Below are 72,089 nucleotides of genomic sequence, written 5' to 3' on the forward strand. Positions count from 1 at the left end.
TGTGTGTGTGCGTGTGTACGTGCCGGACGGCCCAAAACTTGGCTGTGCCGGAGAGCCGTGTGTGGCGTGGTGTGGTGTGGAGTACAGTATGTGAGCCTCCGGGGCTTTGGGCAACCATCATGGCAGGAAATGAGCGCTGCCAACAAAACAAATCTGAGAATAATATCACCGTATCCTGATTATCTATTCAATCATTTGGAACCGATTTCCTGTGGAAGTGGGGGAAAAAAAACTACAAATGTCACCACTCAAACTTAAATCATCAATTTGTCTAATCAACGCCAGAACTACGATGCCCCTTCACTCTGGTTTCTTTCTCAAGTTTTCTTGAGGTTCCCACTCACTCTCCCTCTCCCTCCCTCCCTCCCTCCCTCTCTCTGTCTCTCCTCTCTCCCTCGTTTCTCTGTGGAGTGACTGGAGACGGTTGGATCTACTTTGAAATGCCAGATGTTGTCATGGCCTGAGAGCTCAGATTTACAGCTGGGTCCTAACAGACATAATTAAAGTGAAATGTCTAACAGTTCTGCAAGAAGCAGCCTCTTTACATTCTCTTTTTCTAACTGCCTCCCCCTCACCCTATCAATCCTATGTCTACTCTCTCACACAGCTCTAAATCACAGGGAAAAGGTCTTTTACCCTGTGAGACTGGAATAAAGTTCATTTTTACCCCCCCCCTCCCACACCAAAAAGATCCTGGCCTTCCTTTGCATGCTCTTCTCTCTGGGCCATCTTCATTTTTTTCATCCTCATCCCTCACTTCCTCCTCATCTCTCCCGTCCTCCCTTCTCTCTACATTCGCTTTCAAAAAACCTCTCACTGCCTCCCCCCCCTCCCCCTTCTGCCATCTCTGTTTGTTTGCTTGTGTGCCATAGCAACACCCCTCCCTTGCCCCATCCACCCCACCCCACCCCACCTCTACCTTCCCCCCAGCGCCCCCCCCCTTCTCTGATGGCGTGACGCGTGAGGGGCTGTAGTCCGGAGATGCTTGTCTTCAGGTGAGGCGCTAACACCTGTCTGCCAGCGCGCTCCTGCCAGTCCGCCCTCGCCCTCGCCGGCAGCCCTGTCTGCTTTGACTAATGATGTGATTGATGGACAAAATAAGAGAGGGAGCAGCGCTACACACATGGCCATCTTTGCACAACCACATGCACACAGCTCTCACGCACCTCATGGTTACGCTTCACACACATGCACACAAACACACACACACACACTCACACGAGCACACATACACACACACACATACACACACACAAAGACAAAGCCCCTCTGCTAGGTGTGGGGTATAGTTTCTGTGAGCCCTCATGAAGTGGCGGCTGAAGGTGTATTCCTCTCCATGGCTCATTACCCAGTAATGGCAAAGCCACCCCTCTCCCCCTCTTAAAAAGAGAGTGAAAGAGATGAAAAGATGAAGAAGAAGAGGAGGAGGAGGAGGAAGGAGAAGAAAAAGAAGAAGAAGAAGAAGAAGAAGAAGAGAGGGCTAATTCCGTTCATGACACCAGACAGGCGGCAGGTTTATGGACTCACGGTCCATCACAACAAACCCATCAGAGGCCACGCAAGAGCGGGTGCCTGTCTGCACGTCTGAGGCTGCACACCCACCCACTCCAACACCACCCGCCCTGCCTGCCCCGCCCGCCCCGCCCGCCCGCCCCGCACCGCACCGCACCGCACTGAACAAGGGAAGATGACACCGCGATTCCAGTGGTGAGAGGAGATTAGGATTAGGAGAAACCTTGTCTCACTGATTAGGTAGATTATCATTATTGCTTTATTGGTTGTGGTGCAATGGAGGAAATAGAGAGAGAGAGAGAGAGAGAGAGAGAGAGAGAGAGAGAGAGAGAGCGCGAGAGAGAGAGAGAGAGAGATAGATAGAGAGAGATAGATAGAGAGAGAGAGAGAGCGCGAGAGAGAGAGAGAGAGAGAGAGAGAGAGAACTGTTTGAAATTGTGGGTCGAACAAATGTGATTTGGTATCAGAAGATTTGAAACTGCGTGAATTCCTCTGATGATCAATCAATCTGTACTGTTACACTTGTCTAGGCTCGACTGACTCCGATACACTAGTGAGCGTGTGTTGTCATTAGACTCCATCCTCACCACAGCATAAGAATCATCACATTAGAGAATGGATATCAATAGTTTTGTATTGAAGGTAAAGAGAGCTCTACAAGATAATAGTGGTACTGTAAGATATGGTAATGCAAAATCAGGTCAGTCATATTTTATCGTCATTTAGGAAGCCTTAATTGTAGTATAGGATAGGATAATACGAGATCTATGTATTATCTGACAGATATTCATTGTTACAAGAATAGCTTAAAATACAAACATACAAATTCAACGTACATCATATAATTTAGATTTTAAACAGCAGCACAGGCGCCACCATCTACAAACAGCTACTGTGGCATGGCAGGACTCAACAGGCAAGCACCCCAACATAGTGGCTATGTGTGTGTGTGTGTGTGTGTGTGTGTGTGTGTGTGTGTGTGTGTGTGTGTGTGTATGTACGTGTGTGTGTGTGTGTGTGTGTGTGTGTGTGTGTGTTTATGAGTGTGTGTGTGTGTGTGTGTGTGTGTGTGTGTGTGTGTGTGTATGTACGTCCGTGTGTGTGTGTGTGTGTGTGTGTGTGTGTGTACGCGCATGTGTGTGTGTGTGTGTGTGTGTGTGTGTGTGTACACGTGTCCACCTTGAGTCCTTGTCACATAGTTAATGATGGCTAAGAGTAGGGAGCACTGGGAGCACTGTCACACTGGTCCTGTCTCCCACCGCCTCCTAATCACCATATTAACAGCTCTGCAGTGGGCTTGATGGGAGGCAGCCTGACTGATCTGCATGTCTGATGATTGACAGCTCTGAGGCCAGAGAGGATGAGTGCTGAGGGCTCCAGGAAAGAACCCTGCTGGAGCTCCGACGTGCTCCAAAACAAAGGGGGTTCCGGGCCCACTCCCGACGACAGGATTTTAAAAGAACCTTTTATTTTCACATTAGTCAGATTAATAAGCTGTAATTGAACACTAGAAATATCAGCTAATTGCACTAAAGTTGTAAGTCATGGTGGCGTGCTTGCCAAAATGAAAGTGAAAGAAAAAGCGAGCTCATTTTCAAATGGATTCTTGGCACGGTGTATGCAGCGATTGCTAATCTGGAATCACTTCACTGGATGTGCAGGGTCTGTTGGGCTGAGCATGTGTGACCACACACGCAACGATTAAGATATTGGTGCACGTATATGTCTTTGTTTGTGACTCTCAAATAAAGGGTTGTGTCCAAACAATCCAACTAAACTGTAGTGAAAATCTTTATGATTTCATTTTTGTGGGGTACGAATCGTGTTTTATAAGTGTTCTGCATTTTGTGCCAGTCTCTGGACTATTTTCCTCTATTGTACTTCAGGATATACCTAATGAAACCGGCACCACACCCATATTGCCATGTGTAACATTAAACACTAACTCCATATGTAACATTAAACACTAACTCCATGTGTAACATTAAACACTAACTCCATGTGTAACATTAAACACTAACTCCATATGTAACATTAAACACTAACTCCATGTGTAACATTAAACACTAACTCCATGTGTAACATTAAACACTAACTCCATGTGTAACATTAAACACTAACTCCATGTGTAACATTAAACACTAACTCTATGTGTAACATTAAACACTAACTCCATATGTAACATTAAACCCTAACTCCATGTGTAACATTAAACACTAACTCCATATGTAACATTAAACACTAACTCCATGTGTAACATTAAACACTAACTCCATATGTAACATTAAACACTAACTCCATGTGTAACATTAAACACTAACTCCATGTGTAACATTAAACACTAACTCCATATGTAACATTAAACACTAACTCCATGTGTAACATTAAACACTAACTCCATATGTAACATTAAACACTAACTCCATGTGTAACATTAAACACTAACTCCATGTGTAACATTAAACACTAACTCCATATGTAACATTAAACACTAACTCCATTGGAACATTTCCTGTTTCCTGTTTTGGAATGCTCAATGACCCTATATTTTTAGGAAACAAAAGGTCCAAATGTCTGTGACATTGTAGAACCAAATTTGACTTGAGATCCTTGCTTTCTGTTGCTAAATAATGACTCACAGTTTTGCATTGTTTTTGTAAAAGCCTTTTTCTTTTTGGTAATAGCCTTTTGTTTGTTTGTTTGCTTGTTTTTCATTTAACTTTGTATTATTATACTTTGTCTAATTCCACTCACCTTAATATTTGAAATGACTAAACTGTGATTTGTGCGTACTTGTTTATTAAGCAATTAAACACAGAAAAAAGAGAAGCAGTAAGAGAAAGGTGAAGAGAGTATGTATGTATGTATCCGGGTATGTATCAGGACCTCTGCTAGTGTAACTGAAGGTCTCATGTCCTTGGGCTGACCTTGAGAAGATTTTCCCCCACTTTTTTATAACACAATCCTTGTGGTTTTTGTAGGCTTCCACAGTTACCTCTTAGTTTTTCATAAGGCAAATAAAAAAGGTCCATTCAAATAGCAGTTTGACAAACAAAAATACCCATAACACCTTCAGCCCATTTGTTCCCTGTGCTTGGCCTCTCTCTTCCCACTGAGAGAGGTGAGGCTTAGTTCAGGCCCATTGCATGGGATCACATTGCTCCAAACAGTCTGAAGTGTTTGCTTGTGATCTCATGTCTATGAGGCATGAGGTGAAGCATGATAGATTGATGCAGCTGTCTGGATTGTTCAGCGGCGTAAAAACGAATTGAGCGCATGCAGGCCGTGTGACGGCTGGAGGAGGCCGGTGGTGGAGGAGGTGGAGGAGGAGGTGGTGGGGGAGGTGGAGGTAGTGTGGGAGAGGATGGAGACTCTCCAGCAGCACCAGGGATGGAGACCAGCAGCGCTCCCCATTGAGACCTCTTGTTTGGAACAGTGGGAGGAGGAGGGGGTTTGACATGATAGAGAAATATTTTGATTAAGAAGATATCTCTTGTGAGTCCTTGGCACAGAGCGGAACACGCAATGTTTTTCATCGGAGCCTTGAAGATTTATGCCTTGAAAAATGAGGAAAGTGGAAGTTGAATAATGGAATATTGGCATGCTTTGGTTTCTTAATGGCTGTAATTGTGGATTTTCTGTTTCTTCCTCCAAGGCCCTTATGGCACTTTCTTTCACACGGAATGAAGAATATGATTCTGGCGTATTAATACTGATTGAAAAGAAAATCCCACTTCGGAAACCTTTCTCTAGCTCTTACATTGAAAACTTCACTTACTGGAGTGAAAATCCATTTCCTTACAAAAGTGCCTGTTTTTTGGTTTTATGTTTGATCTTTACTAGATGATATGGACCTATGGAAATTTAGTTATCATATAATTATTAGATCTGTGGATCTATGCTTACACAATGTCTGAGCCATATCAGTTTTTGTGTGTGATGGTAGTGTGTGTGTGGTGTGTGTGTGTGTGTGTGTGTGTGTGTGTGTGTGTGTGTGTAGTGTGTGTAGTGTGTGTAGTGTGTGTAGTGTGTGTAGTGTGTAGTGTGTAGTGTGTGTGTGGTGTGTGTGTGTGTGTGTGTGTGTGTAGTGTGTGTGTGTGTAGTGTGTAGTGTGTGTGTGTGTGTGTGTGTGTGTGTAGTGTGTAGTGTGTAGTGTGTGTGTGTGTGTGTGTGTGTGTGTAGTGTGTGTAGTGTGTGTAGTGTGTAGTGTGTGTGGTGTGTGTGTGTGTGTGTGTGTGTGTGTGTGTGTAGTGTGTGTGTGTGTAGTGTGTAGTGTGTGTGTGTGTGTGTGTGTGTGTGTAGTGTGTAGTGTGTAGTGTGTGTGGTGTGTGTGTGTGTGTGTAGTGTGTAGTGTGCCATGTATTTGAATGTGCAGCTGATTGCACTGCGTGTGTGTCAGGGGTAGTGGCAAGTTCAGTAGCCCCAGCCTTCTCTGCTCCAACGGGTGCTGGTCCGGGCCTCCCAGTAGACAGTGTGCATGTGAACCCTCTCCGCGGCGAGCGCCCGGCCCACTGATCCGGCTCTGACAGCCAGCCTCCCCCCGGCAGGCCCATCCCCCTGGTGCCTGGCCGGAGCCATAGCCCAGGACCAGCAGCGTTGGTCAGCCAGTCTAAAGACTGTCAGCCCTGCCACCCTCCGGCTCTGCCATCCTGTCAGCGCTCGCATCCCTCTGCACCCCTCTGCCCCCCTCGGGCGAGAGACAACAGAGCCTGGCATGATGCATCTGTCTTGCGACCATCAGTTTGTATTCAGATTTTCTCTCTTTTTTTCCGGTCTGGCTGTAGACAGCAGTGTTCAGTTAAAGACGGTTATTGTTAATGTCAGCACTAGAGGAGGGTACATCCAGTGGTGAGCGGGTGGATCTGGAACGGACGTGGACCAGATTCTTGGGATCGGTGTGAAATCCGGGCCCGACCCGTCTCAGACTCTGCTAGCGTCTGGGTCTCTGTCGAGCGCTGTTCCACTTCAGCTGGGCTTAAGAGATTGGTCTCTCCATCTCGATTTGCCCAGGATGACAGTTGAGTTGCCATAGCGGTGCTATTCTAATCACAAGACAGGCAGCGTCTCAAACGTGTCAGTTTTAACTTAAAAAAAGAAAAAGGAAGAAAAAAAAACAGGAAAGGAAAAGAGCAAAAAATATCACATTACTACCTCTCTAATGCTATTTGGAAGTGATAGCTCTGATAGGTGAGGGACCGGGAGACACATGAGGGGAGGCGAGGAAGAGAGAAAGCGAGACAGATGGACTGGTGCTCTGCGCTTCAACGTCGTCATCCTCCTCATCATCACGCCACATCAAAAAACCACCACTAGGGATTCGGCGCTCATCAGGACGCTAATACCGCTCCGCTGAGAGACGGACGACAGGGACTCCCATTCGCGCTTCACTGTCCGTCCCACTTCAATCTGCTACCGATAAACATCTCCATTTACACAACGTCAAGATGAACACGCTCACAAAAGAAATCATAAAAAAAAAAGTTATCCAGGACATCAAAAAAACGGTCCCCATGGTAGTCTATTTTTGGATGCCTGTTTCAGGGGCAGGAGCTAAATTGTTTCGGAGAAATATATCTATTTGTTTTCCGCGCAGCCTTGATGAGGATGGATTGTGAGTCGTGCTCTTCAATATGCAAACCTCCTGTCAACAAAGTGCCGATTGAGAGGCTACCAATTACCACGACAGCCCGAGAGAGATGCTTATCAGGTCCGAGACTTAGTTCATCTCAGACACTATGGAAGTGGTGTATTGATTGACCGTCGGGCAGCTAATAACATGGGTTATCTACATGTAGCAAGAGACAGGACTTGCTCGCAGTGCCGAGGCAGTATCACAATCTAATATGTCCACCAAATTAAGGCTCTGCATGGCCAGGATAGGAAGGTTATATGCCTGAGAGAGGTAAATGAAGGTCAGAGGATCATTAACAATGCTTTGGTGACATTATGAAGATCTATAAATCCATGCATTTTTTATGCTGTTATGCAGATAGGTCTGTTTTATCTACAAAATTGAAACATTTCCCTAGCACAGCAAGGGGGAAGGATTTGTGAAAAAGAGGAGAGTGAATATGACTTATCTTATCTTATCTAATCTTCTATGTGTTCTTCACACATAAGAAAGTATTATCCAAACCACTGCAATTCTGTAAAATTCTATACAATTTATTTTCATATTGTATAAACTATGTTGGAAACTTAGATGGGAAATGTTTTCTTAAAATGTGATATAGTCTGGAATGGATTATTCAGAGAAACAATTACGCACAGGTAAAACAGGTAAAAAGAAAATCATTTTAAAAATAGGAGATTTCGCAGGAATGCATGTGTCATATCAGACGCATCAAGCTGTAAGAATGAATAATGTTATCTTGCTGTCAAATATATAGTCCATATGTTAGCACGTTTACTTCCAATGTCATTCAAGGGGTCACATGCAGGCCTGCGCTGAGCTGGGTCTCGGGCATGTTAGGTGCACACGTGTCACTGTGAGAACGTGTGAAACCTGTCTGCTGTGTGCAGTGTGTCCACACATTAATCACTGTGACAGAACAACCCACGTCCCCCTCAAAGCCACAGTCTCCTGAGAAATCACCATGACCCCACACACACACACACACACACACACACACACACACACACACACACACACACACACACACACAAACAGCTATTTTCTTCTCGTTTTTGTCCCCCCTCGACGAGGAAAGGGCTGTAACACGGGGGCCGATTACTGATGAATGCTTGGGCCATGTGTATTAACTCAAATCCTTAGTTGGTCATTGTTTTTCAGGCAAAACAGAATGAGGTTAAAAAAAAGAGAGATTACTGAATCGAAGGCCAAGGTTTCAGGAATACTCTTGGGAGGAACCCTCCGCTCGGGCCCGAGATTACATTTCAGTCCGAGCTACGCATCAAGCCGCGCCAGACGGAACAGGAAATTGTGCCTCTGTCACAAGGCTGCATGAGAAAAATGTAAATGCTCTCCCTGCCATAAGACACTTCATATGCGCCCTGGGGTCTCCATCATGTCCCCCCACCCCCCAGCCCCCAACTCCACTTGCTGTGTCCATCTAGTGTCAGAGCTGACTTTTTAATACCAAACTCCATCTTATTTTTTACCCCCCAATCCACCCCCCCCCCATCCTCGATCCATCATGTTGGGTTAAGTGAGAGAACACGATGGTGCCTGGCACAGTTTAGGGAAGTCTGGTCGAAAATGACAGAGCCTGGAATGAAAGCTCGAGAAGTGTGAAGGCATGTGTTTAAAAGCAGAAAGAGAAAATACACAAAGCAATTACCATGGTAAAACAATGAAAACAGGAGCTGCCTTCAAGTGGGCCTTGCAGCGGAAATGTCACATTCCGAACTCGCGTTTCTTTGTCAGTTGCGTTTAAACGAATGGGTGAAGCTAAAATAAACACAACTGCTGGGGAGAGGAACAAAGAGGGAAAAAAAGCTCACAAGGTTTTCCGCCCAGACTCCCCCCTTAACAAACCTGAACACCCGGCATAAAATGTCTCTCTATCCTTGAGAGGACTGAGCGAAAGAGCTAAATAAATATCTGCAAATACTGTAATGTACCGTGTCGACAATTTAACTGCCAGTTAACTGTCACATCACGTCACCGCTGTAACGTTGCCAGTTGGTTGCAGAAATTAAGCTGTTCAAAGCTGGTCGCTCTTGGTGCTCGACACAAGATTCGTACTCTTTATGGGTGCCTATTCAAGTTCAGCCCTGTAGGATGCTGGATCGATTTCAAGGAATTGCTCTTCAGCCTGGGCCCCTCCATTCTATCATGCCTTGTAAAACAGCGCTGGCTCGCTGGGATACTGTGCAGATGCACTGTAATTCATAGGTGCCAGGGACGTCCCGGTCAACACACCCTCAGGTGCGTCCAGACGCTCTGGCCACGCTTTTGGCTGAGGTGCTTCCAGGCCAGGGCAGGAGGGGGGGGGGGGCGATTTATCAATGCAAACTTAATAACATCCATTTGAATCTAACTAAAAATCAATATTTCATTACCAAATTGTTAGCGGGAATGAAGAAGGATTGCGGAAGTCAGGGCAACGCGTTGGGAAGGAGGCGTCAGGAGGCTCGATGGGCAGACGGGATGATTCATGGGACCATCAGGCCAAAAGAGAGGGAGGGGGGGGGGGGGGGGGAAGAGGAGGCGAGAGAGGGCGAAGGAGGACGAAGGCTGGGGGAAACTTGGAGAGGGCTCGCTCCCCTGTGACCTTGGCGAGGAGGGAAAAATATATATAAGAAAATGAAAGCAACTGTCAACTCCCCACAGGCCAGGATCCGACCATAAATCACACACAGACCAAAAGGAGTGTGTGTGTGTGTGGGGGGGGTTAACCCTTACACCTACGCAGTTTCCTTTACATGCTCGGCCATGAAGGCCTGTGGGAATTAGCCACGGTATGCTCTTAGAGTTTTTAATCCTAAACTTTGTTAATCTGTGGCACGAAAGAGCCCTTTATTTTTCAGGTTATATTGCATGTTTCTTGGACATGTACGCATGTGTGCTGTTGTATTTCAAATTCCCATTTCTTTTGTGTGTGTGTGTGTGTGTGTGTGTGTGTGTGTTTTGTGTCTGTGTGCTTGTAGATCATTAGCACTCGATTCTCCACCGTGTGAGAAACATGGCAGAGGACCATCGAGGACCACTTGGTGTGAGATCTGATGCAATCTACTAGTCCCTAATCAATGGGTCACCGGGAGCATTGATTCCTGGGATCAAATGGACTGGGAGGCAAATATGAAGTGCCCTGAAAATGCCAGCGGCCCACCTCTATTTCACAATTCTCCAAAATGGCAGACTTTACACTGTGTTACACTACTTAAACTCCCTACCAATTCCAATTGCATGCAACCCGCCATACAAAATGAGAGTTGTCACTATGTCCATAACTTTCCATGATATGATCCTATTTGCTCTATTTGTGAAAAAGAGAACTGTCTCACTTGAGGGGGCCAGCTTCTCTTGTCATATGCACTGAGCCACAGAATTGTGTGGTGGAGGGTCTGTGGCCAGTCTCGAAGATTTACATGTGACTCTGATCGCTCACATGTGGAACCCATAACAGGGGTCAGCTAAATCATTTTATATTGAGTCACTTGACAGATTTAGACAGTCATAGTCATCCACCTCTTGCCAACAAGGAGCAAAATGGATTTACATGTGTTCCTCTTTACAGTTTATGTTGCAGTGTTATATATTTCTGAGGTTGGCAATGTTCTTCCAAAAAACACTCTTGTTTTCAGTGATCAGATACACAACCATCTCTCTCTCTCTCTCTCTCTCTCTCTCTCTCTCTCTCTCTGTCTCTTTATACTGTATATAATGATTCACGGCTCTTGCTGAAATGGGGAAGAGCTAAATGAATGCTGGCAATCAGACATGAATGTTTAAGGCCTGTCACATGAAAAACGAAATGTTGATTCTCACATCCAAGTAATGCTTATGTGTAGTCACCATCTGCGGCGAGGTGATTCTCATAAAACACCATATGTTGGAGGACCCTGTGGCGGAACATGCAGGTAGAGCGCTGAAGATGATTTGAAAGAACACGTTTGTGTTCGTGGAAGTGTATGATGTCATCGGTGTGGCTAACGGATGCAGCACTGTCCCATCGGATCCGTGTATGTTTACACAACGCTACTGCTAGTTTACCTCACATGCACAGCTGAGCTAAGTAAGATTTTTTTTGTTGTTGCTATTATTTTGACAGAGCTCCAGATTGTAAGCGCATCAGGTGACAATTAAGACGTAACTAAATCAATTGTTTGCTGTCACATTCGTTTACCCCAGCCATCCCACCATGGTCCCACCGTCCCACAACAAAGGCGTGGAGTCTCGGGGCCTCCTCCAAACCAACCCAAAGGCACAAGCTGTGTTAAACATTCTCCACACCATCACAGCACACACACACACACACACACACACACACACACACACACACACACACACACACACACACCTCCCACAGACTGGGTTATTCATAGGTGGGCGCCTTCTGCGGAACTCGCTGGAGTTGTTTTCCACATTTTCAAAAGAGACCGTGACTTTTCCAAGCCCCACTTATCATTTCTTATTTCAAACAATCCAAAAATGCCATGCCTGCGCTAAATAATTCATCAGCTGCTAACATTAAACAACTGTTAACACGCTCAAACAATTAGTTATGCTTGCTTGACATGTTTGCATCTTAAATAATTAATGCATTTGTCTTAATTACCAACAACAGTATTTTGGCCTTGTTATTCCTTTTCGGCCAGAAAAACGGAAAAAAGCAATTATGCCATAAATATTAATTAGTTACCCTTATTAAAAACTCAGACAAAGGGGCAGGGGGAAGAGTTAACTGCATATTTTCATTGGGATTGAGCAGAGTTATAAATCTTCCTCTTTATCCCTACTAGGGCAGGTATCTACATGGGGAGACATCTTTATTGGTGGGTTTTGAATAAAATATAGTCACTCCTTAATATCTTTGTGAGCGTTATCACATTTGGAGAAACATTTATGCTGTCATTGGGCTCTGATGATTAATGTAATAATTATGATAATGTTATTAAGCAGAATTATAAATGCAATCGCATTAATCATGGATCTTCCTCGTTATGCCATTAACTATGCATTCCTTCTTAACTCAAAGACTTGAAGGAAACAAAGACCCCCCCAAACAAAAGAGGCTGTTGAAAGAGCATGCGGGGAGTTTATATACATTGGTGCTTGGAGCTTGAGCTGCAAAGCAAGTCTAGTTTCGACCGAGGCCCTTTTAAGCGTACACTGTCAAAGAGTGGCGTTAGCCCCAATAACTGACAGAACTCCAGAGAACTTGGAAACAGCGCTCGCAGAAAAAAAAAAAGAACGAAAGAAACAGCTCACGTCGAAGTGTCTGCATGGTGAGAAGTGAGCGTTTGAAATATTTAAGATGTGTGTCGGTAGCTTTTGAGGCCTTTTTTCGCACGGCCGGATCGCAGTGGCTCGGGCTGGGAGTTGTGTCACGTTAAAATTTTCATGGGTCGCATCCTTCTGTGGCTAACCAAAGAAGACGTGAGAAGGTTCATCCACACAGAGACACCCAAAATGCAGTTGTCAATGGGGGGGTGGGACGGGGGGAAGTAGATGACTTTGGGAGGACTTTCAGCCCTCCGTGTGACGGGGGAGAGAGTTATATCTTTCTTTCTTCCCCCCTTTTTTTTGGCAGAAGATTAAAAGGCAAATGAATGACACTGCTCGACAGCCCAAATCAGCTCCAGACATTAATATTTCACACTGAGGGCAGCTGTTTATCACAACAAGGCAGAATTAAAGATGGGAGGGTGGGGGAGAGGAGGGAGCTAAAAGATGAAGGCAGAAGGGCGAGAGCATTCACATGATTTAGCCATATTTACTAAATGTGTGCCTTGCTAATAGCACCGCTTTATATCACTGGAGGAAGAAAAGTGGGTTTCTGGCAAAGGAGTGGTGATTGCATTATACACCTCAATTAGACGCTGGTGGTTTTGATCTCCTTCTCAGACTGAGGAGCCTTGAAATTATGATGCAGCGTCTCAACACACCTAAGTATCCTGTGTTTCAGATTAAAATGTCTCGCGAACACGATATTCACTTTAGCACTGAGTAGGTGGCTTTTTGGGTGTAAATTATGCATGAGCATAAATGATAAGCAGAAACAGCAATGGCATTACTATATAGATCAGAATTAAATAAAAAAAATGATTTGGAGTTTGAAATAACTGAATCTTAAGGTCAGGAATTAACTTCATTGCTCTTATCTGGGTATTGTGCAGGATAATAGCCATGAAACATGTGGGCTATCAGTGACACCCTCAATTGGAAATGTCCATATTAGGCAATATGCAAATGCTGTTGATGGGGTATAAATTCCGGGCAGTGACAGTGAACCAACAGAGGCCGATGATTAAAACAGGAACGTAAAGAGGAGAGGGGGAGCGGCCAGGCGCAGGTTGTAATGAGTGAATAAAGTCCGAGATAACCATCGACTGAACCGTACCCAGTCGATGAAAAAACAAACACATCCTTCTACAGAGAGGCGTTCAGAGAGCACCATAGCGCCTCAGCCTAGCACTGACAACCGTCGATAGCTGTCAGTCTCGAATGGCCTCTCGCGTTAGCATGTGCTCACCACAGCAGATTCGAGCAGCGGCGCGCATTGACCTTCCCATCTTCGCTCGCCGCTGTTCACCTTTTACTACATGATGCATCATTATCAAAAGCCCCGACAAAACAGGCGCGTGGGAAGCCCGAAACCCGCCGGGGCGAAAATCTCCTCCTGCTGGGCCGGTGGTGGACGCATAAATAAATAAACAAAAATACAAAAAATAAATAAAAAATGAGTGACATTCGGCGCGAGGGCGCGCGCGCGCGCTTTAGCCAGCGCAGTTTGAAAATGTCACAAAAGCAGATTTATGGCGCGCCTTTCTGAGGACATTATTTGAGCTTGACAGTCTTAATCATTCACGCTTTCCCCTCCGTCTCCTTTCTCTCCCCGCTGCCCGTCATGGATTATTGAAATAGAAAAATAACAAGTGGGAAAAGGGCCCAGGAGCGGTATCAAAATGTCAGGTTTGTACTTACAGCCGTGTGCAGCGAGACAGGGTCAAGGGCTTCAATTATTTGTATATGGTGCGCCAGGGCTGTACATGAAAGGTTATGTCACCCCTCAGCTATTTACCCCCCCCCCACCACCCCCCAATTTGAATGGGACTGATATTCAGCCCAAGCTGCAGTGCCACTGATACGGAACAGATCTAGCATTTGGAGCCAGATGGAGAGCGCAGTGGTGGGAGAGAAGGAGATTGACAGAGTAAGGGGCAGGGGAGGAGGGGGGGGGGGGGGGGGGGGGGCGACTAGGGGCTTTGTGTCAGCGGCCTCCTGCAAGAACAAAATGATTGCACAGTAATGTGTAGCTGATCCGTACTGCGGCGGCCCCGGGTTTCTAAGATCCTCAGGGATCCTGCACTGTGTGACAATGTGGCCAGAGAGCACCCATCATTTGAAGGACAGAGCATTACTATTATCTGGCCGCTAAGACCCAATACTGTGGAAATCGGCGTGATAATAATGTGTACTGAGCTTACAGCCGGGCCTGAAGAGATAAAACACAACCTTGTATGACATTTAGGTACAACATGTTTTTATTCACTTTTTTTTAAAAACTAAAGCCAGGGGTGGTCCTGGAGCTTGCTGGAGCAAAACAATTGAAATGGGAGATCTGTGATGAGTAATTTATCACCCGTAGACAATCATGATGATCAATTGGATTTTATGCTGACCTGGGTTCAAAATGATTGCGGAGCGGCGGGTGACATTAACGGTTCGCCTTGGCTCCCCATCTAGCCCCGGCGAAGGTTGTGCTGCCCCATGCGACCAGTCGGGTCCTCCCAACGGTTCCTGTAAAAATCTCAGGGTTATTGAGAGTGATATGAAATTTTCTAAATGTCATTAATTGACACCTTTTCCCTCCGAGCTGTCAGGGGGGAGACAGAAAGGTCACCGCTCCAGGGTGAAATATTTATATATATATTTCCCTGCGATGTGAATTATGGTTGTCGTTAACGAGTGGGAATGGATGGTGGAGCAGACTGAGAGCCTCTATCGATCCGCTCGCGCACGCCCGAACACTGGGGGGACAAAAATGGGGATGCGCTCCTCGGACAGGGGGGGGGGGGGGGGGCTGTCGTGGACACGGACATGATGGGCCATTGTTGTTCCTCTCTTAAGACATGCTGCCAAACGACCAAAGGAAAACTTAAAGGGAGCATATCAGCCGCATCTAACAAGTCATGTTAAAACGGGCCGACGGAGGTCTGCAGTTACAAGGTCGACCAACCATAAGCACTGAAGCAGTGCAATCACCCGTTCTGTGACATGATGAAACTGAATATCATGCATGTGTGGCTGAACCCACAAAAATATGACAACTGACATTTGTTCTATGTTGGCCTTCATTGGATTTACACACCTATAAATGTTACTCTGGACCTCATATATCAAATGTCTCCTCAGACACAAAACTAAAGATCTGACATACACACACACACACACACACACACACATGCGATGACATATGAGTTTGAAATGAGCATAATGTATACATTTTTAAACACAGTGGAAAGAACTAGTTCATAAAGCAAATAAATAGAAGCAAATATGTGCTCTGGAGCCACGTGGGCTTTCTGATGGAGCCTGGCCCTTTGCTGTTTGTCAGGGCGGGCGGAGAGGCGCTTCATTTTTGACTGAATATTATGCTACATAACCACTTGGCATTTAAGTTGAAAAATGGCTTTCTGCTTGAGCCGTCAGCGCTGGTGTTTTCATCATCAGCCCGGGCTAGGGAGGAGTGCGAAGGAAATGGGCTTTTTTTTCAGCTTCCTGGTGCTATTAGACATGGGCTGACCCATGCTTAAGCGGCGGCGCGGCGGCGTGGTGATGGCGGCGAGCGGGTCTGGTTGGTATGCATGCTGCGTGCGCAGAGGTGTGTTACTAGCGCAGCATCATGTCAAAGGGGGGTGTGGGAGCACAGAGATCTTTATCTGGAGGTGAGGGGAATGGATACATAAGCAGTGGACTCAGACTGGGTCATGTCAGCTCACGTCTCAGGATAAAAAAAACGAAACAAAACAACAGCGTGGTGACGAGTTGTATATTATTGCACAGGTAGAGCACAGGGCAGTTACTGTTAGTCTGCATATGGTATCATTACTGATGATCAGTTAATTCATTAATGTAAAAAGAATAAAGTTACAACAAAACTGATAAAAATGTGTCTGCCAGTGTGCACTATGTTCATATATCAAAAAGTAATAAACTAAAAATTACATTATTATTGTCATCGTCAATGTTGTTATTGTTACTCTTAATTTATAGATGTTGATGAGATTATGCAATACTCAATTTGAATCCATTGAAATAGAAAAGAGAATGTGAAAAAACTATGTTTTGAAAGCTTCTAAAGAAATGATAATCTTTCGCAATAAGTGAATAAATAGATAAATGAACACAATGTTGAAATCAGTGTCACAACACCATTAAAGTGCAGATGACATCAGGCATCATGAAACAGTTAGATGTGTGCGCTGATCATATCCTATGGGCAGATAGCTAATGAGTTCATGATGTGGAGCTAAGACTAATTATAGCCTGAGATTAGACATAGAGAGGGAAGTTGCCCAGTGGAATCGGTCATTTCTTCATCCTCCTCCCTTTTTTCTTTCTCTTCAAAGTCGAGCCAAATGGAGGGAAACCAATCTAAACAACAGTTTATGTTAAACCCTAAATCTCATTAGGCCTACACAGAAGAGGGAGGAAAATGTTTGACAAGGGAAAATGTTGAATCACTTCCTGTACAGTAACAGTGTGACTTTCATGTGGTCCACGGTCTAATTAAGGGGAACATTTTTGCAGGGCTGGAGGCAACGTTAAAAGTCGGAGACGTACGATAAGTCATACGGCGAGATCTGAAGTATTACCCATAAAGTGGTCCCCACAGCACTCCTACCTCTGGGTCAACAGCCGAACTTATTCTACATCACTCCATGTCCTACATGGCAGAGTTACGGCTGGAGAACATATGGTCCATAGGGGAGATTTATGGCTCTTGTTTGTTGTGGTGGGTCTTGGTGCTACCTCCCTCCACAACGCCCGGCTGCATTTCTTCCAGTCACGGGGGCTGGAAACGCATAATTGTCATGTTACGAAAAGACAAAAAAAAAAAAGGACTCTGAGAGCTTTGTTGCGTTGCTAGGGTTAGGCTTTTGCTAGTTTCCCTTAAGACGATGACTACTCCATCCGGTCTTTGGTGATTTTGTCATTGTTAGGACTGTATGAAAGCCCATACTCTAGAGCACAGACTGTCTTGTTTCTGTTCACTATTCAGACCCAGTGTAGCACTCCTTTTAAATAAATAAATATCTGAAAAAGTTGAAATGTCAAGTATCACTTTGGCGCTCACCAAAATGTCATTTACATCAGTGTCAGTTTCAGTGTCAGTGTCTGCGTAACCCCAGTGTTCTCTTATTTATTTCCCCACTCTCTGACTAAGTTCTTTTGTGATTGTTTGTGAGAGCCACTCCTGTGTAATGAAGGATTGATGCTTTGCTCTGTGGTCAAGGGGCTCAGGCATCCTGAGCTACCTGTCGCGGTTGATTGGGCTTCAGCAAATAACTCACAGCAAAATTAGTGAAGTGATTCCTGGTCTAGGGCTGTGTGTGTGTGTGTGTGTGTGTTTTTGTGTGTGTTTGTGTGTGTGTGTGTGTGTGTGTGTGTGTGTGTGTGTGAATGTGCTAATCAATTGAAGTGCCCTCGTTACCAGGAAAGATTTTGGCAAGTTGACCACTGATGTGGAAGAGGGGCTGGGGGTGCTGGGGGTGCTGGGGGGTGGCATTGGGAGAGAGAAGGGGGTTCGCTTTTCTGCACTTGACAGTTTGAACTCTTTTCAAACGTAACGTGTGATTAATGAGGGGTTTTTATGGCGCGCAGGAGCGGGGCCCGGTGAGTCACGGGCCTGGGAGTATTGACATCTCCATTATTTACTGACTGATCGGAGCAACCCAGGGGCCCCTGATTAGAAAACAATAAATGCTGTTATTGGTGATTCGAGCCTAAGCAGGACACTGCAAATGCATGTCCAAGCTTTTCTAATTACTGTGACCACTGCACACTGGACAGTGATAAACCAAAAGCAATAGAGAAATCCCACAGGAGGCGAGGAGGAGGGGCCGTAGGCAGTGAGTGAGTGTGTGTGTGTGTGTGTGTGTGTGTGTGTATATGTATATGTGTATGTGTACGTGTGTGTGTGTGTGTGTGCGTGTCTCAGTGTGCATACATGTGTTTATGCATATGCGTGTGTGAGGCTGTGTGCAATGTTGTTAAATGTGCCTCAGAATGAGGAAGACTACTTTGTGGTGTACCACAAGTAAGATCAGTTAAATGACTGGTATGATTGCCCTATCAACATTTCAATACACCATGAAGACAACAATGTGGCAGATACTAAGAAAAACAGAACGGAGGTAATATTTATGCAGTTCTGTGGTGACGTAGTATTCCTCTGCAATCTGCTTTAATACGGTCAAAAATATCAAATGTTGGACTCATTATAGCTGTGACTATGGTGGTCACTGTGACAACACCATCTGAACTCCTAAAACAGTAAGGATGCGGACTATGTCAGCTACCACAGGGTAAAACCTTATGAGACATCTTCGAAATGTATAGGACTATAATAAAAAGTAAAAACCAAATCTTTTGCAGTTACAAGATTGTTTAAGATGTGACTTAGGATACTTTCACAATCAGCATTACTTATGCTAGGTAATTTGTATTTACAGTTTTCAAATGCACACATGATTCATCTCAAAGGTCTACTTTATCTATGCACAGACAGAATAGCCAAAGGACCAACACTGGCTACAAAAAAAACCTATAGCCTTAATAGAATTGTCAATACCTATAGCCTTAATACAACTGTCAATACCTATAGCCTTAATACAACTGCACATTTTGCAATGAGCAGTTTGAAATAACCAATAGAAATGTGGCTGGGGCAATGAAAATGAAAGTGTTGCACTATTTAATTACCTTTTTCCATTGGTAAAAAAAAACCTAGAAGAACTACTGTCATTGACATCTCTTCATTATCCATTTGCATGCTCTGTTGGTCTCTCAAAAGAAAAGAAAATGTTCTTACACAGTTTTAAGAGTAAACTTGTGCATGTTATATTCGCCCTCTCTGGTCATAGCATTTTTTTCATGATTATTGGACATAGAAATTTAGCAAAAGCACTCAAATACAGCAAGGTACAAAATAAACCAAAGTAGGTTCACATATCTCGCCTGTGACATTTGGAGATGGTATAAACTCAGCCTGTTTAATGAGAATAAACCTTCAGACTGTGATGAAATATTAAAGTCTAATTTTAACTATTATGACTGCTGCCTCTCCCTTTGATTACAATGAAACGTTTTGGCGCACACACCAGGCAATTTTTTCCACATTACAGCTAAACGGGTTACATTATTTACAAACTTTTTCATGGAACTTTTTATAAGACTGTCACATTTAATTCAGTGATTTCAGCACAATGAAATCTTTCATTGCATTTTTTTCATTAGTCTATGGGCTAGTCATTGCTGTGTAGCATGTAGATTGTAATATGCAGGAGGAGCACTGTGTATTCATCTAATTGTTTTGTAAGCCTAGTTTCATTTCATTTGAAGGGTTTGATTATGATTCACACATTTGCACTGTGCTTTTTATTTCAACTTATATCTTTTTTTTTTCACATCATTTAATATCTCCATTATAGATGCATTCTCTGGCACTGATGGATTCAAATATATTTAAAATATATCTCATATATTTCCCATGCATATATTTCAACCAAGTGCAGTTCATACATTTTAAACATGTTGAAAAGTTCCACTTGGATGCATAGTAAGTTAAGCTGAAGTAGAAAAGCAGATGTCACAGTCGCTACCACGCCGACCACAGTCTTCTTGTCACTGAAGACCGCGTAGTAAAATGGAGAAGTACAAAATAAAACCAGCATGAAATAACATTCCAAAGCCTTGAGGGAGACCAAAACAGAGATATATATTCAGTTCATATAAACCAAATATTGATAGTGCTATATATCAGCATAACTTTGTGCGTACATGTTTACAACTCGTGCAGTTAAAAATACTGCGGACAGAAAAAAATCTAAACACGACAGCAATTTGACTACTGTGACCACTAAATAAGAGCACATGTGAACAATGGGCACTGTATTTAATGCGTAAAAAGTACTTTGTTTGAATTGCATATTGTTGTGTAAGGAACTGCACAAAAAGAGGTGCAAACAAAAGTGACTTAAAGCCTAGAGAGGCACTTACTCAATATCCACAAACTGGGATGTTAACATATAAATGTTCACGTCCATGTGGTAGAGCACTACTCCTAGATCCATTTAGGTATTCATCCCCAGTAAGTCAAATGAAGAATTCTCTAGTTGGAGGAATTTAATAATGTTGCCCAGTGCTTGAATAACTGTCTAATTCTTGTGTTTTCTGTTAATGTATTTGGGGACAACCTTGACGGAGGGAGCCATGAAGAAGAAGAAAAGAAGAAGAAGAAGAAGAAGAAGAAGACCTCACGTGGCAGTAATGCTTGAGAACACATGAGAATATTGCAGGTGACATCACAGATGGTGAGACGTTGGCCATCTCGCATCATCAGCCGGTGACGCCGTATTCCAAAGTGACGAGGAAGTCAGCACTCCTCCTCGCCCAATCTATCACAGCACCCCATCCACCTCCCCAATCTGCACAGCACTAAATCAAACATCCAGCCTCCTCACCCTCCCACCCTCCTGCCACCCACCCTCCCACCATCCCAGGGCACCTTCTCCTGGTGCAGAGCCACACGTGCCACCACACACCCTACCTGTGACATCACACATACACTACGGCTACACCCTCAACTGATTTGCCTGCGAGTGAGAGTTCACTTGAGCGTGATGGGGGCGTACGGGCACTTTCAAAATCAGACAGGCCAAGTGAGCCTCCCCACCTTCCTGGCACCCTGCACAGTGTGCGGTTGGAGGTGCTGGCGTGGGAGTGGCGGTGTTGAGTGGGCAGTTTTTGGTAGCGCCAGGCAGCATGGCGTGTCCTGTGGATTCTGGAGCTGACAGGAGGAGCCAAAGACTGAAGCGCTTCTTTTTCCTTCTTCTCTTTTTTTCTTCCTCACTGTGGATTTATGTCTGGCTCGAGCCTTCTGGAATAGCAGCTCTCCACCCGCTAAGGATTTACGTGTCACTTAATGTGAAGAGACAGGCCCGTCCTTGACGAGTACACCTGTCACTGGGCCGTGAACGACAGGGCCGAGTCACATCCGATCGTTACGGGGGGGAAAAAAGGAAAGAAAAAAAATCCCATCATGTCACGAAAAAAAGGGAAAGATCAAACCCCAGCATTTAAATGAGACTTTAATCGGCACTAATATGGCAGAGTGTGCAATACTGGGAGGGACTCAGTATGGCACACATGATCATCCTTTTCATACCAATATCCAGGAGAGCCATGCAGAACAACTAGGGAGACTTAATCCTGATGCCCTGACCAAGCCCAATGACAACATGAGTGCCATCCCATCCCATCCCATTCTTTGACAATGGCTTTCTAGTGGTTACAATCACAGAGTGTGCTGGCCTTCTTCCCTCTGCATTTGTGTGCTTCAGTAATAATGGCTTCAAGACAGGAGAGTGTAAACAATCAAGTCCCCTCTTTAAAGTGCGCCTCAATGTCAGATGCTCTCTCCAAAGTTATCACACCCTGACAGCAACAGCCAGGAGCAGCTCCTCTCCTTTGACTCGTTAAACAAAATATTGATGACACCGTTGAGTTGTGTTCACTCTCTTCTAATATCTTCAAAGGAACTGCGCCACAGAGAGGGAAGACACTCGGAGAGGGGGAAACTGAGTGCGTAAGTGCTAGTGAGAGTAGGCGTGCTTTTCTCTGCAAAAGTAATTCAACCCTGCTTTAGAAAAGATAGTAATGAACATATGGATGGCCCTGCAGGAAGGAAATGAACTTGTTGACACTTTGGAAAGAAGGGTATGGTAATGAGCCAAACACCTAAAGTCCATATTGTCAAAGCTTCCTCCAAAGAGAAATGTACCACTTTCAAAAAGAGGAAAATATTGAATAATCTCATGTAGAAAATGCGGCGACTCCAGTCTCTGGGCAAGCGTTCTTTGATCCCAGGTAGAACCATGAGTTTGATGTGTATCAGTATCAGTTACACAGAAAAGCCACTTAAGGATAGAAAGTTAGCAGGGCCAAAAATGTTCTTTAATGGGGAGCCCAGAGCCTCAGTGATTGATTTGCATTCATTTCTCATCATGTTTATAACAAGTCAACTGAGATGAAAAAAAAAAATGCATTTGATGATGGTAGTTATGTCAGCTATCTCAGTATCTGAGAGGCCTGAACTTCAACAGTAAGATTAATTACTACATAAAGCAGTACGAGTCTGGGAACAGCCATGTTCATTTAGGAGTGGAGGGAGGATAAAGGACAGAGAAAAAGTGCAGCAGACAGGGAAAAAAAGATGGAAAGCGAGGGAGAGCGAGAGAGAGAGAGAGAGTGACACTTCTTTGGCAGCAAGCTCTGTGGTGGGGGGAGTGGGCCGCTGTAAGCTGCGCGCTGCTTGTGCAGGGGGGGACGGAATAGGCTGTGACACCCACCAGCGAGCCTCGGCACTCTATAAAAAGCCTGCATATGCTCGTGGCAGGCGGCGCGAGGAGACACAGCCCTGGCGTCCAAAGACCCCGCCGTCACCGCATCCTCCATATGGGGAGGCGGGCCCTCTCCGCGCTGACGGACGCCTGTGCGCGCCGAAATCACCCATCTGTGCGGCTTGCAGGTGTTTCCAATGATTATATTATTAGCTCTATCCGCTCATCTTTGATTTTTATGGGCTTTTTAGTATCCTGGGCCCCAATCTGGGCAGGATGAAAAAAAAAGGTAAAATATACACACGTACATGCCACCATCTGTCTCCGAGGAGGCGCGGATGCTTCCTCAAGGAAAACATGGAGGGGGGCGCTGCAGAAGGCTGTGTGTTGTTCCCAGACTTAGAGTTTCATTATACGTGTGTGCCTTTTAGTTTGGGTATATGTGTGTGTGTGTTTGTGTGTGTGGGGGTTTGCTAGTGTGTGTGATCTAGAATTAGGGTGTAGCTGGTTAGTGTATTCTAAGATGTGTGTGTTTCCGGCAGACAGGACATATGTGGCAGCCATTCTTTGAATACACAATGGAGGCATTTGCATAGTGCTCAAAATAATCAGGAAATAATTGGTATCATCTTCTGTTGATGCCTATAAAATAGGTTGCGTGCTCTGTTTTCAGCCAAGCAGCCAAGAAACATGGCAATATCCCTCTCTTCCCAATTCTGCTGGCTTTAACTGAGCACATATTGTACACGCCTTTGGAACACAGTACTGCATGGTCCAGTCATTAACTGACCATCTATGTACAGTATACTCTCTGTTATGTTATCATCATTTAGCCTAATAAGTAGCAATGTGGTTCTAAATCAGATCAATACACCTTATAGGATTTTCAAGTTATTTATTAATAGAATTTGGACGTTTGATCATTAACAGTATGTGCTGAATTTGGTTTTGAATTAACAAACCTCATTAAGGAGAATTTGCTAAATATTATTCTCATTGCACTAGTAAGAGGTGCAATCGCACGGCTAATCACTGCGGTGATGCCACTAAAATGACATTGGTGTGATGACATCTAGTTACAAGTGGTTACAAGCTTTCTTGCAGGAGTCAGGATGTATCTGTTCATCACTTTCCCACTGTGAGAGTGTCTCGTGCCAACGCATATAACACACCACCTCTCCGAGACACGCATGTTCTTGTGTGAAAGTGATTATGCAAGACACATTTCTGTTCTGAATGTGGGTAGTACAGTGTATGGAAGAACTGACAACAAATGGTGCTTTTGTCTCGGGAGCCGGTGACAACGAGCAGAACTACTGTATAATCACTGGTTAATCTCCAGGGATTATGTGTGCAAGGATCGCTGTCTCCTTGTCTCTCCGCACATTACACCGGGAGCATCTTATCTGCAAACATACAAATGGTCTGTGCTTGTATTGCCTCACTCTCTTTGCTCGTCAAATGCTTTCTCTTTCACTTCCCCCCCCCCCCCCCCCCACCCTCCACCAAAACCTTCCTTTTTACCCCCATCTTTTTCTCCCTCATCTTTAGCTCGCCCAAAAAAAATCTGTATTCCTCTTTGTCACGCTTGCTTTTCCATGCTGCAGTGTGCGGATGTTTGGTAATGGCCATTTAGAGTAATCAATTGCCCGTCTTTGAAGTTGGGAGATGAAAGAAGAGTTTGACAGCTAATGTGTGTCTGTCCCGTGACGTGAACAGCATGACAATGCCAGCGCTTTGAAGGCGAAAGGACGGGCACATCAGGTTGGATTTATCCCCCTCAAAAAGATATACCTCTCCTGAGCGCTGCCGCAATAGCAAGTGGCAGTTCTCTCTCTCATTCTCTCCCAGTTTCCTCTCCCTCGCTCCGTCTCTCACTCTGTTTTATATATCTGTCACATACCTATACCTCCTATGCCGCCGGTGCCATCTCCTATTCCACGCTTCTCCTGAGAAATGTGTTCAAGTAAACATTTCACGCTTGCTTATGCTAAGAGGAACTGGCAGATGCAGGTAAATGACAGCTTGAGATCTAACGGAGGCTTAGGACAATATTGATGAAGAAAGCGAGCTTTTTCGCTCTCTTTCTCCCTCCTTTCTCCCCCGAAAAAATATACAAAACAAACATCTGTTGTTCAAGCTGTGCTAAGTTTTCCTTTAATTTCGGGAGGTGTGAGTAATTGCCTCACAAAAGTGAAAATCAAACAAATCCTTCACTGCATATTATTATCTATTCTTTTCTCTAGTATTTGCAAACAGAGCCTTTTTAGCCTAACTCAGACGTAGCTGCTAGCAGCTCTCCTGCTATACTCTCTGTGGAGCAGCTGAAAGACGGAAATCTACACACACAGCAAAAACATTTACAGAAACGGATTATTACCCATAACCACATTCTCTCTGAACACACACCGTGGTGGTCCGTGACCTCTGCCTTGGAATTCTGGGAAGGCTGGGGCCTCCCCCTGCCGAGAAACATGAGTGCTGAAGTATGTAAAAGGAAGTGATCTGTGGGTCTCCTACATGTCTTCCCCCAGCTGGGTGCCTGTTATGGGTTTATGGCCTTGTGCGGCATTCAGGGTGGGTGCAGGGAACGGCACACTCCCCCGCCCCATCCACCAGCCGTTTTGGTTCATCATCAAAGAGTCACTGCAGTTCTTTCTCTCCCTCTCTCCAGTTCTCTTTTTCAATGTTTTTCTTTTTTCCCTTTTTCTTTTTCTTTTTCTTTTTTTTTTAAAGAGAGACCAGTCTTGCTCAGCTGAACATTGAGGTAGTGTAGGTTAACAACATCTCGGAGCCGCAGTGTAACACATGCTTACATAACCCAAACCACATGCAGCCCTTTCATGGCATGCACCCCCTGCGTGCATGTATGTGTGCGTGTGTGTGTGTGTGTGTGTGTGTGTGTGTGTGTGTGTGTGTGGCAGTGAGAGAGGGAGAGAGACAGAGAGAAAGAAAGAAAGAAAGAAAGAAAGAAAGAAATACGAAAGAGTGAAAGCTACAGCGAATGTGGCTCTGTTTATACTACTGTCAGAAGAGCAGTGCCTCATCACTGTGGAGTTTCTTCGATGGAGATCTCTTGTGAACATAAGGAATTAAACTTCAACGACATCATGTTTTTGGTGGAAGCCACAATGTTACCATAAAACAATTATGTGATCCTGCGATTCCTGTATCATTGACACAACAGTTTACATTTACTCACTTAGAAAAATAGCAAGTGTCTTTTTTCTTCACACCGAATGTAAACATACCTCACATTCACATATTTAGCATGAACTGGGTTGTGCAAAACCTCCTGCAAACACTCCTCCCTGTCCCAACATTAGCAGTGTGAACCTACAGAGGGGGGGGGGGGAGCTCAGAGAGCACGGGTGGACTTTGGGGAAAAGTGAATAAATCAGAAGCTGGAAGTTTCACCTTCGTGCTGACTTTCAGCCTAACCCGTGTAAGAGAGCTTAATGGTGACAGGTACAAGCACCACAATCCACGGCTCTCAATGCAATGTTCACTTCCAGGCTAATCCGTGAAAATTGGTAATACAATTCAATAATAGAAAAGGGGGGGGGGTTATTAAATAAAACACGACAGCTTGTCCAAAAGTTTTATTTTATTTATTTTATATCTATACACACACACAAGGGTCCACACATAGTGAAAAGATGAAGACTAGAGTGTGATGACACTCTCTAGTCGTGCCTCTTCTTTTTAATCACTGACTTAAAGAATCGGCTGTGATCCACTTCTTCTTTTTTCTGTCTCTCTCCCTCCACAATAAGCCACTCTGAATCTATCTCTGCTCCTGCAACATCACAAAGGCTTACTTATCTCAGTATTACCTATTAACGGTTTAAACCTCCGTGTCTTTGATAAACACTCCCTATAAGGTTTATCTCTTCAGCGTTATCGTGCACTTGAAGGTCCCTCTTCCCTGGCGCGGTAATTTGTTTAATTAAAGTGTCATTTTGGAAAGTAAAATATGGCCAAGTCATTGGTGGAGGATGCAAAGAAGTTTACAATACTGTGTAAGCTTTTGCCTTTTTTTTTTCTTTGTGCTCCAGTATTATTATTTTTACCCCTTTAGACAGGCTTAGAGTAAGTCCCCTGCATATCGGACGCTGGTGTTTGGAGAAGTGCAGCAACATTTTTGAGATCCCTTTGAGGCAGGGAGAGGGGGGGGCTGGGAGGGTGTAGAGGGGGAATGAGCAGCACAATAAATACAATGGTTTGTTTCCAAACGAGGTCCTGAGGGGATTGGCTTTTAAGGCCTGAAGCCGTCAGCACTTTGGGCGATTTGGGCATGATTTCATTAGGAGTGAAAATAAGAGCACAATGAAGATGGAAATAGACTATGCAAAGTGCAGAGGGGTGTAGGGCTAAGATGCAAGCAGCCACACACTCAACGACATACATAAAACACATAATGATCCCTTTGAAATGGAATGATCAAATACACCCTCTTATTTTGTCTTTTGTTGTTCCATGCCATATGAAATAATGTAGAATTTCATGAACTACAGGGGGACCTACGCATGTCATGTGAACGACATTACAATTACTATAGTCTTCGAGTATCATTTTCTTCATTCGTACTTGTACTGTACTGTGGCTGATAATGTTTCCTCATACTAGACAGACTTACATTTGCAATACTCTGTGTACAGGAACACTCTATGTGACATAGAAACAGTCCATCACATTAGGCCCTCTGCCCCAAAATGGGCAATAATATTCAGATTGTGGATAAAGGAGCATTGCCAATATATTGTGTAAATGGGGTTATTTTCAGACCTTTTTTTGGTGACAGATTTTACGGTGGCAATAGGTTTCTTCCCCTCTCTTTTTTGATGTTAGCCTGAAATCAGTATGTATTTGCTTACCCAAGAACAAAACAAATCAGAACCCAATCTCACAAGCAGCCTTCTCAGTCACATCTGATAGTGCCTTTAGGATCCAAGGTCACTATCTCCCTTTCTTTTTCTGTTCCTTTTATTTTCTCTCCCTCTCTCTCCCTTTCTTTTTTTTTTTTTTTTTAAATGGAACTAATGCAAGCCTCTCTGCCATGCTCATCTTTTGGCCGGCTGACAAGGTGTGAGACTGAGAGATTTATGCATGTGGGTGCGCAGATGCAAGGGTTGAGGGGAAAAAATAGATACGCGAGATCAAATGGAGGAGCATGATAACGCATGAAATACGGCTCCCTGGGCTCGTAAATTAATGGCGGAGAGAAGGTTGTCATTATTCGAACAGCCTTTAAGACCAAGGTATGGAGCCCAGATGGTAAGGGAGAGATAGCCGGCTGAAGTTTTGAGTAATTGATGACTTAAAAATAAACCAGAGGGTTCATCTTGGGAGGGAAAGGAAGAAGAATTACCCAACACAACAAACATGCAGCATCGGGGTCAAGAGCACAGCAAGGGGCTCCTGGATTTCTCTTGGACTTCAGGCTGAAAAACAGGGGCATCAGAAAAATTCAAGTTCATTTAAAGTTCTCAACATTTCCACTTACACAGCAACACTTTGGGCATTTAGAGTTGTATGGCACATGATGGGATTAGCTATACTTTGAGATAATGAGCAAAATAATGATAGCCGTATGAAAACTGTGCTCTATTTGCATGTGTGATTGTGTCCCCCTGCTTTGTATGGTCCAGTAATAGGAAGCACAGCGGCCGGCGGTTAAACAGTGCTGCCTGAGTGAAGGGGAACATGTGAGATCCTGACAGCAACAGGAGAGGGAGCTAGGTTGCATCCAGGCAGATCCAGGTCACCGCAGAGAAAGAGAAAGAGAAAGAGAAAGAGAAAGAGAAAGAAAGCTAGGGAGAAAGGGGAAGAAAAGGTGCCGAGTGCCACTGTCAGCGAGCGGGTAAAAAGGGGGAACATACTGTATCCGTTTCCATTTCTCATCCTCCACTCCACTCCACCCACCCCCCCCATCTCAGTGCAACTGGTAGGCTAGTCCATTCAGAGGTGTTGAAAAGCAAATCTACATGGTGGGATAAGATCTCTGATTTCAGTTCAGGTCAATCCTGAGGACTAAAATCGGGTCAGAACCAGGTCCCGTGAGGTGTGTGTGTGTGTGTGTGTGTGGGGGGGGGGGGGGGGGGTTATAGGGGCTGATGGTGAGGATGGGTCAGAGAGGACATGCAAAGAAGAGAGGATGATGAGAAAAGGACAAGAAGAGAGGGTCAGAGTGGCTACAGCACTGAAGAAGGCCAAGCAAGTCTCTGCTTTATTTGATGTCTTCATCTGACTGAAGGAGGGGAAAAGAGGTGGATATAAAGACTGGGCTCAGGCCCTCCGGCATGTCTCCTCTCACCTGACAGCTAAATGCTTAGACCACAAGACCAAAGAGGCACACGTCCCCTTAATGTCTCAGCACAAATGGAAGAGGTTAAAGACAGAGGGAACAAAGCGGATGAAAGACTCCAGCTGCTTACGGCTGAAATGTAAAGACTGTCTATCATTTGGCTTTGACTGGGTCTCTTTTGGACATGTTTTTAAATCCCTGACGTGTTATTAATAAAACAAACTCTAATAGAAATATCATTCCGCTTATTTTTCAATCAGGCACAGCATCGCGCTAAATCTGCAATGCGTGACTTTAATTAAAGATTGATGGCTGGGCCATTCGTCTGAGGCGCCGTTGATCCAGTAATTAAAATGACAAAAAAAGATTTATTTATAGAAATTTGGTTGAACTCTTTTCATTTGCCTGTCAGATGGCCTGACTTTTTTTCTTTAATGAGAGAAGTAAGCAAATGTAATTTTCCTTTTCTTCCCCTCCCTCTCTCTGCCGCCTTATTTTCTCTCTCAATCAATTCAAGTACATCAGCATAAGCAACGCTTCTTATTCTATTTGTGCAGTGTACAAATGTGAGCCTTTGAGTTTTGCCAGCTATAAAAAAGAGGAAAAAAAATTGGATGTGCGAGATTGAATTTCCTGCTGAGGTGCAAGACAGTCTGCTATTCTCCCTTTCCGGGTGTGGTTTGCGCTACTCAATCAAACTTTTCCCTTCCAAATCAAAGAAGTTTAAGTTTTGCTTTTCAATGACCTTAGTTCAGCAGTAAATCTGAAAGTGCAGGAAATACAAACAAAATAGCTTTGCATTTTTATTTTGGTTAGTAATTATGTAGTCTCTTGGAGTTTGACAAGGCCTCTAATGAGATCTCCGAGGACCTCTGTTTTATTTGTTTGTTTGTTATTTTTAAGCATGATTAAGTCCCATGTATTTAGTTAGCACAATGAAACCAGAGGGGATACAATAATATAAGCTTAACTTGGTTTCATCCACTTTCTCTCAAGCGTAGGTTTAGCTCAGTCAGCTAAGTTCTAACAGTGGTGGGAAAGGCTACCTCTGTTCCCCTTGCACTTGAAGGTGTGAGCTTAAAGTTGCTCAACTACCTAGCTCTTGACTCGCTCATAGCGTGCTGAGGTATACACATAAAGAACAACGTGCCTTTGAACTGCAAGTAGAGGCCTTCATGCAAATTATTTCAGTTCCTGTAAGTGGGAAAATAAGGCCCGTGGCTTACACATCACTGTTCTCGGTTTTCTCAAGATTTTTGCCAAGGATGTTCTTGCCTTCACAATGTATGAATGATCAAAACAGCACACGTACACAAAACATTTACTGGCCTGTTCATTTTACAACTTAAACAGTCTTTAAGATCTTTGTGTATGTCCAATTAAGGTAGCATAGTGAGATGACTTAGAAGCCATTACATGCAAAAGATTGAACCTAATAATCTGATACTTTAAAACAGATGCTTGGTATAACCACAAGGCCATTTTAACGCATTAGAGATTGTGCGTAACCCATTATTAACTCTCAGATGTGTATAGAACAATGAATCTGTTCCAGTAAGTTTCTGGGCACAGAGAATTAATGACACAGATTCGCCATCTGTAAATTCCCTCCTGACTTTGTAAAACAGACTTGTGCTGCTGCGTCTACCTCATACATTTCTGTGGCAAACTTCCCATTGCTGTGCCCTCCAGTTAAATGTATTTCCGCCACACACACACTCACACACACAGATACGTATTTTGGCTCGGGTGCTCAGTTAAATAGGAAGCGTAAGGAATAGGACCGAAAAAAAGATGTATTAAATGATTATAATGACTGATGATATTACTTTTTCTCTAAAAAATGACTTCAATAGCATAATGGTCAAATGGTCTGTGAAGATGACAGAATTATTAAAAGAGAAAGAATTGAGTAATTTCAGCACATTTATCAGTCGGCACATCACACCCTCACAGGCCTTTAATATATAAATGTAACTGATTTCAACAATGTCTATTTTATTATTTTCTCCTATTAAGACCCAGGCTTCTGTGAGCCCAAGTTAATTTCAGCACTGAGTTGGCAACAAAGAGTGGGAAAAGCCGGACGGGATTTATAATCTCCCCCCTCCTCATTTTTTCCATCTGAAATCAGGATAATACAGCATCGCCCCGGCTCTTCCTCTGACCACGGAGGGCAAAATGGAATTGGTGGCTCCACATCTATCCGGCGACGTGATAAATACATAATACGTCTTATGATGAATGTCGTTATAAAGCTCACCTGCGATAAGATTCAAGTATTCATATTTTCCATCATGTTAATGCTGCGAGATAAAGGTGAGCCGCCAGATCGCGCTACTACTGTCCACCCTCGGTGCTCTCACTGGGCCAGAGAGGCTCGCAGCCATTCTTCTCTGTCGCCGGTGCAAATGGATGCTAGCGCTCCGGAGGTGTAGGTGTCAGGAGGGTGCCAGAGTTAGGCCCGTGCCTGGCTGAGATAATCACTTGCTGGAGAGGGGAGCTGGCCCAGCCTGGCCTTAATTCCCGCTGGAAGTGTTTTAGATGAGGGATGGAGGCGCAGAGCATTGCTGGAGTCGTCTTTCATCCGCAGCACAAACAGCGGTTGTTTTGAAGAAACACTTTAGATACGCGTCCAGAGCAGCTAGAGACACACCGAGCTGCATTAACCAAATCAAGACTTGGATGCAGTTGTGTTTGGATTGTTTTATCTATTCAGGGGAATGTAAAACGAAATCAAAATGCACAAAAACAGGCCCCCACTGAGTTAGGCCATGCAGATACAGGTAGACAAACTTTCCTGACCCCCTCCCTCCCCCATAGTTGCTAGAAGTGAGACAAAGGCATAAAAGGAGATAGGAGTAGTGACACACACACACACACACAGACACAGACACACACACACAGTGAGCTCACTATACACATCCCTCATTTACTACTAGGCTGCCTCCTCTGTCTTTTTTTTACTGGTCCCTTGCAGCGACACCAGCAGCTGTGCACCATAAACAAAAAGTCTCCTGCTCTCCGCCTGTCCCTGCTCTCCTCCGCCACCCCTCCACCCCCCTCTCTCTCCTCACCCCCACCCCCCTGTCACCCCCAGCCCTGCCTCCCCAAACGCTGGCGGGTGCAGATGTGTGCCCTTGTCACCTGAGTCTCGTAACGCCACTCTGCCCCCCCGCTCCCACATCCGCCCCCCTAGCACCACCCCCACCCCCACCTCCATGTGGCCCTTCGGACCGGGTGGGCGTCTGCCAGCGAGATGGAGATGGCTCTCCTGACGCCTCCCTGGCTCATCTCCTGCCGTCAGCTCATCTCGCCGCTGCCGCCGCTGCCGTCGAACAGGCATCATGGGCCCAATTAGGACGGCGCATCCTATCAAGGAGCTTATTTTGCATAACCGATATACAAATGAGTAAGTGAGGAGGAAGAAGGGGAGAGAGGGGAAAAAGAGAGTGTAATGTTTTAATAAACCTGGTGCAGAGAGAGAGGATGGGAGGCTGTTGTTGTCTTGGCACTGGCAGTTGCAGTTGTCACACCCATAATGGAAATGGCTGGAGTGATGGAGCTCACGGCAAAAAAAAGGCGAGAAAGTTTTTCTTGTGTTCTCGACACGACTGATGTTCCCTCATTGGTGAATGAGGTAAATGATTGCTGGTATTCTTCTTACAGAAGGGTAAGTGCTGTTGGACAATTTAATTGCAAAAGCTGCGAAAGCAAGTGAGCTTTTACATTCTGAGAAATATATAAAAAAATTGTTCTAGGTGGCATTACAAAGACATAACACAATTTTTACACGATGGTCAAAATCATCAACGTTGTGACAAATTTAATTTAAACTGCCCCCCCCCCCCCAAACAAAAATGATAATAAAGCAACAATACTAATAAAACAGAATCAATATTTTTGTTTTAATGTTTGAGTGATTTTCAGCTTTTATTTGTCCTCTAAAGCTGTCTTTGGCTAAATGATACTGACCCATTGAATCTTTTAACAACGCAATCAATAAAGCATGTTTATGCGAAGCTTGCAGAACCATCAGTTTGGGACTTTTGAAAAAATATGCCCGCGGCTGCAGCTTGCTAAGTGCAGAGCGCTAGCACTAAATCTCGGGAGTTAAAGTTTTACTGGAGCGTTATGGGTAAAAATGCCTTGTCAGCCATCTGCCACATTCTCTCCCGACGTCCATATTTCCACCCCTGCTAAACTCCTGAGAGCGAGAGGGAGCAGTACCGCCACCCTGGGCCACCCTCCACCATTACAGCCCAGCCCAGCCCAGCCCAGCCCAGCCCAGCCCTGGCAGAGGCAGAGGCAGAGGCAGAGGCAGAGGCAGAGGCAGAGGAAGCAGCAGCAACAGCAGGAGCAGGAGACAAGCAGAGGGGAGAGGGAGGGCATGTTCCCGCACTCCTGTCATCTATTCATTCCTAAAGTCTTTAATGAACAACGGTGCTGACCCCGTCAGCCTGACAGACTGGCAGTTTAATGTATTATAAACCGGGGGAAGGACAAAAATAAAATATATAAATTAATAAATAAAAAGCGCCAGGCTGGATTCAGCAGGCTTGGCTAAATGCTAATCATGGCTGATTAATCAGGCTATAATCCAATGATCCAAAAAGGTTATCCAGTCAATTGTGCAAAATTAGCTCCTTCTCACGTGTCCCTTCCCATTTTTGGAATGGCAATCAGTGCAAGGAACTCAATTCAAAAGGCTGTATCTATCCTGGATCTGTGTTTGTCTTTGGAAGGTTTATTAAATTGCTCTGCAAGAAAATGAACACACAGAACATCTCTCTCTCTCTCTCTCTCTCTCTCTCTCTCTCCCTCCCTCTCTTTGTGACACACTCTTATACACAATGCCAAACACAACACAGACACTGTCTCTCCCTCTCCCTCTCCCTCTTTCATTCTTTGTTTCTCTCTGCCTCTCATCTTTGAGAGCTGGACTCCTTCCAAGTCTTGCTAAAACACGTCTTATCTGCTTAAGCTTCTCGAGTGCTGATCAAAAACACTCACATCTCACAGCCTTGATGTCTGCGCTTTTTTCGTGCACACTTTGATAAGTCAATACTGCTTGACTCTAAAACCACACCAGTTAAGATGGCACTTTTAATTTATATCCTTTTTTATAATTAACAGCTCTTTTTTTTCCCCACATCACCACTTGTCAAAAGTTTGGCGCCCCCTACAGGTATTTTTTCACAAGGAGAGGGAAAACAATATCATGTTATGTCTCACACATGGATAGGATGTTAGCTCTGGCTCTTATTGTGTGTCAACAGGATGTATGACACATGCTCGTAACTGACACTTGGCTTGATGTATGTGTGTCTCCACTCGTTTTGTAACTGGCAGTTTTTCCACTTCTCATCAGCTGGGTCGTTTCCTACTAACAAAAACGAACACGTTCTTTCCCACATCTCCAGGGGAGGGCTGCCCATTCTACGGCTCCTCTAATCTGCCCCGTCCATGCCATTTGCTGCAATTGGGGAGATGGCAGGATTTTTGCCATCCACCCCCCTCCAACCCCACTCCATCCCCATCCTCAAGCCCTGAGCTCCAGCAGGGGGTTCCATCGGCTCTGCCCAGCCTCTGGGAAACTGGATCACCATCCAGCTATCAACGCCGGACGGCTGTGTTTGTCTATAAATTAGACAGGGGTGGGGGACAGGGAGAGGGGGAGGAAGGTAGGACAGTACAGGCGGCGGGGGGGAGGTGGAGGAATGGGGGTTAGCGTGCACAAAGCATCCGAGCCCACTGCTTTAACCCAGCCACCGTCGACAAAACATGCGCACCTCCCGCCTGCGCCACTGAGAATTAGTGAGCTAAGCAGTCGTAAATCACCAGGCCTGTAGGTCTCTCTTCCTGTAGCTGTGAGCACAAAGGGGAAACATGGAGTTCACCATCAGAAAGGGGGGTAGGGGTTGGGGAGGGGGTGGGTGGATGATGAGGGTGGGATTGAGGGAAAGGGGGGAGGGGGCGGGGGCGGGGGGCGGAGGTAAAGGCAGAAACATGTCATCAGCATGAAGGGGGAAATCCATAGAAGGTGATCTAGTGCCAAGACTTTGTGCTGATACGATTCTGAGTGGGGAAGGGGAATATAATAATATTACTGCGGCGGGAGGGTAGCTTGTGTGTCTGCGTACGTGTCGGGGACGGCCAGGGGGGGTGGGGTGGATGAATTACTTGGTGATACACTCCCACTAAATGTTTTCAGGGCTTAAACGTTTCACCACAAACCTCAAAAGGGCTGGAATGACAAAAGTTGGCTGTCCTCACTGAGACATGGTGGCCCCACATCCCTCATGCCTCCCTCTTATTTTTTAGAGATGTTTACAAACCACCAGATAGGTATAGAATTCATGGCACAGACTGATAACGCAGCCCTGCCCCAAGTATGTGGAGGACAGCGGAATGAGCTGAGCTTGATGCAAACGACATGCAACCAAGATGAATTCTGAGTGGAGCAGTAAATCTGAGGGGGGAAGTCAGGGAATGGCATATTGACACTGGCAAACGCTGTATGTTTTTGATTTATTCTGGAAGTTGAAAAGGGTTGCAAAAGAGTGGCTTAATGATGATGATTTCAATATGTAATCCAGTGAGCTGAGACAATTGGAAATCAAAGAGTGTTGTGTCATCGTTTCCAGTCCCAGCCCAGCGTGCTTTCTTGTTTACATGTTCGTCAGCTCTGTGTGACAACCAAGGTCTCCTGACAATCCGCGAACGCAAACCAGGAAGAAAAAAAAAAAAAAAAAAACAACAACACGGATACTGATTGGATGTCCTCGCGATGTTTGGCGTTCTCTTAAAGCAGTGCCAGAACTCCCTTTTGGGCCGTGTTTCCCACACCCGGAGAATGAAGACACGGCTCAGAGTGAGTGTTCATTAGTGCAACATGACACAAATGCGTGCGCCACGAGCGGAGGTAAAAGGGCTTTCAGGAGGAAGGAATGTACGACTGACCAAAAAACACAACCACATGGGGGCCCGTGACAGATACCTGGATACCGTTCAATCCACAAACGTTTCGCCCTGTTGTGGTTTGAAGGTTGTACAATAAACTCCCCTTTCCCCCACCCTAACAAGAAAAATGAATGAAACCGAAACCCTGTGATATTAAGACATTAAGACATGTTCTAAAGCATTAAGCAATAGCAAGAGGATTTGCAGTGTGTTTTACTCCCATCACACAGTCACAAACACAAAGGGACAAACAAAGACTGTATGTGTTTGTTCCTGACCCTCCAGACTGTGGGGGTAGGGACTGGGACAGTATGAAGGTGGATTCAGATATAAGATTTAAATTGAAACTCCCCTGGGAGACACAAGATTACTCCTGTCAGTTAATCGATAGACACACAGGAGCAAATGACACATGGATGTTCCAGGTTTGCAACGGGTGTCATCTCTGTCATTCTTACTGGGCCCACCATGCCTCTCCTGTCCTCCACGCCCTGCCCCCCCGCCCCGTGCACACATCCCCACCACCACCACACACACACACACACACACACACACACACACACACACACACACACACAGCAACCACTCCTGGAAGATGTCGTCTGTTCGTCGTCGTACGCCAGGCTGGCACTCCAAGCATGCCGCGTCGTCGTGCTTGTCTCTCATCTGAGGGAGAATTACTGTGAAGGCTTGTTTACTTCCCGTCCTTAACGTCCTCACATAGCTGACGTTGTGGATCCATTTTGATCAGGATATATTTGAACTGTGCTATTCTTATTAGCGGAGTGGCGGCTCTGGTCTCAGAGCGCTGTTCTGTTTCAGAGTCGAGCTGACAGAATGTTCTCCTGTGAACTGTGAGTGAAGGGAGATGAGGGATGTGTGTGTGTGTGTGTGTGTGTCTGCGTAGAGTGTGTGTGTGTGTGTGGAGAGAGGGGAGGGGGTTCGAAAGAGAGATGCTGTCACTGCTTCTTGTCATGTGTCCGATAATTAAAAATCTGATTTATTGACGGGCGTCAACAATCGCAGAGGGGCCCTCTCTCTCGCTCTCTCACTCTCTCCCTCTGTGATGTTCATCCTTCCCCGGGCTAAATTTACTTGACAATATAAAAAAAGGCCCTCGTTTTCTCAGCCCCTGTCACCTCCTCTAATCCAGCCCCCCTCGCCTGGTCTGTCACTCAGCTGCCGTGGCAACCAAAGCTGACAGCAAACAGAAGCCCTGACCAGCCTCGTGTTGGTTCAGTTTATTCTAATATTTATTGCCACCCGGAAAATGAGAGCGATGCACGCTAATGCAGTCAGCAGAAGCAGAGAGGCATGGGTAATGTTTGGATTTAGGAAAGGAAAAAAAGAACCTTGGTACAGAGGACTAGATGAACAGACATTTTCTCTTAGTATTACCATCTTACATCCCAATATAGAGCTATATTTCAGAAACTCCTTCTCTGTTGCCAAGCTCTATGTTAATATAGTGCCCTATATTATGTAACTGCCTTATGCTGCCTTCATTTTCAACACACAGCTCTGTGATTACCCCAGTCAAGTATAAACTAGGGTTAGGTAAACACAAAGAAGAGGCTAAATGTTTAGCTAAATGTCTAGATTGCACCAGAGAGGTAGGTAGCCTTCCCAAAACGGCTAATCATAAAAGGCTATCCCCATCCTGGAGGGCCAGTTGGCTAATTCATATGGATGGGGCTGGGGGTTGTCAGTGTGGGTGGTTGGTGTGCACGGCTGTATCAGGTGCCTGGCGCTCGGGGAGGCCCCGAGACAGGCCTGCGCCGGCTGGCTGGCTGTCAGCTCGTCACTGTGTACAGGTCCAGCTTGCTGACTGGTTGCGCTGAAGAGGCCTGAGCTGATGACACCTCTATGCTCTGGCGTGACAGCCACAGCCCGACAGGCGTCAGGAAACACTCACTCTCGCTCTCAGCATTCACAACACCCAACACACACACACACACACACACACACACACACACACACACATAGAAATGCATGTGGTGTGTGTGTGTGTGTGTGTGTGTGTGTGTGTGTGTGTGTGTGTGTGTATGTGTATGTGTAGGTGTGTGTGTGTGTGTGTGTGTGTGTGTGTGTGCGCAAAACTGACAAGCATTCACAAACAGGTTCAAATAAACCAAGGTGTGCAGACACAGAAGGTAACCCGCTCAGAGATGGTATCCTTGAAACACATTGATGAATACGTTCACAAATATGAACTAAACTGTCCACATTCATATACATCCGTACACGTAACTCCGTACTTTAGCGCTGGTCAACTTAAAACACTGCAGGAGTGCTTTTTTATTTTGGTTTAAAGGAACATGATATCCATTAGGGGACATTTCTAAGAACATTTGAAAGCATCGATACAATTCCATCTTCCATGATATATTACACTTGAAAAAAGTGATTCACTACTTTTTTTCTCCTCACTTCCGAAAAAAAAACATAAATCAAGTGAATGTACCTTAAACAAGTTTCACATGCTGGTTATATAAAAACAGCGCCAGGCACAAATATTAAATATCATTAACCTGTACTGATGCCTCACTTTGGCCTGCTTCTTTTCAGACATTCCAGGACTACAGCACACACTTTACTCTGTATTAAGTAGTAAGTAGGCCCATGTGCTCTACGTAGAATCAAATTTGAACGATTAGCAAGTTTCCTCTTGGAGGAACAAGAATGGTTTAGTGGCCATGACTTCTCTCACATCAGGCATCAGGAATGTCTTTTTATTCAATTCAACTCGTGTTCTATAATTAACAAAAAAATCACAAAATTACTAAGCAGCCTTAGAGGTTTGTAAAAAATGTCTGTTGTATTGAGTCAGCCTTGAAAGTAGGCCTTGTTCACAAAAGAGGGGGGGTATTTGACAAACAGAAGCTCATTCATTTAACAGCCTTACCTGAAGCCATCATCTTCATGTGGCCTAAAGGCAAAGTCTGAATAGCTCAACCATGAAGGTATTATGCAGACCTGGACAGAGTTATGGATTAGAATTCTATTCTATTCCTCCTAAGCAAGGACGTTCAACCCTGGAAGAAAGTGAACGGAACACTGCCATCTTCACTCAACAGTGCTCAGTTCTGGGGCACAAAATGAAAAAGGCCAGTCACTTTTAGTGAACATAGAATATGGGGAGCTGAGCAATATGTCATCATCACTATTTGTTTCTAGAATAGCACAAAAGGAGACTAATAACAGTCATTTCATATTGGACATGTAAGCATGATCAATCTCTGACAACATACATACTTGACTATAAAGAAATGTAACATGTTGAATGGAGGTCTGTGGGGGCAGCAGTTAAGTTGGAGGGAGGCTAACTAGCTGAAGCTAACCTCTTACTAAAGACTAAATCTCAAAACTGATAAACAGTAGTGCAAGATTAATAGTCCTGACTCTGACTTCTGGCTCCTGAAATACACCCATATTTTTGATGTTTAGCCAGGATATGGTCCACTACTCACTCCATTACTTACTAGGATGTCAAAAAAATAAAGACAATCTGCCTGTGGTCAAAGGAACACCAATGGAAAATATTGCTAAAGGAATATTTTAGATGGGATGGAATTAATATTCAGAAAGTTGAAGTATGACTACAGTATGAATATGACAAGTGTCAGAAAAGGCCTCAGTAAAAGACAAACTTCTCAAAGAAACTACTGTACGTAGTCAGTGACGAGAGGTTGAACCCTCCCTTTTAGCGGCAGGCCATCACTGAGGCAATGAGGCCACTCTTGGTTCCATTAATATTCACTCTACCTGTAAAACTGACAGAATTAATGAGCTCCTAATTCTGATGAATGTAACTATGCCAGTAATACCCACAATGCAAGTCATGCCCATAATGCAGCACTGCATGCCAAGCCTCTGAAGGACAGACAAGCTTATGTTTGGCAGAAGGACTTTGGCTCAGAACTCTACAGCTGTCGCTTCAACCATCACTCATTGGGACTGCAATAGACTCTCTTTCTCTCACTCACTCACTCTATCTCTCTTTCTGTGTGTGTGTGTGTGTGTGTTTGTGTGTGTGTGTGTCTTTATTGTCGTCCATGTGTTGTCAGTGTGTGTCCTGTGCTTTCACAGCCCCACACACTCACCCCTCTCGGAGGCTACCAGATGCTAACTGCTTGGGGCCCTCTCTCTCTCTCTCTCTCTCTCTCTTATTCTCTCACTCCCTCTCTCCCCCGCTCTCCACTGCACCAGCTCTCTCCGCTCTCACATACGGCTGCCAGAAGATGAGCCTGATTCGTTTTGGGAGCCGTCCAAGAGACTGCGCGCGAGAGAGAGAGAGAGCGAGGCACCCCGCGGTGCGGAGTGGAATGGGCCTGGGCCGATACCAGCAGATTAGCCTGCTGCTAGTTTAACGTTGGCCTGTTTTTTTATGTCTCACAAAGCCTTTGGCTGCAGCTACCAGCACCTACTCAGAAAACCCACCCTGTGTGTTTTTTATATTCAGCTTGACAAAAAAATATGTAATAGAGACAGATGACAACACCAGGACTGCGAAGGCTGCCGCAGTGGCGTTGGAGGCGGTGACACATGGCCGTTCCCATGCCATAAGCTGTACGTGTCTTGGCGACCATCTTGTGCTTTAAAGTCTTTTCAGAGCTCTCTTCGTGTTGTGCTCTCCCCCACGCCTGCTGGTTGCAATCTCTCACATTTCAACGGCTGATCGAATAAAAGCCCTGACTTTATTCTCTGTGCGTCACAAACGCTGTGGTGAGATGTGTATCATGCCCTCAGTTAGAGTCCAGTATTGTTTTAGGTTAAAGGGATGATGTCTGTTAGTTCATTTGTTTTCTCTCTCCCTCTCCGTCTCTTGTTTGTGGACTCAAACATGCTGCCTCTAGTGTGTCTGCCTCTGTGAGTGTGCCCACAGGAGAGTTTATTACGGGGGGCACTTTTGTTCTCGTAGTAGGCTACCGCAGCCCTGACGTCAGGATGGACCACATGCTATCCTCGCTCTTCAACGACTTCTTTGGGACAGGCTTCAACAACTTCAAATGTTATCTAGAATCATCAGTGTTTACAAAAGCTGCTGTACAATGTGTTAGCATGTTTTGCTAACTTCGACCAGACTTAGCTATTGTGCGAGTTAATTCCCTCCTTTCAGTATACGATTGAATTACAGTGTTCCTTTAAAGATTGCATCTTGATCGAGGAAGGACTTGCAAATGACAAATTGTATAAAATAACATAAATTCACATTGATGTGCTAATGGCACCCATCAGAAAGTGATGGTTAAGCAGAGGAACAATAGAGAAAGTTCTCTGTACTCTGATGCTCGGCTACACAGGGCAGTTTTAATTGTGCCTCTAAGTGTGAGACTTTCCTTTTCAATTTAGAATAAGGAGCATGATGAGCTAATTCCAGAACAGAAGGATGTTAGTGCAGGGCACGGTACTCATGCTCCATTTTAATAGTCTTTCTCCCTACTTTTATTTTCCTCCGGAGAGACCCAAACCATCTCCTCAGCATTTTTGTCTCTCACTTCACTATCACTCCTACCTGTTTAATTCCCCCTTAACTGGGTTCGCCAGAATCGTTAGCTGATTAAGCTGCTTAATTACACCCAGTAGTACATGGATGAAGACAGTGAGGCAAAACTTCACAGAAATTCCACATTCTCTGCTCCATATTGCATATTTCATTGCAAAAGCAGATAAAAGACCATTTTTGGTCAAACCCTAATGATATCAAGATGTATCTTGGTGATGCCTAACATCAGTTTTTAAGTTTAATAAGGCTTAATAAAAATGTAGCATTATATAAATGTTACCATTATATTGTGTAAATTGCATTCATTCCGTTCTGTAGCTATCATTCTTACTGTTGCTTTGATTGCAGTTCTCCACATAATAGCATTCAAGTAACAATTTCAATGAACATTAACTTCTTTAATGCGGTTGCCATGCAGGTCTTTTAACTGTGCTTTACAAGGCACTATAGTTCGTTTTTGAGATGGAATACTTTGTACATTAAAATAATGAAACAATAAAAGGCACATTCTTAAATGGCTCTGTTTATGCTATTTGGCCATCAGAGCTTAGTGTGATACAGATTGTGCCTACTAATCAATACACTGTCAGAAATATCAAGAAATGAACATAAAGTTTTATATCAGGTGTTACTGTGCTTTGGCTATTGACAATCACATATCTACTAGCAGACCTTTCATTTCACTGAAATGTATATGCACTGTAGTATGCAGAGAAGTGAGTGCCAAAGATGAATCATTCAACCTGGTCTGTTTCTGTTTTAGGATTATAGCTCATTACACACACACACACACACACACACACACACACACACACACACAATTTTATAAATCATCAAAAGCGGGAAAGCAAAAAAAAAAAAATGAAAAGGGAAATGTGTTTAAAATAGCTTGCACGAGCTGACTCTGCTCTTCTTCCTCGCTCTCTCGCTCTCTCTCTCTCTTTCTCTCTCTCTCCCTCAGTCCCTCCCTTCCCTCCTTTCCTCCATCCCTGCTGTGGTGCTCACACCTCCAGCAGGAGTCAGGAATGGGAGTCAGGCTGATATTAAAGGTGAGATGTCCAGGCTGGTCCATGGAGCCAACCATTGCGTGATATACATAAATCCCCTCTCTACTCCCCCCATAGTACACAGCAAGAGGCACATAACCAACACAGCCCCCCCTCCCTCCCTCCCTCCCTCCCTCCCTCCCTCCCTCCTCACCTCTCCCCTACCCTCCTCACTGCTATGTGGTTATGAATTAATACTGCACGTCCCCCATGTAAACATATATCTCAGGGCAGCAGGGACAGTGCTGTGGAGGTACTGCTGTGCTCTTCTGTGCACTGACAGAGGCCTCTGAATCTCTGTCAGCATGTTATACAGGCTGTTCTTCATGCTCGGGCCACCCACACAACACTCTCACACACACACACAACACACACACACACACTCGCAAATGCATACCTCATGTACAGACACACACAAAAAAACACATAAAACACACGCGCGCGTACATACACCAGCATGGCTGAGATCACTCACTGTAAAGCACACACATGCATCAGCACCCTCAGTTACCCATGATTCACACTGGGGGAGATCCATTTTCTTCTCACCCCCCTGACAGTCTATCTGGAAACAGAGATCTAATTGTTCACATATATATACACACACACTCTCTCTCTCTCTCTCTCTCTCTCTCTCTCTCTCCCTCTCAATTTCTCTCTCTCTCTCTCTCTCTGTCTGTCTGTCTCTCTCTCTCTCACTCTCTTCCTTCAAAAAGGGAGGGATTTATTTTCTTGCACCATCACACTCAAAACAGACTCCTGGGAGTAATGTGGGGGAACATCTGTATACTTGTTTATCTGGGGTGGGGTTAAGCTATTTACCCCCTACAGGCAATTCTCCTCACATCACCTGATTCAAGCACTAGATTTTTAACACTTTCTTGCCAATGTTTTAGAGCCTTACGTAAGAGATCCCCTATTTCAATGTTCAAAACATCGCATCTGATCACTGCTTATTGGCTATTCAATCTGGCGTGCAGTAGCACCCTCCCACCGTGAGAGGCAGGTAATGTCTGGGGTCTGAACACCAAATGATGTTCTGGTGACCTCGGCGTGACCCTTTGGGCTCTAAGCACAGCCACACGGTGTACATTATGGCCATTCTACAGTATGGCAGTGAGAGATGGCTTTCTGGCTAGGGCTTAGAGAGCAAGACAATGACATGGGTTTCACCCCCGACCCCCTGAGAGGGGGCATGTCTGGGTCATAGGGGCCGAGGGACAGCCTCCCTTTTCTGGACGGAGTTTCAGATACCGCCTGACACCCAGAACCACCACTCACTCACAGACACCATGAAGCAGCTATTAAGACACATCAACATGGAGACACTTTTTTTTCTCTATTTTTTTTTTTTTTTTTAATAAATAGCTTAACATAAGCAAACATTTTTCATAGTTTCATCTATGATGCATGCATTAGCAGCACTAGAATTAATCAGCACTGGTTTTAGTGAGCTTTTTGGCATTAGTATTTGTGCAGTTTCAATTAGTGACTGTTTCATGGAGAAGCCTTTTGATTTTGTTTTTGTAAGGGTGGGGGTGTGGGGGGGGGCAGACATATAGCATACCTTAATTTATCTTTTCCATCTCTGTGCATATGAAAACTAATCAAATATAAATAAAAAGGAGAAAGCAGCAAATTATATTCTAAACGCTGCTGCCGGGTTTGGGGAGTTTTATTTGACAGCTGAGAGCAGCATCTTTATGAGGAACAAAAAAGGAGAGACAGAGAGAGAGAGAGAGAGAGAAGGAAGAGCGAGACAGAGAGAAAAGAAAATGATTGGAGGAATGCTGGCAATGAGGGTGGTTCGGGGGCGAATCGTTCATTACGGGCAGGGAAGCGCATTCATAGATTTGGGCATTGGGCAAGACTGCCATTACAGAGCAGAAAAGATAGATCAATGAGAGACTGCAGAGTGAGCTCTGTCAGCTGCAGGGAAATCACACACACACACAGAGAAAGAGAGAGAAAGAGAAAGAGAGAGAGAGAGAGAGAGACAAAAGCCTTAGCACACAAAACCCACACAGACACACATGGAGAAAGCACACACCCACACACCCACACACACACACACGGCAGCACACAAAAGGCAGCTGAGACAGAGCATGACATTTAAAGGGAAAAAGCTGACATTGACTCCATCACTGTCACCGTGACTGCCATAAAGCAGCTGCAAATATTAAAACATTTTTCATCTGCGCCGCATTATTGGCACCAGAAATTGTTTTCCTCTCCGTCTGATACGCGGCGGAGCTGCCGCAGCGCTCCCTGGAGACCGCAGGCTGTTACCAAGGCCTCCCGACATATTGGCAGTTGATGTGGTGGTATTCGTGTACACTTGCCACTCACAGAGTCCTTATCCACACCCCCCTCCCCACACATGAACACCCATACACACACACACACACACACACACACACATACACTCACTCACCACCCCCTGCCAACCACTCTCCTCCCATCAAACACACACACACACACACACACACACACACTCACACACACTCACTCACTCACACACACTCACACACACACACACACACACACACACCCCTCCTCCTTCTCTGCGGTGGAATAAAGGAGTAGACAGAGACAGACCCATGGTGAATGACCCTGATGAAGGGGGATAATATGTGGATACTGTGGACACTCCAACCCTGTGGGTGTATGTGTAGGAGTGTGTGACAGAGAGAGAACAGAGGCATTCTATTCGAGGGGGTTACATTGATTGCTAATAGTAATATGTTGTTGTTTTTTTTCCCCGAGCATGCGTGTAATCTTTCAGGACTCTCTGACTGAATATTTTTCCATGCATCTGGCACTCCCTCCCCTGCAAGCGCAAGTGTGAATCTCAGCCTGCCTCATTCCTGGGGAGAGACACACACGCGGCTGATTACGTTGTTATGTTTTCAGCCAGCCGAATTTCCCTGTAGGGATCTCTGCTAAAGTGCCATTTTCTCCTCTGAAACATTAAACAGTGTTGCTGCTCTCATCTCCTTGCGTCTGAGCGTTTCATATGTTAGCTGGAACTTGGTCTCTTTTGTCTGCCTTCTAAGCTCCATCCTCTATGTTTGACTGACTCCTGCTTTGAGGCAAAAACAGAGTCCTGTTTTTTTTTTTCTTCTATTATATCTTATCTGTAAGACAATGAGATGCTTTATTTCAGAGGATACTGTAAAGTAGCTGCGATAATGATGAAATATGCTTGTCGGGTGAATGGAACTCTTGACCTTTCAAGGACATCCAAATGCATTCTGCGCTGATGTACAGTTGTTCATCTCACTCCTTCAGAGAAGGTTTAGTGCCTGGCACGCAATCTCAAACACACATATCCGCACGCGCGCTCTCTTACATCATACCTTCCAAGCGCACACGTATTGAGTCATACACGACGTGGCTGCCAACTTGAGGTCATCTCCCCTCAGGATCACAGCATGTGCCAGTCATTGCACATACAAACCATTCAATGTACTTTCACTAGCTCGTAGCGCCCAACACGGAAAACCAGGAGGAGAATGCTAACAAGTGCTCTCCTCCTCCAGCAAGAAAACAGACAACCCCGTGCCAGTTTCTTTAATTATTTACAGTGCCTGCCTATTTATTGCCAGCCGACTCAGCCTGGGAGTCCATTTAGAGCGGTCTGTGTTTAGCCTGTCGGGAGATGAGAGCCACTCTTCACTCAGAGTCTACCTGCAGCTCTGCTTTCCAGAACACACTCCCGTCTCCCAACACTCTGATCCGTCGCAGTGGCCTGCAACTTCTCCTGACGTCAGGCGCTACAAAATGAGGGGCCGTGATCGCTGTTTCTTTAGCCCTCCAGGCACTTTTAAGGGCAGCGTAAGATATTTGCCACTAATGCGCACAAATGAGAGGCCCAAATGGTCTTATTACACGGCTTCCCACAACAGAGACCATACATCAGGTGAAAACACACTGCAAAATGGAGCGCGTGATTGTTCTGGGAGCACAGTGCTCATTACTCACAACACACACACACACACACACACACACTATCGTTACTTTCCCTCTCTCTCTTCCCCTCTCTCTCTCTCTCACACACACACACATGCAACCACACACACATACACACTTTCTTACCCTCTCTGTCTTTCTCTAGGTCTCTTATTTCAGTGGAAGCATCCATGGAGCCAGCTACTTCCTGTTATTGTGGTGTTCCATCTATCAATCCCTGTCTTTGTTCTGCATCTACATACCAGCAGCTAATGCATGTCTGGTGCCTCACTGGATTATATTGATGCAATTATTTCTAGCATCAGTCTCTGTCATAGATAGATTTAGAGCAGGGCTCAAAAAAGACCTTTGATCAGCAAGCCAATGCCAACGCTACTGTGTGAGATGGATCTCAAGGTTAAAGGTATCTGGTTAAGGTTTTACCTTTTTGGTCATTCATTTTTTGCCCAAAGCGTGGGGAATTATTTTCTAAGGTTGGAAAGAAGATGTGTGTGTGTGAGTGTGTGAGATTGGGTGGGGGGGTAAATAGAAAGAGAGAGAATGAGGAGAGGAGAATGAGTACAGTATATGTGTTTTCACAAAGCCGTATTTTCCTTTCTTTTTTCAACAAGGGTATATGTATGTATTGCTTAATGGTATACACCCCCTGAACTTAGGGTGACCCGGGGGCAATGCCAGGTCAGTTGTCTATTGGCCAGGACGGATGACGCTAAGAAGAAATCGCATTACAGACATCCCCTGGAGCCAGCAGATTGTTAGTGCAATGATCAGTCATTGTTAGTCTATCTGTGCTTTAAGACGTGAGCTTCAGTGAGCATTCTGATCCCGGAACAGCGTAGAGGTGAGGCTAGCCTAAAACTATCAAACTCTTGACCAATCAAAGCTCCTGATCAAACCCCTGACCGTTACAGTGCATTTACAACTGCTTATGTTATACATCTAACTTGACACCACCCAACAAAATAGCCTTTTTGTTGCATCTTCGACTACACTGGAAAGTGTATTTATAATGGTGGGAATGAGATGTGTATGAATTGTTTTAAGGTTTGAGATATTTGCAATGCTGCTGTATATGGCTGGATCACTGTAGAATATTGTAACTTGTTTTAAAGTAAAAAAAATAAATAAATAAAAAACGGAATGCTTTCAGGGAGACTTCTTGTGCTTGCGACCTGTAACTATCACAAAACTACTACATTTCAACTGAACATACGCTAAACAAAAAGATTACGACTTCTTGTGTTTGCTACCTGTAACAATCACAAAACTACTACATTTCAACTGAACATACTCTAAACAAAAAGATTAAGACTTCTTGTGTTTGCTACCTGTAACTATCACAAAACTAGTACATTTCAACTGAACATACTCTAAACAAAAAGATTAAGTCCATGAAAGCATTCGCCAGGTGTTTCAGGCAAGCTTACAAGAAATATGTGGCAACGAAAAGAAAAAAAAAATGAAATTTGATGTCATCTGCTAAAATGTTTGTAATATTAGGTTTAAATCTGCTCTCAGTACACCGCGATGATCTATTCACTATGCCACAGACCACCACTGCAGAATGTATGCTTAAGGGAGAGTGAGCGGGAGGAAGGGAAGGGGATGACTGAGAAAGGGAGAGCAAAAAGGAGTCAGTTCATCCTATGCAGCATGAAACTAAATAAACTATGCATGTTTTATCTGTCTACTTACCCCCCACGTCCCACTGGCTCGATTACTCTCTCTCTCTCTCTCTCTCTCTCTAGCCCTCTCTCTTGCTCTCTCTCTTTCTCTCTGCTCTGATGTTTGGGAAACATTTCGAGAGGAGAGGAGTGAGACCACACAGGGAGGGAGCGTGCTCAGAAGCTCCCCTCAACCATCTGCTGGGTCACATGACCATTCGCACACCGCCACATGCTCCCTGCTCCGAGACCCTGTCAATCAATCACCCACACCAGCTATGGAGAATAATAATAATAACCACACACACACACACACACACACACACACACACCCACATTTACACACGCACACAAAAAGCCGCACACCAAAAAATGAAGGGACCAAACTCAATCACGAAGGGTCGTGTTAGGGAGTGGGGAACAGATTAAATTACCATGGTATTAGATACGGGAAATGATTTCTGTCAAAACCATCTTTACTGCAATTATAATATGTTAATTATGTATTTCATTAAGTAAGTGGATTAGAGGCCGCGCTGATGGAATCACACTGAAGGCTCGGGGAGGATGGCTGTGCAGGCCAGACACGCAGAGGGCAAAAGGATGGAGAGAAGAGGGTGAGAGAGGCAGAGAACAAGAGAGAGGCAGACAGAGAGGGTCAGAGCAGTGTGTCTTTCCTCAAAGTCAGCTGTGGTACAAGGCTACTTATGGAAGCCTGTTCATCAGTAAACTGTCTTCTGTCCATCATTATATGAAGGCTCGGTCTCTGCGAAGCTAAGATTAGGCTACTGATTGAAAACTTCTGCAAAGTTGAATCTGAACCAAATTTGAACCAAGCTAACTGGTTTTGGAGACTACAAGGAGGGACTCTACTTGAGAGAGGATATAAAGGGCATAACTGTGACTGTAACTGTTCAGCCGGGATTAAAATGGTGTTGAGTTTTCATTCAGTCAGAGTTGCCTGATAAATCCCTGTAGCAATTTAATGAACATGAAGTTGGCATTGTCCAAATCTTTGCCTGATCAATATTGTTGGATGGAAAATGTGTTCCTTTGTTATATTTTGGCTGGAGCTGGACCACATTAGCTGTTTTTCAAAAGTTACAGTGTCATTAAGAAAACAACCTTTGTGTGCAGACATGATTGAAAGTGTGTAGAAGACTTTCCTCTTTACCTGCTGACAGACACTGAGGAGGGGATCATGTAGGCTATGGCTGAGGTAAGATTTACAGTCGTCAGCCATGACTCAGAGAAGAACATAGGAAATATGTGTTCACTAAACTTTTACTTTCTGTCAGAGCAAGCCTTTAATTTAGATGCAAATACCTGAAATGAATGAGGGACATCCCCCTTCGTAATGGAAACGCGAACTTCCCATTTTCATTCGTGTTTATATTCTTGACAGACGCCAGGCAAACGTGAACGCTGCATCAATAACGCCACTATCAAAGAAAGAGAACAAGAAATTAATAAGAAAGGCTAAAACATCTTTCACTCTAATTATATGGGTGTCGCATTTTGCTCCACGCGCATGCTAGTTTGATTTTTAAATTTAGGCGGAAGACAGTGGAATGGCTTCAGCCTCCGGGCTAACAAATACAGAACTGTTACATTTGAGGCATGCATAAATGTAAAGCCGGTGCGAAGCCATGTCTCAAGCTCTCTGTCGTTATCACCGGAGAAAGTACTTCAGATGGTTAGCGCCACTAGCTGATAATCCCCCACGCCATTCACCTTAAACAAAACATGTCATCCACGTCAACATTTCACCACTCGCACGTTCCCGGGAAAGTTCACAGTTGGTTCAAATAACTGTATTGTCCAATTACCTCAGCAGGTATTCTAAAAACATTTCATTCATAAGGAGGTAGTCAGGTCCAATTACTGTATCAATTTACTGTGTTTGTAGCCTTCTATTTTACCTGTGCTTGAATAACGCGCATTCTGGCCCGTCATGTGTCTTCCTGAGTGAAAGTGAGTGTGTCATTGAGTTTGTTTGTAACCCAAGTTCCGATTTAACCCGACACAATTGTTTTTCAATTATGCCAAGAGACATGCCAGCAGACGAGTCCATGTCCGCCGAATTACAATGCAAACAATGGATTTCGTTTCAGGCCTGACTGTGGACTGTTTTCCCCCTCAGACCCTTTAAAGTTAAGTATAGAAATAGTCAAAAATGGTAAATTATTCAAGATGGGAAATAATGATAAGAACCCTACTCATATACATATACAGCACTCTGCATCATTATATGTTTTTACTCAGTCCCACCATCTATTTTTCCCCATATCTGATTATCATACAACAATAATGAATTTATTTTCATGGTCTTAAGTAGGTCTACATCTGTTTCTCGCTATGTTTCCCTTCACATATCACAAAGCGTTTGATGTGTCTTTGAAATGTATTCCTAGAAAACAAAGAAATGCATAATTAGGGCCCAGGACTACAATTAGACAGTGTGTTTTGATTGGTATTGAATAATTATCCTGGGGATGGCCTGTTTTTAGACTCTAACTTAAGATATGGATTGGGAGAGGAATGAGGGAAAACTAAAAAAATGAGTGAAAGAGGGCAAAGATTTGAACTGCGAGGAGCAGAGGAGGCAGGGTAAAGGGAGGGATGTGTGCTAAGCACAGCACATGAGAGCATGAAGATAAAACGAAAGGAAGAGACTTGTATCCATTTCATAAAAGAATAATAATGTGTATTCCTCCATTCCTTCACACAGAGTATTACCCTAATTGTTGAGCGGGCAAAAGGAAGTTAGCCTCCGGTGGAGGGGATCTGAAGTTGGAGAGAAAAAAAAAGAAAAAATCGCTATGGGATGCAAACCAAGACCAGGAGTTCGGATGGAAAGTTGTTTTTTTTTCCTGTATATTTGGGTGTGTGTGTACACACAGTCATTTAGATGTCTGCAGATGTGCATACATATGCGTAATTGTATGTGTGTGTGTGTGTGTGTGGTGGCGGCTTTCAGAGATAAAGGAAATCAGTGGAGAACCCGGGCTGATTTGATGAGAGACCCCCCATCCCCTCCTCAGGGGAGATATTACCCTTCTCATTATATCACTGATTGGCCTTATTTCATCTGAGGAGGCCAGAGCAGCTCTCTCCCAGCCACTAGCCTTCCTTCACCATCAACCTGCACAGGGAGGGAAAGAGAGAGAGAGAGAGAGAGCTCTATTAATGAATAGAAAGAGGAAATTAACTGCAGTCATAGTTCAAAGATGCCAGCATTTCATTTTGCCGTTCCTCGTTTTCTGCCTGTCCGAGTCTGCGACAGACGGAGGACAAGGAGAGGGAAAGAGGAGAGGGAAAGAGAAAGAGGAGATTGTCAGGGGATGAGTGCAGCGTCCTCTGGTGAGTGAGACCCTTTCATTGGATTTACTGAGCAAAATAACATGTGTTTTGAGTACCCTCCAACCCTCGCTCCTTTACGAGCCTGCTTTTAAAAAAAGAAGAGCATTTTATGCCCGCTCTCTTTATCACTGAACTTGGAGCAAACAGTCTAATTTACAGGGCAAACTTTCCCCCTACCGATAGCACTGATTTGATGTACTCCAATAGAGCCTTTCTTCCAGACACCATCAATTGTCTATAGATTTTCTCTTGCCTCTTCTCTCCTGGAAGAGAAACAAAAGGCAGGCCTGTGAAGCCTCAAGCCTGAGAGGCTTTATTGATATCGATGTGAGAGGAATATTGCCCGTCTTCAAGCGCGGGATCAATCAGGCCCATCGCAGTCTGTTTTTACAAGCCACGTCCGCCCGCCACGTGTGAGGCGCCACCCCCATGTGTGTTCCTCCGAGTGAGAGCGTCCTGAGTCTATGTGTGGGCGGGCTGAGGCCAAGGTGTCATTCCCACACGTGGCCAGCAGGCATTTTGACATTGACACTTCGACGTTCAGAGTGACATTCAGACTCTGAACTTGACCATTCCACCCCAGCAGCTGTTCTACTCTCTACCCAGCGTAGCCACACTCAAACCAGTCTGTGGAGGTTTGGGCCACTGGTTTGCAGAGATGACTGGGATAGCAGTAAGCCCCTGGGGTGGGTGGAGAGTGGTGAGGGGTGTGGTGTGGTGGCAGCAGTGATGGCGCAGCAGCCTGCAGCAGTGATGGCGGTGCTAAGACACCCTCAGTATTAGAGTGCCATCAGCTTCCCTGCACTCCTCCACCCCAGAGGTGCTCTTATACTAAAGGAAGACCTCTCTGTCTATCTCTCAGTGAGTGTGTGTGTGTGAGAGAGTGTGTGTGTGTGTGTGTGTGTGTGTGTGTGTGTGTGTGTGTGTGTTCATGCCCCCTGATAGCAGTTAGAGCAGTGGCTGCAGCGTTTCCTGCCAGCTGGAACCCGCTGATGGAGTGTGATGAGATGGACGGTGAGCGGAGCATCACAAGCATGTGTGTGTGTGTGTGTGTGTGTGTGGGTGTGTGGGTGTGTGTGTGCCTGGATGCGGGGGGGAAGGGAGAAGGGGGAGCTTGCACACCTGGCATCCGCCACAGATGGGCATAATCATCTCCTCCCTGCACCCCCCCTCCCGATCTAGTCATCCATGCACACTTTCGTGAATGCACGCACAGACACACAGACACACAGACACAAACACACACACACACACACACACACACACACACACACACACACGCATTAAGTACACGTGATGGCATGTACACTCAAGATCAGACCATGAAGAAAAAAATCATGCACAAATCTCCACTGCATACACACACACACACACACACACACACACACATCAAAAAGACCAGTGTAAAAACAGACAGAAACAATACACTACGCCTTAAGCATTGCTCATGCCATGATTGCCCTGATGAAGATTAGGGGTGGGGATGGGCTTAGCTCAGACAGACGCTTCTCTTGTTGGCGCTATTTGTAGTATGTCAGTCCTTGCACACACAAAGCAGGCCCCCAGCGAGTGTGCGGTACCAAGACGCAATATCTGACAGCTTAACATTTATTAGAGCACAGGAAACAAATGAGAGACACACACACACACACACACACACCAGCGCTTACACTGACTCTGGGAACATGTGCATACAGATAGCCTTGTGTGCTCTCTCTCTCCTGCACTCCTGCATGTGTATTACACAACCACACTGAGCAATTAGATATGTCCAAGGGGACCGGCAAACACTGACAAAACACACACACACACACACACACACACACACACACACACACACACACACACACACACACACACACACACACACACACACAAATGAATAACACAATCTGATCTCAGAAGAATAACACCCCAGGACCCAAGATGCACCTCCAGCGCTATCTGTGGCTCCTGATCAAGCCTTTGCACATGTTCACTCTCATGTGCTCTTCTGTAGGGATGGGTTTCTTTCATGTGGAATCTCCATATCAAAATACATTTGGGTTTCAACTGATAGGACATGAGAGAGGTGTTTTTGACGAAGTAAAAAAAAAGGATTTGAAATGAATGAATATCAGTATACTCACTGTGCTATACATTATTTTGCTAAGTGGACGTTGAGGCTGCGAACATGAAGAGCCCTCAGAGCAAATGGTGAATCAAATGACAGAATGCCACCCCCCCCCCCCCCCCCCCCACCCCTCTACTGCACCCACGCCAGTGTTCAAAAAAGTAGGTGGGAAAGAGATAGATGGAGAGAGACGCCAACCCCACGCACTGTTTCGATTATCTCCGTCAGTCGGCTGGTCGGTCGCTAAGCGGTTAATGCAACGAAGGCTCCCGTGTGATTTATTTATCAAAAATATTTCACCAGGAAGCGCGCCCGAGACAGACCATCTCATTTACCGCCGACGCCCCCCCCCCCCGTCCCCCCTACTCCCCCCTTCCCCGGGGGAGCCCTACATATCCAGGCAACAAAAGGGTCCGCCGCGCATCCCATTGCACTCCTTTGATGTTTATTTTAGTAGCCCACCCCTGCTGCTCGCTCGGGGTCCTTTTGTGTTCAGCCAGGTACAACAAGCCCCCTTGGCCGGGGCCAGCCAGTGCAGTGCGGCCCCCGAGTGTCCCTCCTCAGCTGGGGAATGGGAATGGGAAGTCATGGGAAGCCCTGGCCTCAACCCCTTCAGCCCCCTCCCATCCCCCCCCCCCCCCCCCTCTGTCTATACTCACAGCTATCTGCTGCTTCTGCCTGAAGAGGAGGGGGGTAGGCTTAGGGGAAGGAGTGGAGGGTGGAGAGTGAAAAAGAAGTGAGGAAGGGTGTTATACCCACATGAAGAGAGAAAGAGATCAGCTAAAAGAAGTGAGGAAGGGTGTTATACCCACATGAAGAGAGAAAGAGATCAGCTAAAAGAAGTGAGGAAGGGTGTTATACCCACATGAAGAGTGAAAGAGATCAGCTAAAAGAAGTGAGGAAGGGTGTTATACCCACATGAAGAGTGAAAGAGATCAGCTAAAAGAACTGCATGGGGAGTAGGACAGAGAGGGAGGGAAGAGAGAGGAAGAGAGAAAGGAAGACAGAGCAAGAGAGAGAGAGACAGAGTGAGAGAGAGGGAGGCCTGATCCTCAGCCCAGCCCCAGACCCAGCGGCGGGAGGGGACGAGCGAGGGAGGGAGAAGTGTGCAGGGGGGAGTGTGGAGGCAGAGGAGGTGTGGGGTAGAGGGGGTGGGGGGGGGGGGGTGAACGTTTCCTTTCACTGGCTGCCAATCCATCAAGACTCAGGCTACCGCTGTGAGGCCCGTCAGCCAGCACAGAAAAGAACAAGGCCCGGCAACAGAGCCCCCCGCGCTACGGCCATCACTCATCCCCTCACGCTGAACTCTCGCTGACCTTTCCCTGACGCTCCTCTTCCAGAACTTTCAGTCCTTAGCACCTAGTTAGAGCTTAAAGCGACAGGAGCCACCTCCTGTCCTCCTCTTTATTTATTCATTCACTCTTTCGCTTTCATCTTTTGCTTCCTCATTTTGCCCTCAGATTCTGTTTTGGTAAATAAGAAGAGAAGGGGTTGTTGTGGACAGTTCAAACTACTTTTCCCGCCTTAAAGTAAAGAAAAACAAGAGAGGGAAGACAGGGAGAGAGAGAAATGTACAGACAATGGAGGAAAACAATACCAGAAAGAGTGAAACAGCACAAGTGAAAAAGAGGAACCGAGTGGGAGAAAGAGAGAGAAATAGCTTGAGAGATATAAAGAAAGAGAGAGAGAGAGAGAGAGAGAGATGAGTTGGGTGGCTGAATCTTGCAGGCAGAGGGCAGAAAGGCACCCTGTGCACAGGGCCAGTGAGAACACTAGTTGACATCATTAAGCCGGACACATTTTTGTCACGCTTCCAGATTTAACCCGTCTGCGTTTCGCCGAATACCGAATCGGTCTCGCTCCACTCTTTCTCAGCCCCCCTCCCACTCAGCCCTGCTTTCTCTCCATCCTTCTCACATGCTCCACGTCAGAGACGCTCTGTCTCCAACAACAGCCTGATGAAGAGAGGACATTGTGTGTCTAACTCCCAAAAAAGACAAAACATTCCACACCGAAGGCTCGTGAGATACTCCAGAGAATTAAAAAAAAAACGACAGATTTTCACAGTGAAGACACTGCAGTAATGAGAAGACATTTCTTTTTTGAAAGAGAAACGGTGTTACATAAAAGGTACTCTTTCAACCCATTAATGTTTTTTTTCCCTTATCAAATAATCCCAGAGAGTGTAATTACATTACACAAAGCCCTGACTTGTGATCCAACATGGATCCCTGTAATTGGGATCCACTTCAGTAGCCCCTGTTTGTTGTGTATCGGTGAGCTAATTGTGTTGGGCTGTGGCAGGCCTTATGAAATTCTCTGGCTCTGACATTGATGTCTGTGCTCGACAGGGGCGAATCGTGTTATTTTGATGAAGGCCCGAGGACAGAGTCTGTGTCTTTATGACGAGTCGTTCGGCAATATCGCATCCAGACACAGTCTGACAAAAACTACCATAAGCCATAAAGCAAAGTTGACCGCGGGGCGGAGGTAATTGCATGAAGGCTCAATCAGGACACAATATTGCTTGAATTCTATTTGTATTGGGGAGACTGACCTGTGGATGACTCACTCTTAAGGTTGGGAGAACAGAACGGAGAGAGAGAAAAAGCGAGGGAGGCCTCTCTGTTTGTGGAAGTGAGATGGGGGGAAAAGGGCTTGTTTTTCAGGCCGAAGACGGATGTGCCAGCATCCAGTGTGATTAGAGAAATGGATAACTCACTAACATCTGTGCAAACTACAATAAAGAGGGATTTAGTGTTACCCCGAGGAAGGCAAGGAGAGGCTGTCTGTCCATTAAACGCTTTATTACAGAGCCAGCAGCTCTGTTCTAACTCACTTATTTCTGCACGGGGGCTCAGGCTCTGTGACTGCCTGTCATCCTCAGCAGACAACGCTCCAGGCTCCATTTCTCCCTCTCTCTCTCTCTCTCTCCTTCTGTGTCTATCTCTCTCTCCCCCTATTCCTCACTCACTCTCCCTCCCTGCTCCTCTCTATCCCTCTCTCTCTCCTTCTCTTTTCCCCTCCATCTCCTTTTTCTTTTTCATCCACCATGCCCCCATCTCACCCTCCCACTACCCTTGTCTTTCGTTCTGTCTCCTTTTCCTTTTTGCCCCCCATCCCTCCTTTTCTCTTTCTCTCCCTCTGTTTTTCTCTCTCCCCCCCCCATCCTTTCCTCCATCCCTCCTCCTGTCTGCCTCTCTTTTCTTCCTTTCAGTGCACTAGGTAGATGACAATCAAATGACTCATTGAGCAGCTTGAGTGGCCGACCCAGTCGAGGGATTAACTATGGAAAGTGAGCATGATCATGTCACACTTCAGAGTGCTCGTTGGCTGGAACCATGGCAGCGGGAGGGAGAGGGAGGCGCCTGCCTCGGCCCCTCTTAAAGAGACAGCGCCACTCGGATGTTGGGGCTTCTGGTACTGGATACCAGAAAAAAAGCTCTCTAGCTCTCAGCACGTTTTGATTCTGAGGCAACGTTAGGATTAAGTGACTGCAAGGTTTTCCTTGTCTTTGACTAAACGCTTGTTTGATGATTGTGCTTATAAATAGCGACAGACCTTATCAGCCGTTGCATTAAGCAGCTCTGGAGGAGAATAACAGAGCTGTGCTTCTCAGTCCAGGGTGAGGGGCTGACTCACAAGCTCCTCAGCCGCAACAAACCCTACGAGCTCGACGCCCTGCGTGCGTTGTGTTAACAGCAAGCAGCTAGAGGCAAGAATCTCATTGGACATTTATGAGGCTGTCAGAGGGTTTTGTCGTGAGATGGAGTACATCAAGCACTCTCATGTCAGTTCACACAGAGGTCTAGTTCGTTAACGAATCATTGCGGTTTTTTTTTGTCTATCTCGCTCACAGCCCTCTAGTTCCTGTTGGAAGCGAGCTGCCATGGCCGTCCTGGAGCTGAGAGGTCACACAAACGCCCTTTTCTGCTCATGAACCACAGGCATGTGCCACTCTCCGTCCGTGTGCGGTACGTGTCCAAGCTGCTCGCACACTGCAGAGAGCGTGCAGGGTTTCTCTCTGTTCTTTTTTTAACGCCAAGATGTGTGGCGGAGGCAGTTACTGTAAAAGAAACGCAGCCCTTGTCATATCACTCAATGGAACTAAATGCCTGTAGAAAGGAATCCAACGCTAGACTTCAAAGGCTGGATTTCGTAAGGCCCGGCGTAACACAAAGCAGTCAAGGAAGAAAGGGCTGTAAGTGGCACATTGGCAACTCTAGCCACTGTTGTCACTCTCCATTAGGAAGCGCTGCAGCCGAGAGCAGCATGTTGCAGATAAGGACAGATCAGTGAACCAGGTGTGTGTGTGCAGCGCTGTCGAAGAATGCTGCCACTTCCTTGCAGGATACACTCACTTCGAGAGAAAAAGGGGGCTGCTGGTGATGTATATTACACTTGAAATAGGCAAGGATATAAGATTGGTAATGTATCGTCACACCGTGACAAACATGAGAGGCTGTCTCATTAAATGTCCCCAATGCGGCATTTCAAATCGGAGCCCTGTGAGTGTATACTGCATGAGAAGGGTGTGCAAATGAGTGTGTGTGTGAGTGTGTGTGTGTGTGTGTGTGTGTGTGTGTGTGTGTATGTGTTAGTGTTTCAATAGCAGTATATTTGAGAGAGTGTGTTTCACTGTCGGTGTGTGTGTGTGTGTGAGTGTGTGTATGTGAGTGTGCAGGAGGAGACAGCGTTCTCTGGGAGGAATTGATGCCCCATGTTTGCCTAATTAAGACAGCACTAGACGCTTCGGAGCTGAGAGATGGCGGAGAGGTGCTAATTCATAATTGACGTAATGGATGGAGTCTGTCTGTTGGCTTTTTAAACGCGGACGATTTCGCCGTGATTAGCTGACACGTACCTTTGTGTGAATAATGAAAATATGCAGCATGTGCCGCGATTTAATGAATGCCAGACCAATCTCAGCCTGCCGTGTATGCCATCCTTCTACCTTCCACCTATCAGTGCTCCCGGGAATGACTGTTGGCGCAGGAATGGGCCTTGTTTGACGTGGACACTTTGTTAAATATAATCTTATTATATTCTATTAGGGTAGGTGTCCGTACGGAGGGCCGGGAGAAAAGTGAGTGTTCCGATTTGCCCACACTTCACGGCGCAGCCCGATGCATCTCGCAGGCGCCGAAGGCGGCAATATGACGACAGGAAAGAACGGGCTATTTCACCCTCCTGTTTTTCACACAACAGATAGAGTTTCTGTTCATTTTCAACTCCTGGATCAAAACAAGTAGGGCTCCCTCCGTGTGTGTGTGTGTGTGTGTGTGTTTGTGTGTGTGTGTGTGTGGAGAGAAGGAGAGAGCGTATAGATTGTGTCATGTGAAGTTGAGCAATAATTGGGAAATGAAGTGGTGGCAGAGCTTAATGGGTAATAATGAGCTTTAATTACTTATTTTGTCACCTTTCAGAGGGTTAATATGGCGGCACCATAAACACTGAAAACATAATTAAAACATGTCTCCTACTAATCAAGTATTCGCATCATTCATATTCGTAGTTCTAGCATATCAATGACAGTTTTTACTATATTCTGCTGCCGGGAAGACATTAACGTCCAGTCTTAAGGTTATTTGAGTTATTTTTGCTGAACCTGAATACGAGATATTCCTCTCTGCACTCAAGAGCACGTCTCTGCCCACAATGGCCCAGGTTAAGAGGGGGATCTTGGTTTCAGGCAGTCTACCTTGACTGTGTTTTTTTTTTCCCCTCTTCCCTGGGAGTCGGTGGATCTGTCTCACTCAGCCTCACACACAAGCAGACAGCTATAATAACACCCTGGCAGCATAAACAAAAAGAGATTACACCCATGGGAGATGGGAGTCTGTCTGGAGCTGCCATTGTGTGCCCTTCACTGCACTTCGGCTTGCCTCCGAGGGGAGATAGCGGGCTCTTGACTGGGGAGCAGAGGACCTGCACTGCTTCAAAAAGCACACTGCACTTGTTTGTTTGTGCGCGTGTGTATGCGCATGATCCTCAGCATGCTAAAAGCACGAAGACGGTGTAATAGTACGAGATGAAAGTGGACTGTAGACGACGGTTGAAAATGCAACGCAGACGACGCGCCTGATCTCTTTTTTTTTTACGCAGAATTGTTATTAAGGAAATAAAAATGTGCGTGTAAATGGCATCAATTTTGCTTCCCGCAATATCAAATTACGGCCATTTTGTTTGGGCGCCATTAGCGCCGCAGCGAGCTGGCTGGCCGCGCCAAATGAGGGGAGAGGAGAAAAATGCTTGCTGTCGACGATGCCCATCAGCTGTCTACCAGGGCCAGCTGGGTGACATCATGGGTCTGGTTTCCGTGGTGATGATTGACACAGTGTCTGTCAGATGCAGCAATGCGACTGGGATGCGCCATCATCTGAGATGGGGGATTTTGGGGCACAGGGAGGGGAGAGGGAGGGGGAGAGTGGTAGTGGGGGTCGGAGCTGGTGGTACGCTCCAGCCTCTATTTTAATCCACTCTAATCTAATCACCTGGCAATCCTGAAACACAGAAAAAGAACATTTTCTCTCTCATCAGTACTGAGGAGTAGAATTCATAGATCCCCCCTCCCCCTCCTCCCATCCCTACCACCCCACTCCCCCCTCCTCCGCTTCCTTCATTATCATTTAGCATGCACCCATCACATCATGAATGTGCAATGACGACCATCTTTCAGGTTCTAGAGGATGTTAAAATGGGTTTCTTTTTCGAGTGAAGGCCACGTTGGGAAAAATTAGCCCGACTGTCTGTTTGAAATCTGCTGGGAGTTTTTGTTTTGAGGAGGTGAGGAGCTGCGCAGGCCGACGTGTCCAGGTTTGAATTCCTTGCATGCATAATTTACCATCTTTTTAAGAATCAAGTGTTTGTGGCACCCTTCATGACAGTTGCCCACCCACCCAGCTGTCCAAGCGAATACGGCTCACCTAGACGTCCCCGCTACATTACTCAAACAATTAAAAACAAACTAATCCGCCACGCTGAAAAACACGCCGTAGCGCGCGCGCGCGGTGATAGATGATGCGGTGGTTGTCTTTTTTTACCCGTCCCTCCATTGCAGCTCTAGCGCCAGCCGTCTCCAAACGCTTCATTCCACACACACACACACAGCCCCCTTGTCACCGCACAGCCATTACAGCAGCCACTCATGTTTATCAGCCTGCGACTACTCCCAGCAGACTGTTGGGCATGTATGCTCTTCGAGGCGGATTGAAGTCGGCTGCACTCCTGTGACTAATTACTGTGAAGGAGCACTGTCACCACGGGGTCACTGGCGACATGCTCTTCCTCCCAGGCCTTCGCAGGCGAACCGTCAGTGTCACTAAAGCGCCGAGACGCCAGGGTGACGTCTATCCGATTTGCTTGTTTAAAAAAAGACGCGCGTCGGGCCCCGCGAGGAGCGACGCGAAACAAAACAAAACAAAAAACAGGAGGAGGCAGGCGGCTGCGTTAAGTATAGCGCGTCTCCTCGTCGCTGTCGGGGGGGGGGGCTGTGCGGGCGTCTGGAGGTGCCGTTACCTGAGAAGAGGGAGAGTTCACACCTCGCACTCTCACTATCGCCCCCGGACTCCCGCAGGTGCTCGACTCGACTCCCGGTGCGTCTGTGAGTTTAAGTCTGACTGAAATCCAGGTGCATATCAAGATGGCTATAAAAAGATTAATTAGGCAACACTTTGTATTAATGTCCATTGATAGACCTTTAATTAAGGCATAATTAATTATCATTACAACAGCCACTAATTATGTGTCATCATGTAAAACCCACCAAAAATAATTGAATTACCAAGAGGTGATTCGAGACATGCCATTTGTCTGAAAAAGCAGCGTGTCTGTGTGTGTAAACAAGAGGGGGACTGCTATTGTGCGTGTGTTTGTGTAACATTACCCACCAACAACAGGGATGACATTTTATTTAAAACAAGCCTGGAAATGTCAGAATCCATTAGTCTCCACCCCATGCTGAATATGCATACAGAACAAGCCAGAATGAAAATAAATATACGGCAGTCCACTACATTCTGGGTGTATCACTGAAAGTCATTAGGCAGCGTGCCACGACTGTGTATGATATCTTTGGGGCTTGACTGTCTCTTGCTCATCCGCTTTCTCTCTCTCGCTCTCTCTCCATTTCTCTCCCTCCTTCCCTCTCTCCCATCCTGTTTTGTTTAAGTTGGAAATCCCCATAAGGCCGTACAAGACTGACGGTTCTTCTGCAAAGTTCACGCTGTCTGTACAGCGAGATGCACTGTGCCCACCCAAACTGTCAAAACGACAAACAGCACATCTCTCCTGTAAGCAGAGCTGGGGTATCAGCGCGGGTGTCATAGCAAATGGACGACATCTTCTGTGCGTGCGTGATAAGGGCACTCACCTCAGTGTGACCTGATTCTCTCTCCCTCTCCCTTTCTCTCACTCCCCCTCTCCCTCCATTTCTCTCTCTCTCTCTCTCTCTCTCTCTCTCTCTCTCTCTCTCTGTCTTACTATCTCCCCCCCCCCTCTTGCTCTCTCTCTGTCTTTCTCTCTCTCTCTCTCTCTCACTCACTCTCGCTCTCTCTCTCTCTCTCTCTCTCTCTCTCTCGCCCACATCCTCTTGCTCAGACATGTGCATGCCTCAAAAAGAGATTATGTGCCACGGGCGGGGGGGGGGGGGGGGGGGGGGGAGAGAGAGAGAAAGTTTCATTTACTCTTCTCCCTGCCAATCATCTGTCAGTGTGCTCAACCCCTGTGACAACCCTCTGTCAGTCAGATCTTCATGTCACACACCTTCCTGCCGCCGCCATCTCTCCCTCTCGCTATCAGCCCGGGCCTAATGGAATGAGTGTGAGCATGTGTTAGCATAATAAAAGCGCAGGAAGGAGAAAGGTAGGGGGAAATAAACAGACAGAAGCGACTTCGACACACGAGGAACGGATTTAAACCGAGCAAACACGTTGATTGATAGCTCATGATTGGTCCCTCTTCTGCGGTGACACATCGGGACAGGACCAACTACCTTTCTTCCTTCGATGGGGTTTGCCTTTTCTCATCTTCGTTCGTTCTCTTCTCTCTCTCTCTTTTTTTTCCCCCTCGCTCTTTTTCTTTTTTTTTGAGCGTGTGTCAAACCGTCAATTTTGGCGCGACGGGATGTGACAGGGCCTTGTGCCTGCGGGGACACAAGTGAATGGAGGGCTGCGCAAATTGATTTTGATTTTTATTCCAAATCATTCAAAGTGTTTAGCTCTAATAAGAGCTGATCAGAGGGTCCATCCAGTGCACGGCACCAGGAGCGGAGGCGAGGCCGGGGAGGGAGAGATTAGTTCTGTCACTCCGGCGATCATGCCCTGTCGAGGTGGCTCCATTTCAAAAGGGGCCCATGTCAGGGAGTGTGCGCGCCCACACAACTGAGAGAGAGAGTGATAGAGAGAGAGAGAAAAAGAGAGAGAGAGAGAGAGAGAGAGAGAGAGAGAGAGATGGCGTCTCGGTTGGGGCGGTAAACAGTCTATGGCTATCGCATAAGCGGGGCCCACTGGAGCACGAGCGCCGGGGTTGAGAGATCCGTCCACCAGAGTCCAGGGCTGTCACAAGCATATGCTAATGCTATGAGATTGGATACCACTTCCTGCTCTTAGCTAAGGGGGCTAAAAAAGAATGTACAAAAAAAAACAAAGAAAGCAAGCCCTGAGTGCCAGTGGAGTTGGTCAGGGATGTGGCAAAGGCGGGGGGTGGAGTGGGGTGGGGTGGAGGCTTGTCAGCATGGGCATGTAACAGGATAATGGTGGGAGTGACTGACATTCATAAAATGACTCGGAAATAGAACACCATGGCACAGAATCATACACAAATGTGATTACTTAACCAAAACCGATATGGCTCCAGTACCATGGTTGCACAACAGGCGCTGACATACAATCAGCCGATCCTTGTATGTTCACAATGAAGAATCGCTGTTCACTGTCACTTGCTTAAAGATGGCTCTTTTTTTTCCGCGGGTTGCGTTGGCGAGTGAAACTTCAAACCGAGGGGACTGATTGCAGTTTAGGAAGACAGTGCAGGATGGCTGCTTTACGGTGGGTAGGAACAAGATGCCGCTGGCAGCACAAATGTAGCGCCATGTACAAAGGTTTCTAATTTGCAAGCGGTTGATGGGCCTGAACTTTTTGATCCGATCGAATGTGACAGCATCAAAGAGTGAGCTAAGGCAGACAAACTTTACAGCCGCTCTGTCAGAAGAGAAGTCCCACGAGAGAGAGAGAGAGAGCGAGAGAGAGAGACAGGGTTGAGACAGGGGGGAAATGAAGGCTGGGGGTATGAGTGGTAGAGGGTTACTGACGATTAGTCTTCCCAGTGCACACATGCACACACACACACACACACACGCACACACACACACACACACACACACACACACACACACACACACACACACACACACAGGCATGAATATGTACACTTACAGGAAAAAGAATCCTGCTCACGCATGCACTGTTCTACAAATGTGTCTGTAAGTGTGCCCAACACAGGGACACAAAAGCATTCTCCCTCTACAATGGGACACATTGCTTTGCATGCTGTCTAGGACATTGGCTTACACCGAATCACATCTAAAATCCATATGCTGATACAAGTCTTTACACTACCATAAAACCCACAGGGACATGCAAGCCAAGTGTGTGTCACTGTACCGGGCAAAACAGTCCTTTAGAGCCACAGTACATCTCAAACATAAAAACAAACACCAGTACATACATACATACACACACACACACACACACACACACACACACACACACACACACACACACACATTCAAACTCACCCACACACACACATTCAAGCGCACCCACACACATACACACACGTGCGTGCACACATACACACACACACACAGACACACACACACACGTGCACACACACACACACACACATCTACACACAGACACACACAGCATGTTGGATTAGCTGTCCTGATTTCTGAGCAGCACTGACTGAGGCTCTTGCCGTCGGGATCTGTCTCAGTCAACAGCATCTCATCAGACTAACCTGGACTTATTAAAAAGTTTCGTCAAAGTGACACGGGGGCATCGCTCAGAATCAACGCGCGTGCGTCCGCCTGGCATGACCGCAGGCGTGATGCCAGGCTCTCGGGGGGGCACCGGCGTGCCAGCGTCCTGAAGGCTATGCCCTTACGTCAAGGACAGGTGAGTCATTATGAGCGCGGGGTCCGTTCAATCAGAAAGACTGCCGGCGTCTGTACAGGTGTGTCCGCGCCGCCACACACTATTCCACTCATCCATTAGCACCCAGTGTCTGCCGCAGCTGCAGGCAATCACACACTATTGAGCCGTCCATACTATCCGAGAGGATGGGGCCGTGCAGCAGCTCCCCATCATGGATCGGGTCTATTTTCTCCACTAAATCATGTATCGGCTTCTGTCAGATTACTCATTGATTAACTCACTTTGGGCAGATGACTCCATCAAAATTAGCTGATAGAAATGTGAGCCAAAGCAACAGCAACCAAAAAATTGCACCGAAGTGCTGAAGGCCATTGGCCGATGCCGATCGTTTTTGGCGGCAAGTTAAGTAACGGTTGAGGGGTGTCTGAGAGCACCTGCGACTCCTAACACTGAAAATCTGCTTGTTTAGGCGGGGACAGCATTATCTGACAAGGCCTGTCAGCACAGTGGCCATTTTCCAGGTATCATTACCATATATGCATGGCAGTGAGTCTTGTCAAATTGGAATGGGGAGCCATAGCTCACCTGAGAGTGCTGTGTGTGCCTTCTTAAGGTGTATTTTATGCTTTTAAAAGGCCTGGGTGAGATCTGAGGCCCATTCCCCATGAGGTCAGCACTTTCTCCCCCCCCCCCCCACTCCCTGCGCTGGGGATGTGCTTTAAGGTGCCTGCTAATGCTAGGAGGAGACAGGATCTAATAGATTGATACACAGGTTTTGACATGCTATTTGAGCGTGCAGCCTCGGCGTAATTGGCCACGTCATCATGCATTAAATTAACAATATATAGAGAAGTGCCCAGAGACGAGTGTCTTCAGCGGATCCGTCAGACGTCAGGACAAACTGTATGTGACGGCTCTCTCTGAGGGCCTAAGAGGAGAGGAGGAAGGGAGGGCGGCAGGGGAGAGGGGAGCGGAGCGGAGGGGAGAGTGGAAGTGGGGGCCACTTCCAGCTAAGCGCCTTCTTAAAGTATTACTCCAGCTGATGGCTGTTTGGAGTCTCTCTTACTCTATCTCTTTCCACATCTCCCACATATCTCCTGTTGTTCCCTCCTTTTTTGTTCCCCGTTCTCTGTGCCATCCATCTATCCATCCATCCATCCAGAAGTCTTTTTTTCCCCAGCATTGCTCTGCAAGCACGTATCTTTGGGTAATGCGACTGACTTTAAAGGATGTCATTAAAATTTTATGTTATTGCAATCTCAAATGCGGGAAAAAAGGGGAAACAGTTATCGCAGCTAGATTTTGAGAAAGAAAAAAGCTATCATAATTATCATTCCTTACGCCGAGAGACCAGACGTTACACACTGGGGCCGTCGGTTCGAGGTGGAAAAAGTAGCGCAGTCAGAACAGTCGCTGCATACATGTGGATGGAGCCCAAGCCTGAGAGTGATTACACAGTAGGGATTGTGCATGCAGAGGCACCAAATGATTAAAAAAATATCACCTCATGCTGCTTTTGGGTGCGAGGAGCCGTGTGTGTAATATGGAAACACTGACACCCCCGATCCTGATCTTTAAATTACCTCCAAAAAGAGGAGTGACCTTTACACAGAAGTTATATAAAGGTTCAATTTAAACAGGCGCTCCAGTTTGCTGATTTATTAACAAGGAGGCTGAAGTGGAGCGTACTTTACTGCCAGTCATTCCACCTCAGGACTTCAGAAAGCCAGGCTCACTTGAGGGCTTTAATATTGCCGTATTATTATTATTATTTTATTTCACTTTTTTAATACTGATCCCCAAAGTCTGACTTAACCGTACGCGCCTCAAACGACATTTGTAAAAGGAAAATACACACACACACACGCACACGCACACGCACACGCACACATATACTGTATGTATGTATGCGGTATATTGAAAAGTCATCATGAAGGACTCACATCTATGGTTTCTCACCCGCAGCGCTTGGTTTTCTTTGGCTGCCGCTGTCACTTCTGCCCCCCCCACCCCCCACCCCCCACCCCCCCGCCCTCTCTTCCCCTCCTTGTAACTCACTCCATCTCCTGCCTCTTGATACTCCCACACTCCACCCGCCCCTGTTCACACAACACCGTTATAGATCCAGTCAAAGGCCCCAGGTTTGTTTTCCTTTTTGGAGAGGGAAGTATCCATTGAAAACACAAGCTGTGTTTTGGGGGAGGAAGCTGGCGAGACAACAGAGGCTGCTTTATAGTGCGCACACAATGAGGAGAGGATCACAATGGCGTCACGCCGAGACACCGCCACACCACGCAGGATTACAGCAAATGAGACTTAAAGACTCAGCCATCAAAGGACAGGCAGAGGGGGATTTTCAGAAATTAGAACAAGTATCATCTCCTTCCAAAAAATGCAAATAAAAAAAATAGAACGCCGTGCACATTAGTGGGTGATAGTTGCTCATGTTTAAGGACATAATCCTGAGGGCAGACAAATGCTCTACCTGCGCCATGACAAAGAGTGGGAAATAAAGGATTTTTAGACCAAGCATGACTAACATTTTACACCCTCTCACACAATGTGGGTTCAGGGCTCAGCGGTGTACTTCCCTTCAGTCGTGACACTATTAAAACACCTAGGAGCCAGTAAAGCTCCTCCATTTCTGGTGGATCAGCACTACCCTGACTACCGCATCTCTGGCCTCTCCACTGTCACACATAAGCACCTAGCCCAGCGTGCAATGGGATTTCACACGCAGGATATGTGCTTGCTTGCTGTTTACTTATGAGTGTTATGTTTGCCGGGGGTTATCGGTCAGCATCGCCGGAAGGGGGAGAAGGGGAGGACGAGGGTGAGTGTGCAGGCAGGCCATGCTCCGCTGGCTGGTCCCCCCCCCCCCCCCCGTGTGACAGGGTGTGCCACAGCTGCTAATAAGGGTATTCATCACAGCAGCCGGGGCCATGACAAGAGCGCCGACGCCACGCAATTGTCCCTCAAATATGAACTTATCATTTAATTACGCTCCGGGGGGACTTGATTGCCTTGTCAAGATGCAGGTTAGTTAAGAGGAGAGATCTCCTCTCCTCTCCTCTCCTCTCCTCTCCTCTGCCTCCTCCCCGGACCTTGGGCCTCGCCATGACAACCGCTCATCTCATCAAGAGATCAGCTGCCCTCGCCATTCCACCAAATGAGATTGAATTCCATCTCTCTGATTTCTGCCCTCAGCTCAGGGGGGGAAAAAGGCAGGATTCCTTTTTGTCTTACGGCACAGTTTTATGGATATAGATGTGTGCGTAGGTAAATGGTGTTTTTAGTGCTAGAGCACAATGTTATGGCACTTTCTTGCTAAAGTTACAATTTGCAACAAGAGTGGCAACAGCTCATAAAAGCCATAGCTCTGAATGTGTGACAACATATCTCAATATTCAAATTAAATTTGATAAAGCCCTCTCGACTGCCATTTCTGCCAGCTCTCCACATCCAACGCTCAGGTAATAAAATCTTTCTCAGTATTAGGAGGGATTTTGGCATTTCTTGTGGCATTTTTTTTTTTCCTTCCTTGTGCTACAGTTTATAGCCCTCCGGGGGAAACCGAGCTCGACCAATAAAAGTTCCACTGGCATGAGCCGAAGTCTTTCAAATGAAGACATATGTCACGGGGCGAGAGAGTGAGCGAGGCTGAGCGGGGGAAAGAGCACCTAGTGGAGAACTCTGCAGATACCCTTTTAAGGGAAGGCTCCATAAATTTCCTCCTCTCAGACGTGATACAATTGAAATTGGGGTGCCTAAAGTTTTGGGCATTTCTTTCCCAGATGATTGGAATGAATATGGGGTAGTTAAAGTTTAATATCCTATTATGTGTGTCTGTCTTCCTCCTGCGGCCCATCAGGGAGCCCGTTGCTCTGCACCCAGCTGGCAGTAGCCTAACTTTCAGGCCAACTGGATAGTGTGTGTGTGTGTGTGTGTGTGTGTGTGTGTGTGTGTGTGTGTGTGTGTGTGTTTGATTGCTGTTGTGGTTGTATTTCTTCGGTTGCCTTGTCTCTAGTGTTCAATTTGTTGCGGTTTTGACTGGAAAGGGCTGCCTGCTCAGTTTCGCGAGCCAATGTCACACTGACAAAAGGTTATGATGAGTCATCAAAAAGAGCCTCATTACCTGACAAGTGTTCCCTTCTACTCTTCTGAGCTCCTTTTGATACCACTGCACACAGACGCCAAAGGAGTAGTGAGCGTTACATGCGTTTGATACCACTGCACACAGACGCCAAAGGAGTAGTGAGCGTTACATGCTTTTGATACCACTGCACACAGACGCCAAAGGAGTAGTGAGCGTTACATGCGTTTGATACCACTGCACACAGAAACCAAAGGAGTAGTGAGCGTTACATGCGTTTGATACCACTGCACACAGAAACCAAAGGAGTAGTGAGCGTTACATGCGTTTGATACCACTGCACACAGAAGCCAAAGGAGTAGTGAGCATTACCACTGCACACAGAAACCAAAGGAGTAGTGAGCATTACCACTGCACACAGACGCCAAAGGAGTAGTGAGCGTTACCACTGCACACAGAAGCCAAAGGAGTAGTGAGCATTACCACTGCACACAGACGCCAAAGGAGTAGTGAGCGTTACATGCTTTTGATACCACTGCACACAGAAACCAAAGGAGTAGTGAGCGTTACATGCTTTTGATACCACTGCACACAGAAACCAAAGGAGTAGTGAGCAGTACATGCTTCTTGTGTCCATCTTACATACAGATAGCAACTATGGGACTCACTTCATGACCGATTAGCATAATACAGCAATGGCTTTTAAGGATTGGCCTGTAAATATTACAAATTTGTATCATACCAAAAGATTGCATTTCTGATAAGCAATGGGTTTCTTTCCAGCGTACGCGCCGTATTAGCATTCTTAGCAGGATGTGTTAAAGTCGTATCAGTTACTTTTCCAATAAATAATGAATAGCGAAAGCTGCCACTACCAAAATGTGACAGGACATATTTGACAGGTTTGGCCATGCGGTCATGGAAAATAATTGACTGGGGTCAAGTGATGATACTGATACCTGGGCAACAGCAGTTTGGCAGCTCGAGCAGCAGCGCCTCAGCCACGAGCGTGTTCCCACCAGCAGCGTCGTGTTCTCACCTCAGGCTCATTTCATGGTACTCAAACGGTGATGACGCCACACTGGAATCTCTGTGTTCGTCGCCCATCTGTGCCAAATCCCCGAAATGACAAGCATGCAAACCTGCGTAATCAAAGTGTAATTGATTAAACTAATTGCCAAGACATAATTGGATCCGACTCAATTAAAAAGCTTGAGTAATTGAAATGAATTACAAATGACGCATTTATTACCGCTTCATAAAATAAATAAATAAATAAATAAACAAACCCTTTCTCACTCACAGACACTCAAACACACACACACACACACACACACACACACACACACACACACACACACACTCAGTGAGGAAGTGTTCAATAGTGGATTGGGCTTTGTCTATTCCATACCAGGATCTCTGATACACCTGCAGTGCTAAATCACTAGCGCCTCGCTAGATAGCGCATGGCTGGAAATGCTTTGTGCTGTTTTTGCAATTCCTCAATGTGGATTTATATCTTTTGCTTTGGGAAAGGCTGTAATATTTCATTTCTTATGGCATGGAGTGCCACCTCCGTACAGTATGCGTGCAGGAATGAGTGTTGCTCAAGGGGGGTGTTCGGGGTGTTGGCGGGGTTGAAGAGGGGGAGTTGAAATACAGTATCAGCATATATTGTAATTTCATTTTGATAAGGCCATGCTTAACCCGAGGAAGCCTCATCCAGTGAGAGGAGCACTGCTTTTATTTATTTTACATATTCCCAGCTTCTGGGACGCTCTGGAACGATCATTAGTGCTTGTCTACGACAGGGGGATATCTTCAAATTAGACCAGGTGCACAAACCCTCCTGCTCCCACAATGCACCACAAGCCTTGATAACACAACACAAACCTCTTTGCAAGCTATTTCCTGAAGCGCAGCATGTTTGTGTGTGTGCGTGGGCGTGTGTGTGTTTGTGTAGGCATAAGAGTGAGTGAGTGTGTGTGTGTGTGTGTGTGTTCACTCAGTTGAGAGAGAGTGTGTGTAAGAGTGTGTGTATTTTATTCTCCAGCCTTGTCAGAATTTCCTTTCAAACCCGTCTGATCGGGTCGAGTCTCATCACGCTGTCACCCCGACTCGCTTTTCATTAGTCTGTCTTTCTCTCTCTCTCCCTCCCTCCCTCCCTCCTTCTCTCTCTCTCTCCCTCCCTCTCTCTCTCTCTCTCTCTCTCTCTCTCTCTCTCTCCCTCACCCTCTCCCTCTCTCCATTCGCCTAGCCAAGCAGAAGAACTCAAACACATGCGCAAATTAAATCGACATCCAAACTCACTCCCATATACAAAGCAATTTAAATGATATTCATTAGAGCGATGACAAGTCCTGATGAGCCTTTCAGGAGGAGAGCACTCCTTCAGCATTTTCGCAGACTCTGTTTCATGCCCACTGAGGCGTGACGGCCGTCGCTGTACCTTCGCTTAAAATATAGAGGGAGGGAGGGAAGGAGGAGGAGGAGGAGGAGGAGGAGGAGGAGAGAGAGAATACCCACAATGCACTGTGGAAAGGCTCTTCCTTAGCAGCGCGCACCTCCCCAAGCCTGCGACACCACCTTACCTTCTGTTCCCCTTTTCTGTCTTTCTTTCTTTCTTTCTTTCTTTCTTTCTTTCTTTCTTTCTTCCTCTCTCTGCTCTGTCCAGATGACTGAAGGGCTGACCTTTGTCATGGATTACAAACCTGACCCCATTCCAAAGGTGAATTTCCTTGCCATTACTTTCCCCCTGATTGGGCTATTTTTTCGTGTCTTTCAAAGCGAGGCATTTTTTTTTTTTTGTATTATTTTTCTATTTATGTCCATGGCAATTAACTGCTGTCACTTGTTCTCAATATATGAAAACGCCAAGATCTTTTCTCCTTTTCTTTCTCCCCCCCTTCCCCCCTCATCCGGACACGAGACAATTAATTTGGGCTTTCCTCTCAGCCCTTAATTAACCCCTTCAGGACTGAAATTATGTCTAATGTCGGTGATTGAGGCCAAGCCTGAAATTACCCTGCATCGCCCGACTGCTGCGCAAGAGAGATGGGAGATTACTGCTGTCCTATTGTTTAGGGTACAGCCATTCATTAGCTTGCTTTCCCATAATTCATTAGCGGGAGGGAAAGAA

Source organism: Clupea harengus, chromosome 6 (assembly GCF_900700415.2).
Source record: "Clupea harengus chromosome 6, Ch_v2.0.2, whole genome shotgun sequence".
Lineage (NCBI taxonomy): Eukaryota > Metazoa > Chordata > Actinopteri > Clupeiformes > Clupeidae > Clupea > Clupea harengus.